The sequence below is a fragment of the Cololabis saira genome, chromosome 22 (assembly GCF_033807715.1).
Source record: "Cololabis saira isolate AMF1-May2022 chromosome 22, fColSai1.1, whole genome shotgun sequence".
Taxonomy (NCBI): Eukaryota; Metazoa; Chordata; class Actinopteri; order Beloniformes; family Belonidae; genus Cololabis; species Cololabis saira.
Window position 1 is genome coordinate 18,096,904 of NC_084608.1, and position 72,089 is coordinate 18,168,992.

Below are 72,089 nucleotides of genomic sequence, written 5' to 3' on the forward strand. Positions count from 1 at the left end.
TTGTTTGATGATCTGAAACATTTAAGAGCGACAAACATGCAAAAAAATAAGAAATCAGGAAGGGGGCAAACCCTTTTTCACAACTGTATGGCCCTTTGCCCCTTATGTTTGGATGTGCAACAGTACACTCAAATTATGGCCCATTTTACAAAAAACTGAAAAATGGAAAAAGTCTAAAAAAACTGAACGAGTCAAATATCAACTCACTGTCCAGATTATTAGATACACCTGGTACACCTCATAAAGTGATGAGTGTATATAGCAATCTGGGGAGGCACATACATGCATCCTAACATAAGTCCATTACTTTACTTTAGATAGACGCATGGCTTTTAACATTACTTGCACTACTGTAGCAATTTCAATTCCGTCAGAACAGCAGTCTTGCAGGAGGTGGTACAGGAGGTCTTTGCTGCTGACATACATGTGGGAGTTTTTTTTATTTATTTTTATTTATTTAAAACTTTAAATACAATGAAAAATAAAGAACAAAGGCAAAATACAGATACCAAGATTCCAGCACCAAATTTAAAAGAAATAAACAAAAGAATATATATAAAGGACAAGACAGTTGAATGTAAATTAAAAAGATAAATAAAAATAAAAACAGCATAATGTGCGAGAAAAGGTTTCATGTAAACAAATTCAGCGATTTACAGATGCCGATGGTCTTTTGTGCCTTTGTGTTTTTTGATGAGTAGATCGTCCTCATATATTGTTCAAGTTCTTTTTTAAGTGCAAGGAGTTCAGGCTTTCTGTGGATGAATTTGCACTTATGTATGTGAAACTTTGCAAAAGTTTCCAGCTCACCTGGATCGTTAGTGCTAAGCCATGTCACCAGTCCACTTATTGTGTGTGTGTGTGTGTGTGTGTGTGTGTGTGTGTGTGTGTGTGTGTGTGTGTGTGTGTGTGTGTGTGTGTGTGTGTGTGTGTGTGTGTGTGTGTGTGTGTGTGTGTGGGCGTGTGGGCGTGTGAGTGTATGCACATGTGTATGAGTGTGAGTGAGGGTGTGTGTATGCGTGGGGGGTGGGGGGTGGGGTCGTATGGGATGTTTTAAATTGTACGTTTGATTGTTATTTTATTTTGTATGTAAAGCACCATGAGTTGCATTTACACTGCATGAGTTGGTGCTATATAAATAAATAAATAAATAAATAAAAATAAATAAATAAATAAAAAATAAAGACAGATTTATAAAAAAGAAAGCGTCCCTATCTTTGTGATTAAAATTATGAAAACCAAAAATAACATTCTTATAATAAAGATGAAAATCAGAAAAGACAGAATCAGCAATATACTTGTGGAAGTCCCTCCAGAATTTGTAAGTGATTTCACATGACCAGAATAAGTCAGAATATGTTTCAGGATGTCCTTGGCAAAAAGAACAATTAACATCTATATCATTCTTAAATTTGGATAAATATTGTTTTGCAGGGTAGAATTTGTGTATCAATTTGTGGGAGTTCAGGAATTCTGGGCGGAGAAAATCCCCCTCACGGTTGACGTCAGAAGGGAAACAGTTTTTTTTTATTTTTTTATTTCACATTAGCAGGAGAGCCTCGGGGCAGCGCCTCCAAACCAAACCAGAAGTACAGACACTTCCCTGCGAGCGCAACTCCACTTGGACACTCAAACCTGACTCAAACACAACAAGTCCTTCTTTCTCAACAGCTGCTGTCGCCTAGGCAACCGCCTTGGTCACGTGGATAGATCAACACTTCCGCTGTTCTAGAGCAGGAGCGTCAGCATGCAGCAGCAGCAGCAGCAGCAGCAGCAGCCAGAGTTCAGGTATGGCCAGGCTGGTTAGTCGTGTTCTTTACCCTGGTATTATGCAGTCTCAGGAGCTGGTTCATTGTGACCGACTGCCGATTAATCGACTGGTTGTCCCGAGGACACCAAGGATAAAACATTTAACAACCGGAAGTCGAGAATCAGAATCAGAAATAAGTTTATTGCCAAGTTTGTTAGACACACACAAGGAATTGGTTGTGGTGATTGGTGCAATGCAAAGAACAAATATATAGGGAAAGGTTTTCAAAATTCAGTAAATACATTTTTAATCTATACCTCTATTTTTTTTATTTGAAAAAGGTTTAGACAGTGGTAGTGCTGCTGTCCTGACGCGAATCCCTTCATTCTGTCAATAGAAATACAATGTAACCAAATAGTCCATGACTTAATCTCAGTCTAACTCCTCCTGTCTGCTGGAATTAATTATTAAAGTTGTGCAATTTAATCCTGTTCTTTTGACAGTACATAGAAACTATTTGATCAGTTAAATGTATTAAGTGCACAATTCCCATGTTCAAACTTGGATGTCAATGAAATGTTTTACCTGTCATACACCTTTGATTTCTACTGATACATTGGTGTATTCATAAGCTTTCATAAACAACATTTCCACACTATGTGGGGTCCTGGTCAGGGTAATCGAAGCATGCTGGACCCCATTTGAGAAGAATACATGTATCTTGGTTACATCTATCAATAGAACACCCTACAACTCCTTAGAAGACATTGATGACCATCCTTCAGTTTGTCTAAACTACCACAGAAGCTTTGATTTCGGTTCATAACGACTGTACCAAGTTATTTTCCAATCTGTTTTTTGAGATCAATATCATATAAGGACACCTGCTGTAGCGTAAGAGGTAATAGGATTTGTGCCGCAGCAATCAGTGTCACTGACCAGATGTTTATTCATTTTTGTTGCATTAAGATTCTAGTTTGAGAACTACAGAATTAAAATATTGCTATAAATTATTCAGCTCTAACCATCTGATTAAAAAAAAAAAAAGTTAAGGTTGTGAAATAATTTTATAAAGAAAACAACATTTAAATAAATAACATACTTTCCCATTTTTCTTCTCATAAATAAGACAACTCTCAAATAGAGGGTCACATGGGTATTCTTTATTAAATTATAGCCACGTTTTTTAGATAAATACCAATTATGAAAATGTTTTATTCAGGCTCACATGTTTATCTCCATCCAACTTCTTATTACGCTGCACTAGCTGTCATTCACAATGTGAGTGCCTTCCGCTCACCTATGAACACTTATGTCCAAAAGTGGTTTTGTTATGGCAAATTGATTATTATTATTGGGATTATTTGGGATAGATTTTACATCAGATGCTTTTTTTGATACAATCTTCCCCATTTATCTGGGCTTTAGATCAGCACTGAGAGAACAGTGGATTGTGACCTTTTTAGTGGCTGGGCATACATCACTGTTCAAAACGCTTAATCACTGCCTTGTTTTTCCTTTTTTTTTGTTTTATGCAGGTTTTTTTTTTTTTTTAAGATTTTTTTGGGCTCTAGTGGCCCTTTGTTGAAGATGCAGACTGGAAAGGGGTAGAGAGAGAGAATGGGGACGACACACAGCAAAGGTGCGCAGGCACTGCGCCACCGAGCAGCCCTGTTTTATGCAGGTTTTAATGCTTTTTTTTTTCTCCAGATTTTTTTAAAGACAAACAAATAACAGTAACCTCTTATTAACTTAAATAGAATGTAATTCTACTACATGTCATTAAGCATTTGTATGGGACAATCTTGTTAAATCTGCTTGATTCTGAGGGATTTCACACTAAATACTAACATTTTCTTGTAAACCCCTAGCAAAAAGTAGTATACCTGAAGTTTATTAAGTATGCTTGAGTATAAGTTTAGCAAGTATACTACGGACCATGTACTTGTAGTGTACTGGAGAGTATACTCGCTTAATGCTTCTTTGGACTAAATTGGAACATTTTAAGTTTATATAAGTATACTTTATAAGGTAATTTTAAGTTTACAATAGCAGACTTTCAAGTACATTCATCTATAATACAGTACTAGTGTACTAGGTATATACTCCTAGTCCAAATGTTAGTTTATTGAAGTATACTTTTATAAACTTCCCACCGGCAAAAACAGATGTGCATCTATCATGCTTGCAAGGCAGTTTCCTCTTTGAGGATTTGTCATATTATGTAGTAGTTGTTAGCAAGATGCACTTAAACACTATGGCAGAAAAGTGCTGAGCAGCACAGCGGCAGTATGAATCAGGACAGCAGTTATTTGTCAGGGAGCCGATGTGCTGTTTAGTACTACCACAAACTCATTAATCACTACATGTAACCCAGTCTGCTGCTGGAGGTGAGACCAGTGGGACGCTGGTGAGTTTCTCTGTACCTGTTAGTTTGAACATGTTAGATGGCTTTTTTTCAGGCATCCATCAAGAGAGCAAGAACCCCCACCCTGAGTGATGTTTGACTTGGCTGAAGGATTAATCCCTTGCGCTGACTCAGTTTTACATCATGTGACACAGAAGATCTGTGATTGTTATAAATACAGACAACACCTCAACCCAGAACTAAATCCATGTTGGCTATAAATAAGCATTCAAGCTGTACTTTTGGGAGGGATAGCTTGCTGTAAACCAGTCCAGCATGACAGATGGGTGACAGATGTGCGGGAATCAGATGGATTGGTTGGGTCAGTTGAGCAGTGCCTGCTTTGCAGTTTTGCGTGGTGAGAATCAGTTTGGAATCACTCCATCATCTAAAAAAACACGCAAATGGATTGGTAATCTGCTGTCTGTAGAGGTCATTTCAGAAAATTGGGCTTAAAAAGGAATTTTCACTTATTGTATACATTTCATATCCTGCAGGTCATCCGCCACTTTTCACCTCGCTGACATGTTGTTCTCATTTAAACTCTGAACACACAGATTAAGTTAATGATAAGTCTTTAATTTAATTTACATGTTTTTAATGATATCTGGCAGGCTGCTGTACTGTCTGTCATGAAGAAGCGAGCCAACAAGATGCTGAGGCAGGAGGAGGAGGACGCCTTGTGCTGCTGTGAGTATGTGAACAGACAAGGAGAGCGCAGCCATGTAGCAGCCTGCTGCTGCGACTGTGAGGACCTGGACGATGTTTGTGACAGGTGAGAGGACTTCAATTGAGCCTGGAGCAGTAACTAAAGATTATTCTCACCGTCAAATAATTTTCAAGTTATAAAATGCCAGAAAACAGTCAAAAGAAATCTGAGTGATGCTGAGGATGAAAACTTTCATTAGGGACTCAAAACAAAGTTGATAAAGAATATAACATGTTTACAACAAAATGGCAATTAATGTAAGCACTTGAAGCAGTGGACCTACATCAAATTAAGTTGTGTGGATAGAGTCTCTACAGAATTAATCCAAATTAATTATTTTTAGTGTACAAAAGTGTATAAAAACGCAATTAAGGGACCTCCAGGCAACGCAATCTTTTTCATCATACAATTTGACTATCGAATATTGCTGAAAGTAGTAACATCAGAGTAATGTCAGTAGATGCAGAGGAATGAGTAGTTTGTGCAGCATCCGGTAGTCATGTAAAGACTTAGGAGTGGCAGTCACTGGAAGGAGATATGTGTATTAACAGTCCTTTTTTAAAATTAATTGTATGTACACTTACAAACTTAAAATGACTTCCATTTGTCTGTATGCACCTTATACATATTCACATAAGTGGAATAACTTTTTTTTTTGTCTCGTCAAAGGCTAAAAATAACAAGGTACTTTGATCTAGGTTGATTGCCATGAGAACTAATATTAATTGGCACTTTGGTGAAAGGACAACCTCTTTTCTTACTCAAAACTGCGTTGATTCACATCATTTTGATGCCATCTAATAATAGGCCTGGGGTAGTTTTAGTCCCAGAGTGTCTCTTTAATGACGAGTGGAATATTATCCCAGAGTTAGTGATGATGTAGGGGTGTTTCTTGTAATCTTATCCATGGGACCCTCATTTTGTACTTGCTGACATACAAACCAGTTCTAAGAGGAATGTTCTTGGTTATAACTGGACTCTCAGAGGTTTACAACATCTTTGTCCAGATTTAGAAAAAAAAAGCTTCAGTACAAAAGCATTACACCTTAATGGGATGAAGGTTTTTCTACAACAATGTATACACTGGACAAGAAAGTCAGAATCACATTCACATCACACATCACAATCACATTCAGAAAACTCAAACTTCTTTCAGTATTTGACATAAATATTCATCAGATATGTGTGTTTTTATACAAACATATGTTTTTGCCTTTTTCTTTACCACTATCGTTTTGTAATTTTTTCACTTATAATTCTCAAATACATTCATATAAAACTAGACAGGTTAATCATTTTCATCTTCCTTTTTATAAAACTAAACACGGCCAGTTTTCCCTCAGATATCGCGGTGTGCAGATATGGAACTCCAAATCTCACATTATCAAAAGCTCTGCTTCTCTAGAGATTTTTAAAAGAAATTTATCATCTCATTTAATTCACATTTAAAAAATGGCAAGTTTTCTTTGGTTTTTTTTTTTTTTTTTTTTTTTGTGTTTGTTTGTTTGGTTTTTTTTTGTGTGTGTTTGTTTGGTTTTTTTTTTGTGTGTGTTGATGATCTATAACCATGTAGTCAAACCTTCTTTGTTTTTGTTTATGGTCTTCGTCTTGTTGTTTTTGTTTTTTGATTTTTTGTAATTACTGTTTTACTTCCTAAATTGAGGGGAGGTCCGTTGCATAAGCCTGTTGGCTTTTTGACCTCTCCTGTCACATTTGTTTTACTATTTTGATTGCAAGTGTTAATTTTATTGTGTGCAAACTAATAAAATAAATAAATAAAATAAATTGTAGAATTGCTCTTTAAAATAGTTGTTTAAATTATAGATAGTAAAACCATTTAAATTGTTGATCACAACATTAATTTGGGCTGACAGTCAAACCTCTAAATGCAATATGGAGAATGGTAATTAATGTTACTGGTTACAACTGTGTAGTCCCTGCTAGGAAATCAGAAAATAATCAGCCGTAAAAAGGATGTACTTGTCTTTTTTCCATTTATAAGGGTTTCTTTGTTGTTGTTTTTTTAAAGGTTTCTTAAGAGGGAGCCTCAGAAACCTAATTCTCTGTCCCAGGTGGGTGAAGACATTTCAGATCGGATTCGTGTGCCGTGGCTGTGGGGTGGAGCCCGAAAATTGGACCTCTCTATTATCCCGCCTCTTATTCTTCTTCCCGCCCTGCTGCATCTCGCTGCTCTCCATTTCCTGCTTGGCATTGTGGTCCTGACAGCTTTGCCCGGTTTAGTGTTGTGGTACTACTACATCACCCACCGCAAGAAGGGAAAGACGCTCTTCTTTCTCAGCCTGGCCCTCTTCTCCTTGGCGTACATGTACTTCTTGTTTGTAACAGAGGTGCTCCCCCATGGCCATGTCGGTGCACTTGAGCTGGCGATCGTGAGTCTGGGTGTCATCCTCACCGTTCTCGCCCTTTTTCACGCTAAAAGAGATCCAGGCATTGTTCAGCCAAACAAAGAGACCATCCACAGCACAGTGACATATTACAGCCCCCTGGCAGACAGAGACTTATCCCTCAATGGCGGCAAGCAGGGTATTACATTGACGGTGGCCAACCGGACAGGATCGTTGGAGCACGAGGGGATGGAGCAGAAGGAGGCTGAGCGACAGAACTGGTGTGCGGCGTGCAGACTGGTCCGGCCTCCGAGGGCAGGACACTGTCGGATCTGTGGTGTCTGTGTGCTGCGTCACGACCACCACTGTGTCTGGTGGGTTTCACAGCTATTTCTGTCACTCATTATTCCATCTCGCATGAGTCACAATGAGCTGCTTGTATTTTTTTCAGGATTTTTTTAATTGTTTACTTTTTCAAGTTAATTACCATATTTTCTGGACTATAAGCCGCTACTTTTTTCATAGGTTTTCAACCATGCAGCTTATACAAAGGTGCGGCTATTCTGTGGATTTTTCTTCCACTGCTCGGGCGCTCTAACCGGAATTAGAATAAAAACTAAGACAAAATAAATGCAAACAAGAATACACTACTTCTTCTTTAGCAGATAGAAGTAGGTAGAAGCAGATTTCAAACAGATAAATAGATAAATAAATATAAGTTATTTTCTCTTGGTTCTGTCCAGTTTTAATCAGCAAAGTTGCTGCCGTGTTAAAAGACACTGTTAGGAAAGGATCTATTTAGGTACAAACATGTACATCATTTACAGTTCAAAATCCTTCTGTACATGTAGTAAATATCTAATCTAACAACATAAATATCTGCGGCTTGCATATCTTTTTTTTTTAAATAGAGCGGATGCGGCTTATATTGAGGTGCGGCTTATAGTCCAGAAAATACGGTAATTCATATTAATGTGTGTTTGTCTTTTTAACTCCTCCTGTGTCATTATGGCCCTTTTTTTCAAGTTGTGCCATAATGAAAACATATAATCACAGAAATCAGAATTTCCTCCCCATCATCATGTTCACCAATACATGTGGTCCTCCTTGTGTATACTTAAGGGTAACATTGGGGTCTCAGCATGATGTGTTTTCTGTTTGTGTGTGTGTGTACTTGTATATGTAACCATATGTATGCCGGGGTAGGATAAACAGCTGCGTGGGAAAGGCCAATCACCGCAGCTTTCTCCTTACACTGGTCTTCTTCCTGCTGACGTCCCTGTACGGCATCAGCCTGGTGCTGAAGAGTGTGTGTCCACAGCAAAACCCCCTGACTGCCTTATTCTTCTGCCCGGGAGTTTACAACCAGTACAGGTACAGAGAGCACACTCCTACAGCAAGAAGCTTTGAGCTGCTAGACCACTGTAGCTGTATGGGCTAGCTCCATCATTTCTGATGTGGGTCATAGTTCAGGAAACTGATGAGCACTAGTTGCAAGATCTGACCCGGGTGTGAGTCCTGTGAGCATTGTTAGGCTGGTTTGATTCTGTGTCAACAGCATAAAGCTAAACTAACTCCTGCAGATAATGATAGGGAAGCTGTTTATGTTGCACATATTTGTTCCACCCAAGAGTATTTAAATTGTTAATTAGTAATAAGTATTGATTGTGGCATCACATGTTGCATAACAGTTAAGCTCTATTAGCAACTTTCTCTCTTTTGCATGAACAGCCAGAGCAACTGATATCCAACTGAAATTGTAAAGAAATTCAAATGTAAAGAATATCTATATTCCTTATGCATTGTGAGTCAAAGTAAGGATCCTCTTTCATTTTCAATCAGCTTCTGCCACCAACTCTGCTCAGTTGTACAGAACTAAGCTTTACGCTACATGCCAAAAAAGTATACAGTTGAGGGAACCCATGTGGAAATCGTAAACTGATTTGATTACAGGATCAAAACTTTGTTCTTTCAATTGCGCAAAGAAACTGTGATAACTGAGATGCAGTGGGTTATTTTGATATTTGTCCCCAGAAGTGATGTTTTCATGTGAAGTTCTTGCATACTGGATGTCAGGCTTCTGTCACAAAAGCGTTGAATCCGTTTCCACCCCCTATGTGCTTGTTTCTTTCAGCACTTCACTTTGTTTCACCTGTGCATGGTATAGCAGTATTGTAACCTGCGGGCTGCTCCACCTGCTGGTAGTGCAAGTCATCAACATCAGCTACAATGTGACTGAGCGTGAGGCACGGACTGCCCTGAGAGAGAAAACTGCTCGCAGCGCCTACTGGGGACTCGTCGTGGACACTGGCGTTTATTCTCTGGGTTTCAGTGGAAATTGGTTTGAGTTTATAAACATGGGAGACAAACTAAATCACCCCTCCTCTTCCGACCTGGTGTGAGAGACTGGATGTATAGCTGCTGTTCTGTTGTTGTCCACTAGATGGCACAATGGGTCTTTAATTTAATCTAAAACTGCTTCTCTGCTGTTGACAGCAGACCTGAGAGAACTGTTCTGGAGCTGTGCCGACTATGACGTATAGCTTTAACAACTTTACACCCCAATAACATTGTCTCACTGCTATAACTGTGATTGACAAGTGGCATCTCATTATTGCAGGTGAAACCTCTCCCATTCAGACCCATACATTGCTGTGACATTCTCATCCGTCACGCACAATTATCACTGGATGTCTTCCTTGGAATTGGGCACCAAGTTCATGTCACTCCTACATTTTAGTGCCTTGTTGGAAACAAATGTGAAACAATAAAGCCTGTCATTTATATCTTGTAGGGCCATTAAGCCCAGCGTCCACCGACAGAATACGCCTGTGGTTATAATAGGACCCGATCAAAGATGGTGTGTGTTCGCTCATTAAACCTCTTCTATCTTTGTTAAACACTTGGCTGTACTTGGCCTTGTGAAATGCATCATTGATATTCATCACGGATAAATGAAAGATCTTAGCAAAAAACTACTTTAAACACTCAAGCAAGTGATTGACATGAAACATGGTGACTTTGACTGTTTTTAATGATAACAGACTTCTGCATAAAATGAAAAAAGCAAATGACACACCTCAAATGAAGTACACTTCAAAGCACATATCTGTCATTTCTTTTTTTAGTTTCTAGTTCAATTAAAGACCTTTTTTTTTCTTCTTGTACCTTTATAACTGTAAGTCAAGATGTGTGCCTGTGGTATTGTATGTGTTGGATTTAAAATATTTTTAATTAAATGACAAGGAAAAATTAGCAAATGTATTTGTCTCTTCCTCTTTCTGGTGTGATGCTGAGATGTTAGTTTATCATCTTCACTGACGATTTCTTCCAGAGGGTTTAAAATAGGTCAGAGCGAAAAATCAGGCAGAACCTCTGCCACTTTACGGCTCAGCTTCTTCCGCCGCTCGTCCCTCTCCCTTTCCCTACGCATTACACGTGGAAGCTGCCTCCAGGCCAGAAAACATTGCCGCACCACCCGTCTGAAATGTAAGCAGATGAAAGGAGAGATGGGAACGTGAGCAAATTGAGCAACAACTAACAGGATTATCAAAACCTCTAGCTCAACAATCCCTCATTAGTTTGAATGCTTTATTTTGGGTGTGTTGACAGTGGCAGGTGCGCAGACTTCAACGAACAGCTGAAGTCTTAACTCTTTGGAGGCATTCACTGTAAAATAACTATTTTAATAAGAAATTAGAGAAATAAGTGTTTTGTCTATAATGGGAAATTGGAGAACCTAAAATACATTTGTAGATATTAGCATAACCTGTGCAAGACATTAAAAAAAAAATTACTTATTGAACAATTTTTCTATTTAGACAGTCATGTTTCAAAAGGATGAGCTTTACTGACCGTAGGGGACTTCAGACTTTGGTTTTAGCTCCTTCATCAAGTCAGAATTTAAAATAAACATATATACTAAAACCAATAACATTTGCATCATTAACCTATACAAAAATAATTGCATGTTTAAGTGCTTATCCAGATGAACTAATTGCCAGCTATATACCCATATTTGGTCAAACAGTGAGGGTTTATATGTCCTTTTTTTGGGGGGGGGGGGGGGGGTTTTCTTAATGATAATTTATCATAACATTTCTTAAATGTAAGTGACTGATCCTGTCGAGTTAATGTGCTAATAGTGGGTGATGACTGGTGGAGATGGAGTGTAATGAATGGACTTGACCTTGTTGACTTCTGTGACTTCAGTGAGTTGTAAGTGATCAGATTCAGAACTCCCCAACTGTAAAACTGATACTTAAAACTCAGTTTGATTAAAAGTATATAGTCCATAAAGTTTAATATTGATTTCATTTTGTAATTATAAAAAAATATACAAAAAATACATAAACAGAAGAAGTGAATCTAGTTATTGTTCCTTCATGACTTGTGACTTCAATTTATGGACTGAGAATTTTGACAGGGGTCAATCTATTTTGAATAGGAGTACGATTCAGTCATTATAGAAAAGAAAAAAAAAACATGGACCAAAGCTTCTAATCTGTAATGATTATGAGCATATGGTATGGTTTGCTTTATGTATGTTAATTTTTAACCATGTCTATGTTCTACATACACAAATCATCTTCCTTTCACATGCATCCTATTTACAGCATCCAGTACTAAAATCATACCCCACTTTGCCCTGTGATGAACATTTTGGGCAATGTTAGGGTTAGAATCCTGCACAAGGACACTTCAACATGTGGATATGGCTTCACAGGCTTTCTGGTTGAAGGACGATCCACTAAACGCACTGAGCTAAAGCCACCCCAGTCTGAACTACTTATGAGAATTAAACTTTTTATAGAATATGTGTTAAACTGACTTAATTCAACACCTGTTTTAAAGGCCTTTGATGGAAATCATGTTTAGCTGATACTGCATTCCAAAAGGCAATCTCTGTTTTTACAGGTTATTAAGTTAATTGTAACACCTGTTAGTTGTATTGCTGCAGTATCCACTCAGCTCTATTGTGAACATATGGCTTTTTCTGGGGGGAGCAGACCTGTTATTGTGCTCTTGAGCCAGCTCCTCATGGTCCCATTCCAGCAGCCTCTCCTGGGTCACGTAGTCCAGCAGCGCGAGCAGAAACCTTCTGAGAGTGCGTTTGCGGTAAAAACGCTCAGCTCGCTCCTCCAGAATCATCTGCATGTCTCTCAGCTGAAACAAACAAGGAATGTAGTGAAGTTAGGATGAATGCAGTATTCAAAAGATAGATGATGCTGCTACTTGGTGTTCAAACCATGTTTCAACAAGGTTGTAACAAGAATTGAAGAAGTGGTAGAAAGTAGCCAAAACATTTTAAGAAAGGACACATGAAAACATAATTGAACTGAGGAGTGTTTGTGTGTGTGTGTGTAGGTGTGTAGGTGTGTGTGTGTGTGTGTGTGTGTGTGTGTGTGTGTGTGTGTGTGTGTGTGTGCAGGTGAATACACACTTTCTTCCAGCAGGTTAAGCTTCTTTGAACCAAAATGTGCTGGTACAGGCGGTCAGCACGAGCCTCTTTCTCAAGCAAGGACTCTGTTGCTGATTGCTTCCATTGTAGAGTGCAGCGCCTCAGGATGAAGAGAGAGTGATGATGTTCAGCAAGCTGGAGGGGAGCAGGGATAAAATAAATTAAAAAAAAGAAAAAGAAAAAAGATGCTCTCATTCATATGTGCTAAGCAGAAACAATGGAGTGTATGAAATGACAAAGGATCTGTATTATGCCTCCTGGGTAAATTGTAAGTATAGCCTCATTTGTGATATTGTGGAAAGGCAGGAACTTATTATAGATAAGATGATGATGATGATGATGATGATGATGATGATGATAAGTGTCAAGAAAATTAAGTTAGAGAAGTTTGCCCTCTTGTTATAATTGGCTGTTTCTTTTCTTTGTCTGACATAATAAAAAGTATAATGTACATTTTGCAGCTTTTCCGTCAGCTTGGAGCAAAATACATATTTGTCTCCTTTACATGATTATGTCCAAAACAAGCTGGACATGAACATGAAGCTCACTGGTGTTTTCGGGCAAACAGAATTTATTATTCCAAATCTATGATGTGGCCCTGGACCTGTAGGTTCGGAGCTTCATTTATCATCGTAGGTCAGAAGTGTGACTTTCTGCTGTTTGTCATTCTGCATCGATAAGAGCTCAACGTGCTCCTTGTACAGTTTTGTTGACAAACTTGTGTACCCCCCTTGGAGCCAAAATCGATAGAGCCTCTGGAGTTCTTGATTTGTTGTTGCTCTGAGGGCTGAGGTTCTCAGTATGGAGCGGTAAGACGGGAGCTGCAATGAATGGAAAAGGTGATTTACCTCCAACCTGGCTTGTCTGATCTGAATGAGGCATTTCCATGGTGCCAGGCCCCACCGTGACAGCAAGGTTTTATGGTAGTGTTGACGGGCCACTATTGTGAGCTGCTGTTGTCTTTTCAACTCCCTCTGTTTTTCCTCCTCCCTCTATACAGACAGAAAGTGACAGTTTTTTAATCTTCTGCCACAGCAGAGGAAATGCTATGCAGATTCAGCTCCCCTGTAGAATATGAAGTGCACCTCACCTCCCGTTCCAGCCTCTTCTCCTCCCTCCGTTTTTCTGCTGCTTTGTGTTTTTCCTCCTCTTCCTCCCTCTGCCTTTGCTCCGCTGCAGCTTTCTTTTCAGCCTGAAAGTTTTCCATTAAACTTCTGTTTGCGTGTGTCTGATACTAAATATTCCTGGAGGTTCCACAGCATAATAATAACTTTAGAATAGCTTCCCAATCTCACCAACTTTTCCTCTTCTTTTTTTCTCTTTAGTTCTTCAATCTGCTTCCTTCGCTCTGCGCGCTGCTGTGCACGGGCCTCCATGGCTTCAGAGAGATGAGACCACAAGGTTAGACTTTTATAATCATCTCCAACCCAATATGAGCAGGTTTAGCTTTCATTCAAACTTTAAAATCTGAGCTCTTAGCAAGAAGTTAAAATCTGAGTGAATCTTATAATTAAAACAAAACATAAAAATAAGGCTTTCATGAATTTTAATTAAAAAAGGCCTGATACAAAATATACCCCAGACACATTTATTGCTCAACCTTTTGATTAATTTTATCAGTATTTAAAAAAAATATGGATGAAAAAGATTGTGCTTTGAACACATCAAGGACGGTTTTACTGCAGACAAGAGGCAGATTGTTTCTGTTTCACATGACGTGACTACAAGAGCAACATCTGAGTGAAACCAAATAGTTGATATCAAAAAAGAAAAAAAAAACAAAAACCCCACACCCAATTACAAAGCCTCATTTCAGTTTGTAATGTTATCAAGATAATATAAAACTCTGATGAAATGGCAGTAAAAATACTCTCAATGTGAGAAGAACTCTGTCAAAGTTGCTGCAGATTGTGTGTGTATATATATATATATATATATATATATATATATATATATATGTATACGTATGTATACACACAATTTCCCGCATATTTTTCCAACCATCCTGACTGCTGTGTATTCCAGTCTGACTTGTCAGTTGGTAATGAAACTGGTGAGAACAGACTGAATGTAATTTTCTTGGTTGAAATTAGAAAAGTTGAAATAGTTTGGGAGGAGTTAAATTGCTGAAGTTACTTTTATCAATTTTCTTTTTCAAAAGGATTTCCTTCAGCTGCAGCGTGAGCTGGTTTTGAAAGTGCTGCGTAAGTTGCAGTCATTTGAGAAGGTCAGCGGGTCATGTGAGCGCTGCCATCGAGAAGATCCCCAGGGTTGGTTACTCCTGACTGCATCCACGCAGGGAAATCGATGGGTGTCTTAGTGATTATGTTGTGAGAGAAGACAGAGACGGTTTGAAATGAAAGAGGTCATGTGCTCTCCACCAGGCTTTGAGGGTAGTATTAATGGTGTCAAGTTTGAAGCAGCTGTGGTTCTTAATTGATTTATCAATGAAAGCAACGTGCTGAAGGGGGAGATTGTTACAGATGGCTTGTTCAGTATCAAGTCAAGCGAGGCTGTTTGTCAATTGCTGGATTTACTGAAGTTGATGGAAGAGGAAAAGTTTGAGTGTGTATCAAGCCCACTATTTGGTTTTGGTATTTGAGTGAAAAGAAATGCCTGCAGTTGAGAGAAGAACCATCCCTTGGGTAGATAACTAGGAGTCATTGCTCATAGAAATAACTTAACTAAATGTTTAGAAGTGTGATGGTTTATTTCATCCGTCCAAGTCTTCTTTGATGTTTGGAATAATTAAGTGAAATTGAGTTTGAATATTTATTTTTGATTATCTGTAACATCAAACCAACATACTGGCAGCAAGGGGTTCAATTTTTATGTTTTTGTGTGGTTCTTTTGGTTCTGGAGATGTTGACTGTATCCAAGAAATTTAATTTAAGGGTTACTGAGGCATTTTTGAGAAAAATGTTTCACCCAATGTCAGACAACTAACTAACTAACTAACATTTAACAAGGCAACAACCCAAAGCATGTGCACATTAAACAGCACAGGAAGATGGAAGAAAAAAAAAGACTCACTAATGATCCCTCATCTAATTCTTGCACACTTTAAATAGGCTAAATTCGAAGCAACAGAAAAAGTGGCAGAATACGCCAACAGATTTTCATGAGAAGCTGTCTGAAAACCTTTAAATTCTGCTATTGTTGCCGAAGGTTTGGCAGTCTTTGAGAGTTGTTAGTATTTGAGTTCAGTTTGTGTTTTTAGGACATCAGCCTTATGCATTAAAAAAAAATACTGGTACTTCCTTTAAGTAGTATCTCTAATTAAGGAGCTTTGCTAAAAATATGTGACTTCTGTGTATGGTTCGACTGTATATTTCTGTATTCTGCTGTTAAGATTATAGATGGAAGGAACTTTCAGACTGACCTGTGACAATAGGATGGCGACATGTCTGCTGAGTGACAGTTTTCCTTGAAGGTGCACTCTGACTGTCAGGTTCTCCAGTAACCCTGGGTGCTCTGTAACAATGATAATCACATCCAGAAGCACAAAAACAAGCCACATTTACCTCTGTCTGCATGCTCATATAATCCTGAGCTTTCCTCAACTCATTTAATTTAGAAAGGTAATGATTAAGGTCAACTAAGCTGACAGAGTGACTATACATGTGAATCTGAACGAGTCACGTTATAATCTCATTTAATTGTGTTTCTTCTGCAGTCACTTAAAATATAATTACTTTTTATAAACCATCAAAACAAAGAGCATAAACTGTCATATGACTTTATGTTCCTTTAACATCCTTTTATAACTGAGATCTCTCTTTATGCATGTTTCCATGGTATTTCTATTTGATACAGAGAGCTATTTACAGATAATGGCTTCATCTTCATTTACGGTAGCCCATGAAATTAAAAGAAGAGCCTGTACTACACCGGACAAATGGCCTTCATTTCAACTTATGTTTAGCGACTGACATGTCCAGAGAAAAGTAAATAAATCAACCTTTGTCTTACAGGTGGACATACCTGAATCATGAATCTAATGTTATTTTCTCTTTCAATGATCATTGAGACTTCTCTGAAAGTCTTCCTTCACATCAGTGACCAAAAGGCACATAAAATATTTTTTTTTCCTTTTTTTAACAGAATTTTGTGTATGAAATATTTGACTAATTTTCATTTTGACATTTTACCTGCCTTAATTTCATTGGCGGTATTAGTACTGTTCAATAACGTAATTAAAGTGACGCCACCTCATTTTGTACTGTGGAATCATCTATCTACCTTTATGCCAAAAAAAAAACTCTGTGATGCCCATATTCCTTCAGGATAAGTGTAAACACCCATTTGCTCATAAAGTATTTACCTTGAATTTGTTTTTCATTTTAAACTAACAGACTTTCCTGGTTAACGTCCTAACTTCAACCTGATTAAATGGTCCCAGTGAAAAGATAAGAAGGTCATTTGGCTGCCAGATTGTGATCAACCTCTGGCTGCAGCTTGTCCTTCAGTAACTTTCAGACATGATGGATCATGGAACCTATGACTTTGTGCCAAACATCTGGATGTCCAGATGTTCACCAGCAGCGCTGCAACTATTAATATTGATAGAATAAATGACATATCAACTTTTGCACATGATTTCCAATGCCTGAATTTACAGATTATCAAATGGGCTCATGATTCTAATATCTCAACATGTATAACTGGTGAATTGATGGTTTAGTATCTTTATTAGAGGATTGTTTTTTCTTAGAAAAAAGTATGAATGACTAAAGTAAGAAACTAAAAATAGATTTTGACAATGCAAGTCATTTTTATTTACACAATTTAAGCAAGACTGAATTGTAAGTAAAATAAATTATTTGGCTTATAGACGATTTGTAAATGGTTTTCATTTGATAGAAAAACCTTCAATCACTTTGCATTATGGCTGAATGGCACCATGAAATTAGTTAGGAGCATTAAGTGACTGTGAGGTGACGTAGCTGCAGTTTACCTCTGCACTGATGGCCGGCTAAGCTGTGCAGTTGTCTCCAATTCTTTCTCCAAAGCCAACATCTTCTCCTTTTCCTTCAGTTGGGCAATTTGCTCCTGTTGCTCCTTCAGCAGCTTCCTCTGCTGTGTGATGATCTGCTGCTGGCCAATGTGTCTGTTTTCAAACCTGCTGCCTGTTGACACTTTTGTTTTTGAACTGGTGAGGACATCATCCTCAATTCTCTGTCGTGCCTTGTGGAGCTCTGGAGCTGTGAGTGCTGTGTGATGCCGGGTCACCTGCCATGGCTCAAAGGACTGGGAAACATTACCCAATGAAGTCTTGCCCTGATTCACTGCAGAGTTGTCACGGGGTAAAATGTCTGACATATGGTGATCCTTCTAGAGAGAATAGAAAGGGCAGAAAAGATGGACTAATATGGAAGAAAATAATATGGAGGTAAGCTCTTTGCAGTTTATCTCCGCCAAGCTGCAAAGAGCTTAGGGGAGGTAACGCAGGAGCAACACATGCTTTTCCAACTATCCCTAGGTAATTTAATAATACCTAGTCATGCTCCAGTAATACTGATACATCAGCAGTTAAGGCCTTATTGCAAGGATAGCCTCATACTTAACTTGGATGGATAGAAAGTGTGGGGCAGATGAGAAGCTCCTTATATCCTACATGTTTTATTTCTATGTAAAAAACTTTCTGTACTCTCTATGGCATCCTGTTCTTGTTTACAATGTTGTGTAAGAATATTTTGGCGGCAAATGTTTTCCTCCATGGCTGAGATGTGGAGAAAGGTTCATGTTGTCCAATATCATGAGCAGATAGAGGAGAAAATTACTATTCAGTTTAGTTTTTTCATTTTTGTTACTGTAATAATGAGGCTTGCAGTTTGGCCTACCAAGGCTAGGGCTGATGTGTTAGTTGTGTCTGATCCTCAAGTCCCTTCTTAAACATGATTTATCAGGTTCTTTTCCATGGGAACAATTTATGAAGTGATTGTTTTGTTGCTGAGAATTAGGAGTGTAATTCTCACCTTTTTTTTGGTTTCAGACTCGTATAGGGGCTTGGGTGGGGGAATGTCTGACTGAAAAGAAGAAGTTTCTGTGGTCTTGAAAGTGCCTGTAGATACAGCACCGAGGAATGCAGCCATCTCGCGTTTAGTCTTCTGCCGCTGGGCCAGGAGTTTCTCCTTCTGACACCACAGCAGCCACTCATTCAGGCATCGCCGTAACAAGCGCCTTCGGTCACTTTCCACAGCCAGCTGCATTTGTCTGGAGGTGGTATCATATATGATCTTATCTTCTTGTCCCCAATTACTAACAGGTCACCATACTCAGAATATTAATCATTCATCAGTGTGTGGTTGATGGAATTATTTGATTAATAGTTCAACATGGAATATTGATTGTGCAAATTGTTGGTAAGATATTGAGATATACGATAAGAAGAGGATAATTGTATGTTTGTTAATTCTTGCCTTTTTTCCATTCGTAATGCCTCCTCTGTTCTTGCCACCTCTTGCTGCCTTTTCTCTGTCCAAACTACTACTCGCCACGCTCGCCATGCTCTAAGCTGCATCCTCCAGTCAGAGAAGACCATGGCCTTATCCATACGTAACTTTCGGTCCAACACCACTGAAAACCATCCAGAAAAATGCCTCTGCAGACACTAAAACAAGTGAAAAAATGCATGCGGCCATAGATGACCGCATGTAAGCAAGTTTATACATGCATACAATATCAAATTCACAATCACTACATACATTAGCTCTATTTCACTTTCAAGGACTAGGTTTAATTAAGCTCCTTTCCTCTAGTCCCTCCATTTCTATGACAGTAACCAGGGACTACACAGTTCAAAAGACTTTAGTTGTCTAATTTATCCTGTACCTTAGGAAATTCACAAGACTCACGGCTGACACTGTTTTCTAGCACCTTGAAAAATCTCCTGTTTGTTAAGGCTCTAAGTGTTGTTGGTGGAAAAGCACAAACATGCTGTACAAGCACCAACCTTGAGGTTACTCATGTGAATCTTTGTTTGAATCTTCTGTTCTTGATGGAGTCGCTCAGGGTCCCGGCGCTGCTTTGTGGGAAGTGTTGGGATGGACTGGACGTCTTTGGCTGCCATCTGCAATTCGGCTCTTTTTCTGAGCAATACACATAGATAATACTTTGTATAAAAGGTTTCCATGAAGAATAACAAATATTTTCAAAAGTCTATATTAGAAATAAGTACACTTGTGTTTATATAAGAGGTCACACATTTACAACAGTAAATTAATTATCTTTCCACTGGAAATCGTGTAGACATGATGATTCTTTCTTAACTTTTATTTTTTGTTTTTAGAAAGATATATACAGGATTATGACTGTTCATTTGCTGTTCATTTTTTCCGTTGACTGATTCATGGGATAATCTTTGATCTAGGAGACTCCATGTCAGTATCGACTTGGCCCACACAAGAGTGATGAAACAAAAGATTGCAGCAGGGTCCAATACTTTTAATTATGTTAAAAGTTACTTTACGACACATTTAGAGTGGTAAAGAAAAGCGTTCGGCTGGAAAACACATAGTAAAACAGAGTTAACAATAGCCAGCCTTTTCACCAACAGTTGTTTAGCTCACAAATGGATAATCAGAGGCTTATTTATTATCAGTAATTAATTCAGTCCATTAATAAGTGGTGGAGCAGACCAGATCTCAGACACTCTTACTAGATCAAAGAATAAAAGTATGTGTAGTAATGGATTGATCCGAATATTGTACCTCTCTCGAAGTAGCCTTTCCTGCTCTCTCCTCTCCTGTATCTGGCGTCTCAGTCTCACCATCTCCTGCTGCACCATCTCCTCCTCCTTACGCTCCTTCTGCTTCTTCCTCATTTCCTTCTCTTGCTCTCTCCTCTTTGCCTCCTTTCTGGCATCCTTCTGATCCTGCCTCTGCCTGTGCTGCCTCTGTCTCTCAGCCTCCCGTCGAGCCCTGTTCTCCCGCACCTGGAAATCAGCAGGAGGTAGTGTTGACTGAGGGAGCAACGTGAAAGCCCATTGTTCCACCTGATTCCTGCAGGTACCCAGCTGATAACGTCCCCCTCTCTAATGCAATCGGAGGAAACAGACATGGTCTCATACTTGCTGATGGCGTGCCTCCATGGTGACGGTCGGGTCTTTGAACTTCTTCTGTGTAATTTGATCATCCAGTGCCATTTCCTCTACCATGCCAGAGTTCAGCACCTCTCGTTTCATTAGATCTTGTAGGATGCTGTTAACAGAAGTTTGTTCTTCTTCTTCAACCAGGCAGTTATAGAGATCTAAATATTGATTCACAAAAATGAAAGACAAATAATTTAAATGAGGTGCTCACAAAAGAAACTATCACTTGCTATTAAAGAACTGAAACCATTTTGTCTCAGTTAGTCTCTTTCCAGTATATGTGTGCATAACAATCACCGTAATTTGGCCTTCAATGTCAAAAATGTCAAATTTGAAAAGTTCTTGATTAATTAAAACAATAATCCCTCATATGTGTTCACAAACTATTTTAATACCATCAAAATTGTTGTAGGTGGGGCAGGAAGACTGGTTAGCTGGAGGTGAAGAGTGTGTCTTTTCATCTGAAAACGGTGGGTCATCATCATCATCAACCTCCAGCTCCATCCGTAGCTTACTGTTTAACCAGTCACCTAGTAGAGCCTGAGCTGCAAGAAACAACACTATTAATGTGATTGTTGCATCAAAAACAACAAACATTTCTAGCACAAATGCAGCAAAACACTCACATTTTGATAATACAACCATGGATATTCACTACATTTCAAAGATGGGATCTGCTGTGATGCATTTTCTCTATAGACACACCTCTTCTACCAGAAAGTTGGATTTTGGTCTAATCTGTCCAAAAAACCTTTTGCCTTGTCTGTGCAAGATGTAGCAAACGGCACAGGCAGCAATATTCTTTGTCAAGAGGCTTTTGCCTTGCATTCCTGTGTTTCTGCTGTAAGACAGACCACTACAGATCCTTCGTGCCCATAGCAATGACCCTCTATGAATGACTCTTTGAAGAGTCTTATATCAGAACTACTGCAACATTTAAATTCCCTTCAGGGGTTAATAAAGTATATATATTTTCTAATTTAGAGTTCTCCTGATGTTAAACTCGCAGCCTTATTGCCTTGTGCTGCTTTGAAATAATTCAATATCTCTTTCTGACTCACCTTGCACCTTCAGTGATTTTTGTGGCTGTACTGTTTCTGTGATCAATAATAATCTTTTTCTCGAGTCCTTAGATATATCTTTTGTTCAGTGATTCACCTCCACAAACTTGTGTTGTAAAGATGAGATTTTGATGGATATCTGGCATACAATCAAATACTAAAATAATAAGCTGTTCAGCACATTAAGTACTTTAGTCAAATTATTCTTATTATTATGTTACATATATAACTCATAAATAAATATGTTGATTAGGTTATGTAAAGCAAAATAATACAGTAGTATTTATAACGTAAAACATTACTTCACACTGTACCTTCTATAACAAGGGGATATTAAGATACTTCTGGAAATTGAAAAGATATTACGGCTTGAATTATAGTAATTTTTCTATATCTCTTCAAGTCCAGCACTATCTAAACTTCTCCATGAAATTAGGCCACAAAAATGCAGGGAAGTATTTATTTCTAGACTGTATAGGAGATTACAAGAAACAAAAATACCAAATGAGATATAAATAAAACAAAAATTGGAAAGGGAAATAAAGCTTCTATTCCTGATGAAACATGGTGTAAATATTGTGAACTTCAAAGGAAGTTCTTAATCTTATCTTCATGGAGAGTGTTTAGCTGGAAAGGTTTGAGTAGACTCTCCCCCGGGGAGCCACAATTTCTGGAACAAGTATTTAACTGCAGCTTTAACTTCATTAAAGAGGACTTTGTTGGGTGAAAAAAAGATTCAAAAAGATTATTCATCTTTGGATGATTGACACAATATTATTTACAAAATATCTAAAAGAAACACATTCTCCATTAAATTTCAGGAAGCAAATCTGATGAAAATATCAACTGTAAGCCTCATGTTCCAAATGCACTTTCAATAGGAAACATTGAAAAGAGGAATCACAATGCAAAACAAATCAACTTGCTGTATATTGTGATTATTGAAGATTAAAAAAACAAAAAACAACCTCAAATCATTGTTAGTACCTAAAAAAAAGGCAACAAAGGTTAATTATAATGTCACTGGTTGCTCATTCTGACTTCTTCTGTTATCATTTTTATCTAGATGAATAAATATTACAGTGACTTGATCATTTTGAATGAGATGGACGCAAAAAAGTATGGGGGACAGTAGTCCCCTTAAAGAAAGAATTGTCCAGTACCTTCTTTTATACTTTTAGTACCTGTTTGAAAATATAATTATGTTAAAGGACTCATTTGTGCAGAAATATAGAAAATCCTAAATTGTTCTCAAACTTTTAATCACTGTAACCACTGCCTCTTTGTCCCAAGTCATGGGAGTACATCCTAGACAGGCTTCCAGTCCATCAAATAGTCACACAGAGACAAACAACTGTGCACACTCATTTCTGGTGGTTTTCTTGCTAGGACATGCATATCTTTGCACAGAATACTGACACTTACCTTCACTGTAAGCCTCATCATGATCTCGTAACTGTTCAGAGTTTTGCAAAGGTACAGCTAGTTGGCTGATTCTTGAATGCGGTTTCCTTTGGTGGAAGACTTCAGACACGGCAAACTCAGAGGCCATCTCTCCTCGCTGAAAGAGGAAGAATGTACAAAAGAAATTGCACACATCTCCTGACCCCCCCCCCCCAAAAAAAAGAGACTGGAAATGCAATGAAAATGTGCCCTGACTGACACATATTCTCCTCACCTTTCTCCGCCGATCAATGTCCCCGTTCTTCTCAAGTGTCTGTTATTGAAATAAAAATAAAGTTTCAAGTGAAAGCAGATACTGTTGTAAAGAAAGTCTAAACCCTCAACAAAAATGCATGTCTCATGGTCACTACTGCCTTTTTGAAAATCCTCAGACAAGCTCTGACACCTTGAGCTGCAGATGCAGTGTGCAAATTGGGGACTGAGCCAGGGGTCTGATGTCTGCGGATTATTTCACAGAAAAGCTTAGCTATTGCCTGCAATCCAAAGATTACTTCAGATTCATTTCCCAGACTTCAAAAAAGTCTGTTCTTTTACCAGCAGCAATTCAGCTATAGTATCCCGGCAGGAAAGTTGTAGATGGTAGCATCAGAGAAAGGCCTCTACGACATTTAATTTCCTCTAATATGGGCCAAAAAAATCCTACATGTCATTAACTTGTTCTTATTTTTCATTTAAAGATGCTGATGGAGACTATTTACAGTTATGTTGTAGGCCTACTACTATGGAAGGTTTGATACAGTTAGGAAAAAAGGTGAAAGTAGACAAAAAATAAAAAAACATTGTAGATAAAACTAGAATGAGAACATTGAATGTCTTAAGATAATCAGTGTTAATTCCTATTGAAGCCTTATCTCAGTAGTGAAAGATAAGTCATCATTTATAGACATTTTGACATTAATTCAAGCTTACCTTCTTTGTAGACCTGAGGCTTTTCCATCTGGACTGTGGAGGGTTGATACTTTGGAATGCCATCAATACTTTTAAGACTGCACTAAACAATTATAATCGTCAATATTATTTTAGTTCACTCATTTCTTTTGCTTAGAAGCAGAAGCGAATCACGTTAGTGTTTTACTTCCGTCTAAACGCGCTCAGCACATTACTGCGACCGATTAGGAGCATAAAGGATGTTAAGAAATTAATCAAACTAGCTGAATATTAGTTGACTCGTGAAACCGTTTTTTCATCTAGTGAAATATTGAACTATTTCCTTGGCTAAGTGTTACAGTAAAGATTTTCCTGAAACCTGGAAAACACTGGACTCAGCCTCGTCCGTGGTAACCATGGCAACCGTGTCAACTTTGGTTCTCCAGCTTAAATTGACTAAATTTAAAATTGGCTAAAACGTATTAAAACGTTATTTTAATACATATGTTTTGACATAAATATAAGTACAATGTTTTAAGTAAAATAAATAAATACAAATAATAAAAAGGGGCATTTTTCCGTGTCGTCGCTCTTGATGACGATGTATTTCCTCGACACTGTAGTTCCTAATAAGCCTAGAAGCATGTGATGTTTTTATTGGAACCACAGAAGTCACTGCAATTATAACAGTCATTTTAAACAACTTTATCTGCAAACGTGAAGGGGTTTCTTTAGGCGTGCCACCTAGAAACATTAAATATCTCAAATCGGCAAAAAGGCTCGTTCACGTTGTAACACGTGAGTTAATGCTAGTTAGCTACGTGGCTAATTCTTATGGTGTCTGAGTAAACTTTGTAAAAGGCATCACTGCGGTTCAGATACAACAGTGTTGCTCAGGGAATCCTTTTAGATCGTTTCCATTGGAGCTGCTTGTATGGCCGGCAGCAGGATGAAGCTGGAGCTGAGCCGGGTCATTCAGGGGAGATTGGGTGTGTTGAAGGAGCTCGGCAGGACGGGGCAGCTCTCGCTGGAAACCCCGGGGTGTCTGTTGTACACACACTTTGGTTCAGTCCCGCATCTCACCCAGGACACGCTGCACACGCTCAGCAACCTGCCCTCTGTAGCCCAGGTCACTCTGTCCAACATGTGAGCTATACTACACACACACACACACACACACACACACACACACACACACACACACACACACACACACACACACACACACACACACTCTGTTGTAAATGTAATCTTATCCTGTCTTTCTCCAGAGCAGAGCACCAAGAAGTTTTGGAGGAGTTAAAAGATGGATTCAAGAAATTTTCAGGTACAAATATATATGTATGTATGTATTTGTGTGTTAGTTTTCTGCACTTGTTCAGTTCATATTTGTCATTTATCAATGAATGAATTAATGTTTACTACGAACATGTATATAAAAAAATAAAAATATAAAAGTAAATAGTAACATCTTCATATTCACATATGTTCGAAAAAAGGAGTAGGAAGAAGTATACACTTTTTCCTAGTTCCTATCCCTTTATAACTCTATGAATTTACATTATTGTTAATATTATATCTACACCAGGGGTCTCCAACCCTGGTCCTGGAGAGCACCTATCCAGCATGTTTTAGATGTTTCCCTGCTTCAGCACACCATGATACAAGGAGCTGTGTCAACAACAGAACTGTCCAGACCTTGATGACAAGTTAATGACGACCATTGATTAGAATCAGGTGTGTTCATGCGGGGAGACACCTAAAACATGCTGGATAGGTCTCTCCAGGACCGGAGTTGGAGACCCCTGATCTACACAATATCCATATAAATATAGTCTATATAAATACGTACACATGCCTATTACTACATAATTATCCATATAAGTATAAAGAAAATATAAATATTACATAAATATTCAATATATATATATATATATATATAAAATACAAATATTATATACATCTATATAAATATACACTATATAAACTACATAAATATCCCCATAAATATATATATGCTACATACCTAATAAATATATAACATATTACATAATTATAACTATCCCTCTCAACATATAATATATACTACATAAATATCCACATAAATATCTAAACATATCTTAAGCAAGTATAATTTATATACCAAGTATAATTTATAAGGTATAATATACCTTTTTCCCTATTTTATTTGTTTCTCATACTCCCCGTTAACCCATTTCCTCTTCCATATCTATTTATAAATCATTTTTTGTATCTCTTTTTAAACAGATTTATGTTAATACTTTGTTTCATTTCCTGCTCCAAACTGTTTCACAGAGTCACTCTATCTGAATGAGAATAATCAGGCAAACACCTTTTAGTAAACATATAGTAATAACACTGTCCAGATGTTTCATGGCTGATTAAAATGTTTTCATCCCATGGTTTGTGAGTAATAATCATCAAATGTATTAATACTTTGGGGGTTTATTTTTCTAGCAGTAGTTATAAACAAGTTTAAAAATGTTTCTAGCTTAAACAATTATATTGTGAAACTTTGGATATTGATTTTATTGGCAGTTTAGTGACTTTATAGTTTTAACTGAGGTAGGAGAGACAAATAAAAATAATGCTTAAACCTGTGTTTCCATAGTGTTTCTTAATTTTATTTTCCACTGTGGTGACTTGCGTTGTCTACAACTAAACCAAACACAACTAAGGCAACAGAGTCAATGTTTGTCCATTAGTATGGCAGGGGATACTAATGTAGTGTGCGTGTTAAAAAGATTAATTGATAGCAGGCTGTAGTATTAGGCAAATATAACCTTTTTATACAACGTTTTCACCATTTATTCAGCAAACATGATCCAAAAAGAAAAAATAAACATGTAAGCAATACTAATTACCCCTTGATTCATTATCTTGTAACAGTATCTCAAAGTAGTTATTTCCCGTGCGACTTTGTAATCTGAACACTTTCGTGTTTAGACTACAAAAAGAACTGTGGAGGCAAATGTTCTATGCCATCTCAGATGTGTCTTGAGTGACTTAATCGGAATCCATCTTGTAACATGTTCAGACCTTCAGATCTCATACCACAGATTTCTATGGAAACATTTTAATACAAGGTGTGAACGGAGTTAGTGACTGCAAGGTGCCCAAGTCCTGTGGCTGCAAAAGAAGCCCAAATCCTTACAAGTACACTGCTATGTTTGAAAGTGGGTATGGGATGTTTCTGCTGAAATGGTGTGTTTGTTTTTTCACCAACCATGATGCTGAGCATGAAGGCCAAACAATGCTATATTGGTCTCATACAGTACGTCCACAGCACATTGTTCTGGAAGTTTTGAGGGTTGCTTTAACGCTGAGTAACGGTGATGTGCAGGAGCAGTTGCTTCCCTGAGACAAAAGCATATGACCTTAACCATGACCTTAACCATTTTGTTAACACTCACCTGAATTCTGTAGACCGGCAAACTGCCAAAACATGTGCTTGTTTTTTAAAGTCTACACACCTGCTGGTGATCAATTCAGCAAGAGTTGATGATTAGCAACAGGTACCTGCAACTTAACCTCTTAAATCCTATGGAAGCAGCCAGGAGGAGCTTAGTATTGCCAAAATAATTTCTTTCCTGTTCTGGCTTCATGTCTGTTAATAAAACAATTGCATAGTGAAAAAAGTTATATTTTGTTGCTCATCTGAGATTATATTTGCCTAATACTGAGGCCCTCTATGATATTTTGACATTTTTGTGAAAAGGGGTACTAATCATGTTTTATGGGTCAAAACTAGAGCTGGGTATCATCACTGACCTCCCGATACGATACGATTCCGATACACTAGGTCCCAAGACGATACGATTTACGATACGATTCGATTCGATTCGATATCGATTCGATACAATATCGATATTCTGGTTACAATAAGGGAATAACATGATCCTTCCACGCGCCACGTCCGGCCAGAGAAACCCCACCCTGACTGGTGAAAAGAAGCAGCCTGCTCACTCCTCAAGTAAGGAGGAGACTTGAGCTCAGTGCAGGGCCTCCCGGGGTTGGTAGATGGAGCAATGCCCAGGACTGACTTAGGTAGGAGCACTGGCTGATAAAATGGGGGAAAAAAATCGGGATAAAAATTTTTTTTATTTATTTATTTTTTTAAATCGATACTTGGATTTATGTATCGATAATCGTTCCTACACATGCATATCGATAAAATATCGATATATCGATATTTTTAACCCACCCCTAGTCACAACAGTGGACCATTTGTGAAATTAAAGGATTTATTGCCCACGGTCCATTTTATGCTTAGACAATATATACTGTATATGTACATAAAATGAAAATATATAAGTGCTTCCACAAAAAATATAGAGTTTTTGTACTAAATGAAATCCTGCAGTGAATAGAAATGTACTTCAAAGTGTCTTTCACATTTGTATCTAAAGAGCCTACATGATATAAATATTACTCCTGCTGGCTAGACGGAAACTGCAGTGCTTATATATAAACAGTATGTCAAATGTAAAATTGAAAAGCTCATTATCTCTGTGAGCTTGACTGAAAAGTAGTTCTGCTCTCAGTAATTTTTACATAAATGCTCCAGAAAAGTGACCTCATTTGTTTTTGCGGTTCAACAGAAGTGGTGCTGCTAAGCTTTACTGGGCCTGTGGCAACTTCATTTGAAATTATAAATGTAAGCTTTCAGATTACCACAGTGTTGTCTCTGAAACCCCAGGAAGCAACAGCAGCGTTTGAATGACGAGAAATAATAACTGCATTTGCTGGTGGTAAGCCCTTTGTGTTCTCGCCCTCTGATCTTCTGCTGAAGCCCGGTTTACTTAAAAGACTGTGTGCCGTCTCATTAGCATCATGTAAAACTTTGTGCTGTTCTGGCCCAGACTCCAGGTCCTGGGTTAGGTTTGTTCCCACTGAGTAATGCAGTGACTTCTGTTTCTCAGGGCTTCATGATACCGTGCTGTACTGCTCACTTCATGATCCTGCAACCCTCTGCCAAACAGGTTACACTACAACCAAGGTGAGATGGGGTTTGGGTTGGAAGAATAGTGAAAAACCATCTGGAACATATAGTTTTTACTCATCTTGAAATCCCACTGTAACCCCTTGTCATTAGACAGTGTCCGTGTGGGGCAGCGGAGGGCGGATAGAGCTCACAGTGGCCAAGTTCATGGCCCTCCAGAAGATGCTGCAGCCCGACTGGTACCAGAGCATGGCAGACGGGGAGACCTGGCAGATTAATACGTCTCGCAAAAGGGTTCGAAAGTCGGTGGATCGAACCCTCGCTCATTTAGACGAGTGTCTGCTTCTTCACCAGAAATCACAGGTTAATGCACGCACACATTCAGCCGTGACGAGAAACACTGCCTGCGAACTCAGCTTCTCAGAGTCACTCATTCACACAAGGTAGTATTTGTCACAGGGGGATGCTTTGTAGCTGTGCTGAGGCTGAAGAAAATAGCAAGAAAAGGATGAATGCGTTACCCACAGGTTCATAAAGACCTCACAGCATCAGGCAGGACTAATGGAGGAATAAATTGTCTTTCTTGTAAAAGCTGATAAAACTACATCAATTTATGATGGAGGCAAAAATGTGGATGTAGATGTGCCATGTAGAACTACGAAAGACACGATTTCTTAGTTTTGCTTCAGAACAGAAAATACTGTGGTCAGTCACACATATTAAATCTCCCACTAATGTGGTGAAAACACTTGAGTTGTGGTCAGCTGGGAAACCTACGGGAGCCTGGCTTCTTGTTTAATCATACTTAACATCTTTGGATTTTACAGATTGTCTGCTGTTTTTTTGTGGCAATTCTTTATACTGCCGTATTTTGCAATTATGTGGTGACCACAAACCATATCGCTGTTGACAAAGACAGAATTTCTGAGAAATCCAAAGAGAACTGCAAGGGAACGGAGGGGAATGTAGAAACTGCATCTCCCCCATCAATTTAGATCATTAAGCACTTTTATTTATTTATATGCGTTAAAGAAAAATCTTCCTGTGAATAGTTTAACATTTTTTACAAGTTCTTAATCACCAGCCCATCTGTTTTCCGCCAGGAATTGGACGGAGTGGAGGTGTTTGGGGTGGTGGAGGGAGGAGACATCCTGGAAGAGAGAGTACGCTCGGCCAGGGAGACGGCCAAGAGGCCCGTGGCAGGATTCTGCCTGGACGGGCTCCAGACGGGCTCCGTGGACCCGGCCCTGAGGACCCAGCTCATCAACGCGCTGATCAAGGAGCTGCCAGAGGACAAACCCAGGTTTGCCTGCTTGCAACTCCAGTGTTTAAGTGAAAAGCAATAACAGTCCAGGAGAAGTAAGCAAAAAGTAGAATCAAGACAGTCAGTGTCCTTAATGGCTGTAGTAAGAGCAAAGCCGCACACAAACATGCAAAGCATTTATCCACTACATTAAGGTAATTGATTAATACAATTACTTAGACTAATGGTCTTTTTTTAAAGGCTTTAAAATACCATTTTAAGGTAATGCTTTCTCCGTTAAGTATTAAGTAGTGAACTAGTGAAGATTATTTTTATTAATGATGTGCTTACTATTAACTCAAGTTACCATTTTCCTTATAAACATCACAAACTACATAAAACAAAAGTTAAAATGCAGTAAGGACGTGTGCCATGTTACCAGGCCTCTCCAAGGATGGAATAACTTACCCGTTTTTAATGTAAATTGAGCAGCGATTCAGAGACTGAGGAGGCGTAGTTGGTTGATAATGCTCAACCAAATAATTATCCTGCTTGATTAAATCTAAGTGGAAACCCAGGAGCACATCCGTGTTCGCCCGATCTCTGCAGTCTGTCAACATTCATCATCTCAGCTCAAGCAGAAAGTACCAATGTCAGTTATTTCCTTTATCATATTACTACTTTTCTCTGATCGTTTGCACTGGCTTATTTTTTGTTTTCTCAAATGTTGTCGTTTTTTATACTACAAAATAGGATTTTTATTTTTTTATGAATCAGTTCCTCTACTTTACGGCGCACAACTTTGAGTGAATCAGAAAACTGGGCAGAAAATAGGAAGAAGGAAGAGATTTTTGGCCATTTAAAAGTAGATCCTAACCCTAACCCCTATCTCGTAGATGCAGTTGCAGGTCCTGCAATGGAGTAGGTAAAACCTTAGATGACGAATACATGGCACATCACAACAGATGATAATTTATTCAATGAGAACTTGCCAAAAATGAAGAACAAGTGTGGGGAACCACATATTTCAGCAGCCTGTAAAAACGTTCAGTAGCAATATTTTGAATAAATAATTTTCTCTATACTGTCTGTCTCTTACATTGTTGTGGTGGAATTTGGGTCCACTCGTCTTCACAGTGTTTCTTCATTTCATTAATATTCATTTAGGCACAGCTTTTTTGACCTCCACCCACTTTCCGTGGGCCATTGCAGCACTTTGATTGTGTTATTTTTCAGCCATTCTGGTGACCATGAGAAGTTCTGGGTTAACTCAAGGGCTGCAGTTTGCCCACAAAGCCAAATTACTGGGTTTTTGGGAAGTTCCTGACTGCAGCTTTTAGGGAAAATTTAAACAAATCTAGTTCTACTATCTGGTAGTAAGGACCATACACCTTTTAAAAGGGACCAAAAAAATGTGAATCAAAGCAATTGCAAGTTTGGAGTTAGAATGGATTCTGTGTTTTCAGCTTATGATATTGCTAATATAACCCTCTGACAAGACTTTAAAGGTGTCCCTCTACTTACATGTTCATGTTTATGGGGACACCAATCACAAACATGGCACCTTTTTAAGTTTATTTTGCACAAAAAAGTATAAAAATAACTGTTTGAGTATTAGTTACTTTACACCTGTCGATTTTATGATTTATTACTAGATGTCTTAAATGTATATCATCCATCCAAATATTTCCTGACTGCTCCAGAGACGCTGAAAGGTTGGCTGGTGCTCCCAGTGTCAGTTTGTTCAAGGACTGCACACAATGTTTGACAGTGGGTATGGGATGTTTCTGCTGAAATGGTGTGTTTGGTTTTTCACCAACCATGATGCTGAGCATGAAGGCCAAACAATGCTATATTGGTCTCATACAGTACGTCCACAGCACATTGTTCTGGAAGTTTTGAGGGTTGCTTTAACGCTGAGTAACGGTGATGTGCAGGAGCAGTTGCTTCCCTGAGACAAAAGCATATGACCTTAACCATGACCTTAACCATTTTGTTAACACTCACCTGAATTCTGTAGACCGGCAAACTGCCAAAACATCTACTTGTTTTTCTACACACCTGCTGATGATCAATTCAGCAAGAGTTGGTGATTATAAACACGTACCTGCAACCTAACCTCTTAAATCCTATGGAAGCAGTCAGGAGGAGCTTAGTATTGCCAAAATAATTTCTTTCCTGTTCTGGCTTCATGTCTGTTAATAAAACAATTGCATAGTGGAAAAAAGTTATATTTTGTTGCTCATCTGAGATTATATTAGCCTAATACTGAGGCCCTCTATGATATTTTGACGTTTTTGTGAAAAGTGATACTAATCATGTTTTATGGGTCAAAACAGTGGACCATTTGTGAAATTAAAGGATTTATTGCCCACGACCCATTTTATTCTTAGACAATATATACTACTGTATATGTACATAAAATGAAAATATATAAGTGCTTCCACAAAAAATCCACACAAGCAGTTCTTATAGCCTTGTGTTGGTTGAATTCTTACAGTCTTTTGCTCAGCAAGGTCAGAGAGCTGCTCAGACAGAGAGAGATGTGCAACTAATATCACTCAAAAGATGATCGCTGATGTGTCCCGAGATTAACATTATGCTAAGCAACAAACATGTGAGTTTTTAACCAAATGGAACATATATTGTATGATTAGAGACACAATAAAATCTCTTATAGCCTTATAGAGACACAAGGACAAGCTCCTACTACTTCTGTTGTTGACTCTGATTAAATGAGCTTGTCAGAGTCTCTCTGGAGGATGCATCACATGAGCTCTCCTTTCCTGGAGGTGATGGAAGAGCTATCCCTGCTGTTAGTTGCTCAGAGTGTTACAGTGGAGCTGCAAGGAGCCGTAGTCTGTTACCAGAAGTTCCCTCTGAGCTCTGCTCAGTGGGCTCATGTCAGATACCACGGGGCATCATCCCCACCAGTTCTTTTTGCTGAAGGCAGGTGCAGCTTCCAACCAGAAAGCGAAGAAGACGTATTATCAGATTCTAAATTCGGGTTGACCTTGATGCCTGCGGGCAGAGTTGGAGGCAGTCAGTTGACTGAAAGCTTGAGCACTTGGGTGTATTTGCTGTTGTGGAGAGCAGGAGCGTTGTGGATGTTTTCATCTGATGTTAGTCTGGCACTATATTGCAGACAAGGTACATTAATGTTTAATGCTGTGTTTGTGTGTGTTTGTGTGTGTGTTTGTGTGCGTCTCAGGTTGTTGCAAGGCGTGGGGCGACCTGACGAGGTGCTTGCATGCGTGGAGGCTGGCGTGGACTTGTTCGAGGGTTTTTTCCCCTTCCAGGTGACCGAGCGAGGCTGTGCTCTCTGCTTCAGCTTCGACATCTCTGCAGACCCGGAGCGCGCAGGTACAGCGCCCCCTGCAGGTGTGGTTACCAGTTTTAAGTAGCGTCATTGTAAACTAAAATAAACTTCAACAAAAAGTTCAAACTTATGGGTAAATATCTGCCAGTGTTTGTTAGGGACTCCAGGGTGTCAAACACCCATTAATAAATGAATTTGTTTTAGTTTTTACCTTTTTCTGATCTCTAGCATTGTTTTGATACTCTTGGATGTACAGGTATGGATCATGTTTGCGAATGCTCTGCTTTGTTAACATTTCCTCTTATTTTAAATCAGATTCTGATATAAATACAGTGTTTAATACCATTCAGCACTAACTTTACCCATAGAGCAGCTTTCATGTTCTTATTAATCAACAATTTGTAACCGTCACTCTCTCCCGACACCTCAGGTGTAGAATTATGCATTTTTGAATGACTTGAATGTTCTGCTCCTATAAAAGCAAATGACCTTTTCATGTATTGCTGCTTTGCCCTAAGCTATAAAATTACATTTTAATGAAACTGCTGTGAAAGAAACGACCCCCAGAAGATGGAAAATACAGGCATTTTCACTTGAGGAGCTTGCCGTGCACGCCTGGAGAAAACTTGGATCAGTTTAATATGGCAGTTTGCACATGGCCTCTTGTCTCAGATTATTATGATCCATAATGTAACATGAACGTCATGGGAACTTGTGCATTAAAAAAAGAGATTTTAACATGATTTCTGTGCATAAAAGAGAAATAGATGAAGCAATGAGGCTTCATTCGGTGCACAGATATGCTAAGATGCCTTGTAGAAAACATGCAAATTGGCTTTTGATGTTTTATATTTTTCAGAGTTGCATTTAAGTGATAAAACTGTACTGATGATTGAATTATGAGTTCAGCATGGTGTCTTAATTTCCAAACGAGGAGCCTCTGATGTTGAGTTTAATATGCAAACAGAGTTTAAGCTGATTTTTACACATACAGGACTGTCTCAGAAAATTAGAATATTTTGATTTTCTGTAATGCAATTACAAAAACAAAAATGTCATACATTCGGGATTCATTACAAATCAACTGAAATATTGCAAGCCTTTTATTATTTTAATATTGCTGATCATGGCTTAAAGCTTAAGAAAACTCAAATATCCTATCTCAAACAATTTGAATATTCTGGGAATCTTAATCTTAAACTGTAAACCATAATCAGCAATATTAAAATAATAAAAGGCTTGTAATGTTTCAGTTGATTTGTAATTAATCCAGAATGTATGACATTTTAGTTTTTTTAATTGCATTACAGAAAATAAAGAACTTTATCACAATATTCAAATTTTCTGAGACAGTCGTGTATATAATGAACCATTGATTTCACACTGCTGCACCGGAAACTCCACATTCGACCAGATCTAAGTGGTTCATTTAATCGCTGCAGAATGTTGTCAGTCAATGAAAAACCCTTAATTTGCTTTTAGTGTGTCCTGTGTGTCCTGTTTGAGGCAGTTTTCTTTAAAAATAATATGAAATGAGTGTGGTTGTCTCAGGATGTGAGTGGTCACATCATCCTGAAAATGAGGCATCAACATCAGACATCAGTAGTGAAATTACACGAGTGTGCAAGTGTGTAGCGATGGGTGTGTGTTTTATAGCTGTAGGTCAGCTAAGTAAGTGGATGAAGATAAATACAGCTGGCGAGATCAAATCAATGGAGGTATCTCTCCAGCTCCAGCGGGGTAACAATTAAGCGCAGCGTGGTTATGTACGCTTGATTGTTGTCCTGGTTGATGCGGCGGCAGCTGTTGGAAATGCACCAGCTTGGTCTACTAGTGAATTTCGTGGTTAATTAAAACGTTGCTCTAAGCTCATCTGACAGATTGAGGTTTGGTATCTGGGAGCATCTAGTGTCAGAACGAACTAATCGATTCTGCATTGGGAGCCTAATGGAGTTCAGGGAGGTGAGAGCGCCCAGGGTCTCAATCCCAACTCAGATTTCGAATTCTCCTCTCAGCCATTTACAAAGCTGTTTAGGAGGGGAGGTGTTTCTCCATTACCCAGTTGTGGTGTTCTTTGACACATCAGACCATACACTAATTCACCCCTTACTTACTTTTTGTCCTCTGCGAGTATTCTTCAGTTGTACATCTTTTTAAGAGCTTCCTCTTTTTAGCCATCAGTATTTTTATTTCTGCCATTAAAGCACATGTATGGTAAGGTGCTAATAGTATCTGATTGTTTTAGGACACAAGGATTATTACGTTAATGAAATGTGTAATTTAAGGATCCATCCATGCATCCCTAAGCGCTTCAAGGAGGATATAGAAACATTTCCTGTCCAGAGATAGAAATAATCGGTCAAGCGTGCCTCAGGTTGGATGTGATTGAAACACCTCCCCCAGGAAACGTTCAGGATCCTGACGAGGTGCCCTGGGTCCTCTCAGTGTTGAAGAGCAGTGCCTTTACTCTGGAGTCTCTCCCAAAGGACTGAGCCTCACACCGTATCTCTTAAGGGAGTCCATTTCAGCATCTTGCAGCCATTTACAAGAGTGAGAGCATAGATCAACTGGTAAACAAGAGACTTTCCTTTTGGCTCAGCTCTCTCTTCAGCACGACATGTTCGTACAGATTGCTGATCCACATATAAATTGAGGAAGATTCTTTTGCATCCAGCTGCCTGAACTTAATAAGATCTGTTTTATAAGACTATAAAATAACCATTTGTGAGTAAAATACCAGGTCTTGTCCAACCAGGGTAATATACTGTAAGTTTAAAACAAAGCCATCACGTGAAACGTTCTGAGTGGGAATTTTAAGTTCCACCTACTATGCGTACATTTAGTTGAATAAAGTAAAATGGTTTGTAAAAGGTTTTCTATGTTTTAAAGAAGAATCTACGTGTTAATTTGTTCTTTAATGCATTCATTGTAGTTCAATGAACTGAATCTATAATTTAGATGAGTTTTTGTGCTAACGTGCATATTTTTTAAATTCTTTTTGTAGTAATATTTTCCTTCTAGTGCAAAGAGCAATGATGATTGTGCTTAATTTATTTGATTTTTTGTGTTATGACGGGTCTGTGACTGGAAGGGCATCTGCAGGACAGTCCAGCATCAAGATTTATACCTTAATTCTCGATTGTTAAAGTGACCTGGACCTGCAGCAGAATTTAATGGGTTTTCATGTTAAGCTTTGCCGCTGGATTCAGCTCACAAAGACAGAAAATGCACTGAACTTGTGCACCACTCTCAACTTTCCACCGTGGCGAAAGAGTCTTAAAAGGGTAGAAATGATGTTTCCATCTGCGTTTCAGGACGTAAGCAGCCTTCGAACTTCAGGCTTTTCTCTTTGCTTCAGTTTTTGTTGATGCTGCTCTCTTCCTTTGCAGAACTGATAGTCATTACTTGTTCCATTTCCTTTACCATATATTTATATAAATCACTGATTAAGCAACATTTTGTCTCATTTTATTTTCACCCTCATGACTCACCGGCTTTAAGCTGCATAAAGACCCGGAGATAATTTCATTTTTATGCTTTGTTTGTAGTTTCCATGCTCGCTGTTTCACCTTTTTCAGCTTCCATTAAACCCATTAAACTGTTCTGCATTTGCCCTTTAATCTCTGTCTATAATCATATCCTTTTACCCCGCACCATTTTCCTCTTTTCCTCTTCTCTTACTTTTTTCCATCCTCTTTACATTTCTTGTGTCCACAGGGGGCCAGAGAGCCGGTCCTTCCGTAAACAAAAACATCCCTCCCGTTAAAAACAGATGCCCTTCTGGCCGTCGGATTACCGTTCTTATTAAATGAAGTGAAATCACCTTACAGTGAACTCCCGTGGGTGTGTAACCAATTTCAGTATTCAGAGCATATCCAAGGAACATTCAAGTAATATCAGCGGAGGAACAAAAAACTTGGCTTTTGCCTGCATTTCCCAACATTGTTGTTTTTTTTATAGGTGCTGCTAGTATTTTTATGTCATTATTCATTTCGGGACATATTTTGTGCTGAAACATGAAATCATATTGTGAAAGGTTTGGTTTGTGTTTGTATTAATGAGATGGATGTGTGTTTTGGCAGTGCTGGAGCTGAATGAGGAGAAGCTCACAGCAGGGGAGACGACGCTGAAAGCAGATCTAAATTGTGATGTTCAAACACAGATGACAGGCTTTGAAATGAATCTCAAAGACAAAAGGTATGTAGAAAAACCATCCTAAAACTCCGCAGGGCCTCCGGAAGCAGATGCACTGGCACAAAGCTTTGCTTTCATGTGTTTGATTTCCATTTACGATGACTGCTCGTGAACTTGACTCTCTCCAGATATCAGGGCGACTTCAGGCCACTGGTGGAAGGGTGTGGCTGCTACTGCTGCACGAACCACCAGAGGGCGTACCTGCACCACCTGCTGGTGACCAATGAGCTGCTGGCTGGAGTCCTGCTCATGATCCACAACACCAGCCACTACCACAGCTTCTTCTCAGCTCTGAGGGAGGCTTTGCTCTGCGACAAACTGGACCTCCTCAAGAAGCGGGTTCTCGGAGATGGAGATGGAGCTGAGCTGACAGAAAGGAAGGAGTAATATGAATAAGAGGGAGAGATGGCGGAAGAGATTCATATTGGGCAACGAAAGTGAACTTCTCAACTGGAGGGACATGGCCAGAGGCAGTCATGGGCTCAGTCTTGCTCTGCCAAGTCCAGTCACAGGACTAACTGTAATGCTGCAGATACATTGATGACGATTGTTCGTCTAAAACCATGTATTTAGTGAACAAAAAGATGACGGAGAGCAAATAAAATAGTAATGACTGAACAATATTGTGGCCTGAACTAAGGTCAGTGGATGAAGACTGTTTTTCTCTTGTTTATTTTATAAATATTGAAATTAAATCTCATATCTAACCAACTTGTTTCAGTTCCTTTATGCCTCTTTTTAATCTCAGTCCCTTACTAGTTAAGGTTTGTACATGTTAACACAGAAATCCACACCGCCCTGAGCCAGCAGCTGCACCCTTCCTGCTGCTGAGAAGGGATAAAGATTGGATATGGATAAGGGTCTCTGCCACCATGTGGTGACGGGGCAAGGCTCTTTTTAAAGGTGAGGAGCTATAATTGACTGCCAAACAGTGGATATGACTGTTAGGAAATGGGGGACAGGCTGAGGGGGTGGAGAGTGGGATGGATTTGTGGAGCGGCAACAAGGGTTTTTTTTTTAATCACACTCGGTCAGCTCAACTGCATCGAGCATTATTAAAGAAGTGGGGTGGGGGATTTACTGTCATCAGTAAGTGGGTGCTCTGCATAAATGCTAGAGAAATTAAAGTATACAATGAGTTGGGAAAGATGGAAAATATACAATTTTATCAAAGCCACTGGGGGAAATGGCTAAATGCTAAAATGAGCTGTGACCTCTACCCTATGATGACTTTATGGTCTTGTTGATGGCAGCAGACAGAAACTATCTGTCTAGAGAAGGTTGTAAATGCATAAAATTAGCTGGTAAAAATAGAAAGAAGTGATTTGCCATTGCCCTCCTTTCCCTGGAAGACTGCAGGAGGCATTTAATTCTGAAACATTTGTAGAGGTTTGTAACAGCTGACAGATTTTTTCCCTTTGTGCAGACGAATATTTAAATAAGTCTCAGCTAATGTACATTCATAAAAAATGCACTTACTGAGAACCAATGTGTCATCTATTTACATAGTGTCATAGTGAGGGGCTTTGAAGGTGTTGCTCCTGACTACTATTAAGGAATTTTCCCTTATTTTTTCTGAACTGCAACCAATTATTAATGTACATTAATGGATGGATGGATCTATCTATCTATCTATCTATCTATCTATCTATCTATCTATCTATCTATCTATCTATCTATCTATCTAGAGTCCATATGTGACTTTAGAGCATGCAGGATAAACCAGTTAAACCCTATAATGTTCAAGTTTTCTTATTTGACACATGAATTTCTGAGACCTCTTTATACCCCCCATACATTTCTGTGTATTATTTCATGTCAGGCATAAGTGTTAAGAACAACAGTCCCACACAATAAAAGTATTGATTTAACAATGTTTTAGTTTGGTATTGATTGAATATATATTGAATGTGAACTATTAATTCACATAAGTAGCAATAAAAGTGAAATAAATATTTGATGATATGATCAAATTAGATTATCTGCCAGTTTATTTTCATCTGTAGTGCTTGGGAGGGGTGGGGGGGTATATTCGTAAATATGAAACATAACTAATCTGAGTGCAAACGTAGTCAAACACACGATGAACTGCAGAAATCTGGTCCAAATTCCTGTCCCCGTGAAGAAAGAATTAACTGAATTAGTCTGACCTCTAAATGGTGAATATTCCTTGGATTTTTAAGATATATTCTGCTACTTTAAATTGTGATATTTTTATAGTAACAAAGACAAGAAGGACAAAAGAACAATATGTAAATGTGGGCACCAAGAGAGATTTGAGGTTTTAGATAATTATTTCCAAGGCCTCATCCCTTAATTACATATTTGGGACTGATGGAAATTTTAAAGCTTTACAAAATCTCTGGATCTGTATACGCTGTCATTGCAATCAGCAGCCATGGGCTCCTCTAAACAGCTTCCTTTAAAAAAAAACAACTAAAAATTAAGGGAAAACAAAAGAACGTGAAATTATTGAAAGTTTCTTTCAGGAAGCTGCACAACAATAAAACCTTCTGTGGGGTTAGTATCATCACTTGGCAGGGAAATGGAACCCAGTTACGCTGAAGAGCAGGGAGATTTATCAGACTCTAGGACAGTGGTATGTGTGCAGTTATTCCTGTGTAACTTTGATGGTACAACATCAGAAGAAAACCTTTTTTTGCATCCTCAAAATTCAGAGTAGGGTTGCCACATCTGGGTGAACTGATGAAATTAAAATAAAATTTTTAGGCAGAAATGAGCAAACACTTATTGATTCAAGAAGACAGAATGATGTCAACAGAACTACAGCTTTTAAACACGGTGGTGGACTGATACAATACGGGCTGGTGCAGTGTTGCAGTGGGATGGGGAGCATCTTTTTTTATTTTGTCAGCTCACACCAGCAAGCACCCTAAATGAAAAGGGAACAGTTAATAATTGGACCACATTAAGATGCTTAAGCAGAAGGTTTCGGCATGCCCCATCCTTTTACATTACATTACATTTACCAAATGCTTTATCCAAGGAGACTTACAGCGGAGGAATACTATGAGCTGCAGAGTAGATCACAAAGTAAATGCAAGTAAGAACACAATTCATGCAAGGCAGATGAAAAGAGGGTTTTCACATTAGCAATACACAGAAAAAATCAGCTGCTGTAAAAATGTACTTAATGCTATATTTAAATTTTCTAGCTTTTCTGAGTCGGACCATTGCTGCTGTTATACTAAAAACAAGTAACTATGGCTGTGCTTAAAAACTTAAAACACCTTTTTTTTTTTTTTTTTTTTTTAAATAAAACAGCTTTTTTTTCCCTCTGCAGTTGTCAGGGTCTTGACATAAGTTCAGCGAGTGCCTCAGATATTGTTCAGTGGCTGACAAGACAGCTGGGATGTGCTCCAGCAGACCCCTGTAATCTGAACTGGGGAAAAAAAGGAGAAATATATTATTGATGAATGGCAGGATGCTCAACCATTGTTTCGTTTAATATACAAACCAGGTAATCCAACATTTTATACCTTCCCAGCCAGAAGGTATAAATTCAGAGATTTTCATTAGTCAATGAATCAGGCAGTTTTAGAGATGCAGCAGAACCTGCCACCCTGTTTGTTGCATCTTGGTTTAACAGTTTGGGCAGCTCCAATACCCAACTCCAAGCAAGACTGCAGAAGGAAGAAATAATTACCAAGTCTGTGGTCAAGGTGGAGACGAGAATAATACTGGAAGACACTTTGGTGGTGCTGTGAACCCTCAGGCTAGGGTTACACTGCCTCAACAAGGTCAACAGGCCTGGAAAAAACCATGGAAGACAGCGAATGATTGTAGATTTATTTCCTTGGTGAGGAAAAACCCTTTACAAGATTAACAGAAGGCAGGAATACTCTGGAGAAGGTACAGTAGTTGTAGTAGAAGTGGTGTTCAAGGACAGGAAATCCAAAAGCCCACAATTTAGTGGAATTGGATCTTTTGGATCCAAGTCCGGGGCTCTCTATTAAGGGCTGTCCGGTCTCTGTAGGATCGGAGCAGGAGTCTGGTTCGCATTGCCGGCAGTAGATCAGACTCCGGCAGGGCTGCCCTTTGTCACCGGTCCTGTTCATAATTTTTATGGCCAGCATTTCTAGGCGCAGCCACGGGCCGGAGGGGATCCGGTTGGGAACCACAGGATTTCATCTCTGCTTTTTGTGGATGATGTTGTCCTGTTGGCTTCATTAGGCCAGGACCTTCAGCATGTGCTGGGGCGGTTTGAGTGCGACGCGGCAGGGATGAGAATCAGCACCTCCAAAACCGAGGCCATGGTTCTCCACAGGGAAAGGGTGGCGTGCCTTCTCCGGGTGGGTGGAGAAGTCCTGCCTCAGGTGGAGGAGTTCAAGTATCTCGGGATCTTGTTCACGAGTGAGGGAACGATGGAGCGGGAGATTGACAGACGGATCGGTACATCGTCCGCAGTTATGCGGTCGATGTACTGGACCGTCGTGGTGAAGAAGGAGCTGAGTCAAAAGGTGAAGCTCTCGATTTACCGGTCAATCTACCCTCACCTATGGTCATGAACTTTGGGTAGTGACCGAAAGGACAAGATCGCGGATACAAGCGGCCGAGATGAGTTTCCTCCGCAGGGTGGCTGGACGCTCCCTTAGAGAGAGACTTAGTTCGGTCACCCGGGAGGAGCTCGGAGTCGAGCCGCTGCTCCTTCACATCGAGAGGAGTCAGCTGAGGCATCTGTACCGGATGCTACTGGACGCCTCCCTAGGGAGGTGTTCCAGGCATGTCCCTCCGGGAGGAGACCCCGGGGAAGACCCAGGACACGCCGGAGAGACTATGTCTCTCGGCTGGCCTGGGAACGCCTCGGACTCCCGTCGGAGGAGCTGGAGGAAGTGTCTGGGGTGAAGGAAGTCTGGGCATCTCTGCTGAGGCTGCTGCCCCCGCGACCTGGGAACGGGTAAGCGGCGGAAAATGGATAACTGGATGGATGGATGGATGGATGGATGGATCTTTTGGACAGATTATATATCACGTTGTATGTTAAACATGTTGGAGGTGTTATTGCATCAACGTGTGGTTGCCAGTGGAACAGACTCAGTGGTGTGTATTGATGAGAGATGTAATCAGATGAATTCTGATGTGTATAGGGCAATATCCTCCCGTCACATTCAGCCATATGCAACACAACTGATAAGACTTGTGCTTCACAGTGCAGATGGATAATGATTCTGAACATACTGAGGCTTTTTGAGGGCAAAGAAAGTGATTTTTCTTCAACAGCTGTGTCATCATCTTGATTCTGACCCAAGAGAGCACGCTTTTCAGTTACTGAAGACAAAACTGACGACTGAAAGAACTACAAGCAATCTTTGACATATTTGGCGGGGATTAACGTTGATAAAGATGTTTTGTTATTGGTTATACAATGAGCGGGGTCTGTTCAGGGTGTACTCACTGGAACTGGCTTAGTGGAAATATGCCTGATGGATGGATTTACATTAATTTTATGCCTATTTCTTTGCTACACCATGTCACACTGTGCAAAATATCCATGTGAAAGAGTTTTCAATGACACAGTCAGCTGACCCCCCACTCCTCCTTTCCAGCAATTATACAGCTGGAGGGTGCTCGACAGACTGGTCTCCTACAACTTTCTTTCTTTTTCTCCACCATTCTGAACATGTCTGCAGTGTGAGCTGAGCTGAGCCCTTATCTCACACTTCACATGGCAGCTCGATGGTTATCTGCTGTTGTGATTGTGCAACATGAAAAAAGAATGAGCTCCGCTGCGCCCTCAAAACAGCACGGCTACATGACAGCCTCTCATAAAACGAGCGGTGTGAGGTGCAGCAGGTGTCATCGGGGGAGGAAATGATGGCCAGTGAAAGGGTTTATCAAGAGGGGAATATGTTGGAAGAGGAGGGAATCCAGTGATGGGAGATGGTGCCAGTATTTGTAATTTTGTCAGGTTTGTGTTTGTAATATGCTGGAAGCTTAAATCATTGATATGACAATGAGTTGCGATAGCAACTGTCATAAAAAGTTCCTGGATGAGCTGGCCAAGAGGTAACATGACCACTTTTTCTAGGAAAATGCCTTATTAGAAAGTCAAACCGCCCCAAAGTTATGCAAAATCTCTACTACATCCCACAAAATCAGCACAAATGCATGCAAATCTGATTCTGTCTAATATATTATAAATAACTGAACCACCTTTCATCTAGTATCAGAAGACGCAGTTATAAGGCAAAAGACATAAAAGATGCAGTGTCCCTGACAGGAACTGCTCTCCAAAGGTGCTCAAAGGAATCAGTTTTTATTTTGTAGACGAGTCTCTGAATAAACTGTAGTGTCTTTTTGCAGTAAAGAGGAAGCACTTCACCCACTTCAACAGTGTGGCTTAATGTGGTTGAACCAGTTAATGGAAAATATCTAGTATGATGAAAGCTAATTGAGGTAATTGTGTTGTTTCATTTCTGATGGAGTTTCATGATAATATAAAATAAGCAGACAATCTTTATTCTTCAACTGCTCACTGGCACAATGCATCAGTACAGAGGTAGCTAATCTAACTGGCCCACTTTCATCAAAAACAATCAGGACACCATGAACCGAGACGGATACGACTCCCTCAGTAGCTGCTGACCCTTTCCTCTGTCCCCATGGTAATGTTTGACCACCAGAAAGGAGCAGTCATGATCCTTGCCTCTCTGTCTGCCACAAACGATTGGATGCTAAACAGAAACCCAAATGCCTTATTAGTTCCTTGATGAGTCTCAGCGTTCATTTATATAAAATAAATCATGAGCTGACAGTCCCCTAAATCAGCAGGGACATTCTGTTGTCCCTTGATGCACTGAGGGGATAGTTTATTTCAGAGCTGCAACATCATAGTAACTGCAATCAAAAAGAAAATATGCAGCCTAATAATAATAATAAAAAAAATATCTGCTCCTCATCAGGCCTCAAATTGAGATGTGTGAGACATATACTGACACAATAAATTAAATCGCATTATTTAGTTTATCAAAAACTAAACCAAAGTAAAGATTTTTTGGCTTTTCCCTTTGCAGGAGTTGCCACAGCTGATCATTGTGTCACAAAAACGGATTTGGCATCAGGAAGCCTTCCTGACACAACCCTGCCCATTTTCCAGGCTTGAGAGCACTACTATGAGTGGCTGAGGCAATCTGGCATGTGACAGGGCTGGGGATCAATCTAGTGCCCTTCCAGTTGGAGGACCTGAGAGAGATATCCCCCCTAAAAAGAGCATGGTAGCAAGTTATATCTGAAATGACCCACAACTATTTCAGACAAAAGTCTACGGTGGAAATGTTTGACCATAATGAATAACGCCATATCTGCTTAAACACAACGCACCAAATCAGGGCTAAGATCTCACACCAGCTCTCACACACAGTGATGGAGCAGTGATGATTTGGAGTTGTATGCTGCAGTCAAAGAACCATGACATCTTACAGGCACCGAGCTGACTGTAAACCTCCCTTCATATTGAAGTATTAGTTGAATCTGAGGCAATCTGTCGGACACTAAAGCTCAGATGGAATTGCAGGATAATGCAGGATCATTAAGTCAAGCAAATCTACAATAGAACGACTAAGAAACAGCATATTTAAATACAGAAGTGAGTCAATAAGAAAGCTGTGCACAAATGAAGCTTCAAGCTCTCATTGAAATGAAGCAATGTTTTAAAATGAGTGGGCCAAAGTTCACAACATGTGGCACTCAACTTATACAGAAGACAATTACTTAAACTTTTTTCTGCTAAAGCTAATTACACAAATGAATGAATCATGAAATCCATTTAGTTTTTCCAAACACATTTGCTTCTTCATTTGGGCTTTGTAAAATAATGAATTACATGGTGCGTGTAAGATGCTGTTTTTCCATCTGAAGTTGTATTAATCTCATAAAAGTGAAGTGGATCGTAATTTATATTTTACATGAAACTGAGTGAGATTGAAGGTAATCTCCTGAAATTCATGAGACCATATTGTTCCAGAGTTATTGGTTAACACATGTCACGGTGCCCCCCAGTTGTTTTGCATAATTCTTCATGAGATGACACATTGAGTCAGTAAGGCTGACTATTTTACTTTTTGTGAAAATATATTACCTGTTCTGTGACTGGACACATTTGTAACAGGTGTGTCTGGCCTGAGCAGAACAGTATCGTATTGTTCGGGTAATATTGCAACACTGCGTGGAAGCCTGATTGCTTGTCATGATTCATAAAAGGTTTTGTGAAAATCATATTGGTTTGCATGTTGATTTCTTTTCACATCCCTGCACCTCTCCCCATCCCAAATGTATCATAGGTACAAAATGACCATATAACAACATGCCATTTAACTTGACAACCTTTATTAATAGTAACAATTGTACTGTAAGTACAGATACTACAGTTTGGCTGTATGAGTCAAATAAAATAAAACAATTTAACCTGAAATAAATAATTAAAGGGGACCTATTATGAAAAACACGTTTTTTCTTGTTTTAACATATATATATATATATATATATATATATATATATATATATATATATATATATATATTTATAAAGTGGTCTCCCCTCACCCTGCCAACACAGAGAAGATGAAAAGCAACCAAATTCTGCAGGGTCTGTTCACCCCGCCCGGAGGATCCTTCCAGTGTCATGTGACTTTTACGAGCCGTTCAGATTCTGCGCCTATGGTGACGTCACCATAGGCGCAGAGGTTCAGCCTCCGCTGCTGAAACCACGCCCACAACCAACTCAGCCGGCTGGAGCGTCCGCCATTGTTCAGAAGCGGTGGCTGTTTCCACAGCGAGGGGACAGTAAAAATTAGGTTTTGCATCAACACTTACCCTCATAAAAGGATCAGTGCCCACAGTAGGGACCCGGCAACTGCACACGAGTCAGCGGTAAGTGACGTCATTTTTTTAATGTTATTTATATTTGTCTACAAGTATGATCTTTGCATGGGCTAAGTATTTAGCTTAGCTCCGTAGCACCGGGGCCACTCAATGGACCGGACCAGTGAGGAGCTCCGGCGGCTCCAGTGTTCCCTAACGGAGCCACTCACTCGTTAGGTAACACTGGAGCTCTATTAGTAATACATTTTCTTCTGTTTATGGTTTCAGATCTTCCAAGCACCTGAAGCTGTTCAGACACCTTCAGAAGATGCACGGTCCTTCCTTGAGCCAGCAATAGTGCATAATGTTATTTATATACAGGGTTTTTCCTGCATTCAAAATTAGGAGGCGGCCGCCTCCGCCTCATTTCGTGCCGCCCCCAGCTCTCAAAACTCCGACGTCATGAAAATTGTTATTAACTGGCAGGCGTTGGACTCACTGGATGGATGTTATTTTGACTGCAGTTGCAGCATTGCGCCGCTATGGGGGCGCTGTATCAACGACACAGCACCAGCAGAAGAAGACGAAATCTCCAGAATTATTTTCCGTGTTTTTCCGCTATTTCTTGTATTAAAAATCGGCGTCCTGGTTTTCCCTTTCCCTTTTCAAACAGGTAAATATTGTTTCTTTTGCATCCTTGCATGTCTTGTTTATTCGTCTTATATTCGGTATATATACAGTACTTTAAAAGGCGACCTCGCGACCAGGAGAAGCAAGAGTGCAGGTGAAACAGTGCAATTAACGTTACAGGCAGTTAAAAAGTAATAAATCATGTTACTGACGAGATGCGGCAATTTTGTCAGGTCTGAAAGTAGTGCACAAATATGCATGAAAGGTGATAGCGAGGGTCAGAGTGCAGGGCAGCACGAGTTGCGAGGCGAGGGGAACGTTAAGGCTGATTTATGGTTCTGCGTTAAATCGACGCAGAGCTTTCGGCGTAAGGTACGCGGCGACGCGCACCGTAGGCCGAAGGCTCTGCGTTGGTATAACGCAGAACCATAAATCACCCGTTAGTCAGTTTCCAAGTCATTAGGTGCATATCAACGCCAAGCCAACGTGTACGTGATTTAAACATGACTTTTTATTCATCTTTACAGATCTTCTCAAAAACACAGTGCCAGTGGGTTTGACAAACGGTGGCTGAACAAATTTACCTGCTCAGGCAAACTGAGGAAGGTTTGGTCTGTTATTTATGCCAAAAGCACTGTGATCCCCATGGAGCAGGAACTATCACTATTTATGTCTGTATCAAAATAAATACAAAAATACTTAATGCATGAAATGTTTTGTTTAAGGTGAAGAAGACACCTCTGCATAGCAGACTGAAAGAGAGGCACTGGGATGTCTGTTGTAAGGAGGCCATGGATGGACCAGGACCAGGACCATCCATGGACCAGACCAGGAGGCCTTGGACTACAAGGAGCATGAGGATCTACATATGGAAAAATAGGAGGCTGAAATGTTTTGTCTGGTTGCGAGATTTGTCAGTAAATGTCTGAAACCCTGCAAAAACTCAAAATCTTACCAAGACTACTTGTCTTATATCCAGTCAAAATGTTTTATTTCTAGTCCAAAAAAATCATTACATTTAAATTAAGACAGTCACCTAAAAAGTAACTTGTTCTAGAAAACCCTTTTCACTAATTTCAGTGAAGATCTTCTCTTGTTCCATTGGCAGTTTTTTTTTTACTTTTTTTTTTTCTAGTAAGATTGAGTTCTTATATTTGTATTTATATTTTTATGTTAATAAAATAATGCTTTAACATGATAATTGTCATATTTTTTCACATCTAATTTTCATATAATTTACATTCTTTGAAAATTGGTTTCTTGGGAAAAAGGGGCAGATTAAATAAGATTCTTCTTCTTTCTGCTCCCTTTCATTCAGAATTTAGGAAGGTTTGTGTTTATATTAAATTGTTTGTTTTATTTTATCAATTAATTAAATAAAGAATAAATAAATAAATACATTTTTAATCATATTAGAACTCCCAAAATGAAAAATATCTTGTAAAAAGTGTTTGCTTGAGCCAGTTGAAGTCACGGTATACCCGCACGCGTGTGATCAGGATGGTGCCACCTCTGCCTCAATTAGAGCCAGGAAAAACCCTGATATACAACTTATGTTCTTTTATTTTTTTAACAATAAAGTTGTCATTTGTGAACATTCAGTGTTGTGATTTCTTTACAGTTAACATGATTCATTTGTCTTGTAACATAGGAAATGAAATGATTAGGAATCGGAGTAAAGAACTGTGGTGTACCTGTTTAGAATTCAATTAAATCTTCCTGTTTGAAGACGAGGTGACTAAAGGCTGATTTACGGTTCCGCGTTTCACCAACGCAGAGCCTACGGCGTAGGGTATGCGTCGATTTAACGCAGAACCGTAATTCAGGCTTAAGATCCGTTTACACCGTGTAACTGAATGCGAGCGTCCGACTATCGCGTCGAGCTGCGTGACATCGGACGCTCTCTGTCCACATTGAAACCGTTAAACTCACGGCCAGTTAGGACAGTCCAATACAAAAAAAATAAAGCAATGGAATTGATTTTGTTGCAGAAGCTCCCTCGCATGGGACACGCTTTGTGTACCGGGCGCTGCTCTTCTGCCTGGAGCGAGGCTTGTTCCCTCCCCTGCTACACGTCATTCAAGCAGCCAATCAGCACAGAGCCTCATTATCATATCCTCCCCTCCCCTCAGGATCACTCACAGAAAAGAGGTTAGAAGCGGTAAAAGTATAGACATGGCCCACAGGCTGAATTTCTGTTTTATGTAGAAAAAACAAGCTTTAGATTGTTTTTAAGACATTCAAGGCCTGTTTAAAATATACATTAAATGCCATAATAGGTCCCCTTTAAATATTAAATAAAAAGCTTCAAATTGAAATAAACTAATCTGACTCACACATAGCCATCAATTACTCATCAAAAGAAAGTAACTTCCACCACCTCAATCCCCCACAAAAAACTGAAAGCAGGTCTAGCGGGTCTGAGAGCAGAACTAAACATGCACGTGCATAGGGCGTTAACAAGGCATTCAATAAATGTTAATCAGGGCCGCTGGAAAAAAAAAATTCTCCAGTCTAGACAGAGACTGGAGACAGAGATTCCTATCTAGTGAGTGGCATCTTAGGTGTTTGTGCCACAACAACATCCCCACCTTCAAGTGAATCACGAGTTTCCTCGTGTTTTGCCTTTTCTTTCTCTTGCTCGCTCCTGACTCCTGATGTCTTTTGGACGACATGTCGACATCTCCTCACCTTCTGCAGCTCTGCAAGAGCCTGCCTGCAGGCGCAGCCCTCTGATTGGTCAGATGTTGAGTGCTGTCAATCACTGCGCGATCAGACTACAGGTCTCTTCTCTCTCCTCCGCTCATCCTCCGCTTCACGGTAGCGCACAGGCGCATCCATTGCGCACATGCGCAAATGCCTCCCCTTGCGCAAAATGTGGCCCCCCTTGGAAGATGAGGCCCTGCGCACAGCGCGTGTTGTGCGTTTAGGGAGGAGCGGCACTGATCCCACCTCCTTTTCAGAAAAGCATCTTCTAGAAAAGTGAGGCTATTAATTGTTTTAGTTTTAGATGTAAGACACATTAACACTTTTTTTTAAGGACACCACCCAGTAACTGGTTCATATATTCTACTTTTGTATTGTTCTTTAATTATGTTTTTTGACTTTTCATCAGAAAAGAACCACAACAACACCAGAAAAGGTTTCAGAGCCTTTTTTTCTTGGTGTTTTTGTTTGGACCACAGGTTGTAATTTTAGCATCTGGTTTTGTTGTAGGCACAGGGAAACATCAGCATCTTGGTCTCAGAAGTTTTTAAAACGTGAAATTCTTCATATTTAAAAAAAATGTATCGTACAAATATTTCTGGTGTCCTAGCAGGAACTTCATGAGGATAAAACAGGAACATATAATAAACACTATAATAAAATGGAATAAAATTGAGTTGAACTGCATTGCATTGAACTGTCTCGGTTGTGCAAAACTTCCATAATGTCACCCTCTTAAAATAATGTCATATTTGTTTTCAGTTTTTCAAAAAGCAAGAACAACTGAACCAAATAGTTCTTTTTTGAAAAAAAAAAAAAAAAATGGATGACGATAACATAATGATTCAGCATTGAAATGTCTTTAATCATGGGTTATGTTCTTACCTAAAGATTATCATTCTTGCTGACAGCAATGACTTAAAATGACTCTTTAAGATGACAATAATGTTTACTCTAAATAAATACACTAAATACAAAGTCCTTTGGGAATTAAAAGCATTATTAAGTTAAACCAAATTGAATCAGACTGAATTTAGTTTGAAGTCAAGTGATTTGACTTGAAATCAGTTCAGTTCAATGTCATTGAAGAGGAAAAAAATGTAATTGACCTGAAATTGAAAATGTTTGCAAGAACCATCAGCTCAAATTATATTGCCCTGTTCAATCCAGATGTGACAGCATGTTTTTCTTTTGCCATTATTTTGCCACAACTTACTCTATAGGTGGACTCTTCTTCATCACTTTACAGGAGCCTTTTCAGCTGAAGGAGATGGTTTATTCAGTGGAAATCGAAGCCTACTTACTCCAGGCTGCACAGCAGGGACTCACATGAGCTCACATGTCGCTGAGCTGGTTGCCACAAAACAGAACAAATTCAATATGCAACCCACACAGAAGCATAGAGAAGGTTCTTTCTGGTTAGAACATAATTTCCTTGACACAAAATCAAATATCAAATGGTTGTTTGCTGCAGTTTTAAGATTTAAAACCTCATTTAAAAAACCTTAAAAGAAGTGACAGTGTGAATTGTGGCCTGGGATTCTCAGTGGCCTGAATTTTTGAGCATGATGTTGCTCATGAGAACTTTCCATTTTGATGTCCACCCACCAAAGCACCTGAACAGCGTGAGCTCCAGCAGTATTTGATGCTATTGTGGAAATGAGAAGAAAAACATTCTCTGTATTCCTCACTGGTAGCTTATAGACCATAGCGTTCAGCATTCAAAACTCAGATACAGTTGCACTCTGAGTTTGTTAAGAGCCTTTGTGTCTTATCTTCTTTGGCCATCTTAGAATACTTAAAATATTTCACTTATTTCTGATTATTAAAATGAAAAAAAAAAACAAAAAAAAAAAACTCATGTTTAGTGATAGTTAAAAAAAAGACAAAAAAGCAGTTACAATACTTGATTTTTCCATCCGCTCATTTTCCAGCACTGATGCACTTTCACAAGAACAGTTTATATCAATTTCATTTAAGCACTTTTGAAAATTTTTTTTTTTAATCTAAGCTGGACGTCTAAAGATAATGTGAAATACGTAAATAAAATAGATTACACTTAATTTTTGGTAAGTGTGTATAACAGTGGATGCTAACATGATAGTTTAGTTTCTATTTACTGTAATTTAAAATCAGAATTTTCATTTATGTTTTAAACATTAATTTGGTATTCTGCAGTGGATTTATTTATTTTTTTCAAATTTTAAAGTGCCTCCTGATCTCTAAAATATTTATCAGTTCATCATCATGCAAAAGCTTTGGCTTCAGTCTACACCTTTTGGTCCTTGCTTGATCTACATGCAAATAACTTTGTATTGACTACTGACTTCTACAACGTGACCAAATAAACATATCAAATCAAATCAAATCATGTCCACAAGAACTGCGAGGTACCTTAAAGTAATTCCTCAGACTTTTTTTCCCCTTCCTTGTTATTTTTCTATACCAGCCATACCTCTGAGGCACTATTACTGGTGTAGAAGCAGTAATAGTGCTTGGCTGCTAAAAGTTTACTCTATTGGGCTGTATAAAAGTGTATTTTTTTCATTTATTTGTACTTTTCCTGTGGTTCACTAGCTGTTTGGGAGAGTGAATCTTGTACAACATTCTGTTATACAAGAATGTTGTGTGTTTATAATCTGTAACCCAAAGCTATGAGCCATTGAGAATATACTGTCGACCTCCTCAATTCTGGAAAACGGCCCAATAAGATTTTGGACACTGAAATTGAAGGTTACTTTTGAAACCAGCTATTCAGAGTACTCAGAAGATTAGCTTTGCCTTGATTTTGGTATTTTGGCCTGTCATCTTAATTATGTTCCTCTTTGTTATAAAGAATTAATCTGGTGTCTTTGGGTTCAACTTTGATTTCCAGGGGGCATTACCAACAGATGCAGAGGAAACTGCCTCTGGATGTAATTAAATGAGCATCCAACCAATCACAGAGATGCAGCATGAGATGTAGCGTGAGAGACAAACAAACTAATACCTACCGTACCCACAAGACATCCAAACTAGCGCGCTGTGGATAAGCAATGGTAGCGAATAACTGCCGTAGGTTTGTTTTAGTAAAAACATTTTGATTGAGTGTTATCAGCATTTCTGCAGCCATCTTGGTTGTTTTGAATAGTGGTTCTTAGATACTCCTTTCATCATTGCGTGAAGCCCACTATGCTGGCTCAGTACATTCTGTGCCAACTTTGTATCAGCTGAGAATAGAGGAGGAAAGGAGTCCCATTTCACAGTTTATTTTTGTGCCAACACAGGGAAGTTGGGCCAAAAGCTTTGCCAGGCTGTCCAGGTGAAACATTTGGTTAACTTTAAGTTTTTTTTAAGTTTACCTGTTAATTCAAAACATACATTACATCTGTGCTATAATTTAATAACCAGATTTATGCCACAATCTTTAAATATCTCAATATTATTATTTCTCATTGTTTGGTAACTATCCAGCTCAACATTTCAAAAGACACGAAGGTAAAACACTTCAGAATTTTGCGAGCAATAGCAATCCCATATAGCATAGATAGAATATAACATGTGTGGCCCAAACTTGGCCCATACCTGAAGGGTTCTTTGGCCCACATTTGACTGACTGATAACATTGATTCAGAGTGAGTGTGGCAGCCTCAACTGAGCCACATATGCACCAGTCATGGTCTAAAGCTTCATTTTTGTCTGGCCTTTGGGCCACACTTGTCCCTCACAACACTTCCCGTATGCCAGTTCAAAACTAACTTATGAAATTTTGGTAACATCGGGTTCATACAACACATGCCAAAATCCAAATCACTTACCAGTGGTGTAACTGAGCTGACAGTAACTCAGATAAGGCTTAAATGTGTGTCCTAACTTGGATATGCCTGCTGGTGTTGTTTGAAGAAACAAGATCATGGGTAAATTCATTGGGGAACTTTAGCAAGTGTTTTCAAATATGTCATTAAAAAAGATTCCCTGATGTGATATAGTGACCAGTGTCATCCATGCTGTCCTGCTGTCACCAATGGAAAAAAAGAACATAAAGAAAAATATTAAAGAGAAGAAAGAGTCCGTGAATCTCTGCTAAAATAGACGGTTCAGATAATGAAGCAAGTTTTTTCTTTTGAATTTCGTGACTAAACTTTCTACTTTGCTTGTGTATACACACAAACTGGCAAAGTCAGCTCTAAGATAATAACTTATTGGAAGAATCATTTTATTTGGTCTTGAGTCAGCAAAAAGAAATCCTCAGGAAAGAACATAAGAAAAGAAATCCCTTTTATCTTACATGCAGTACATTTGTCATGTAGATCTAAAGCACAGTAACACATCCAGGACACAATTGCAAAACATTTTTTATTCTCTTTGTTTCACTGCCTTATAACTGTGGGACTGATTATCTGTTGACACGGTTCAGAATTCAGAACCTGAAGGCATGATCGTTGTGATGCAACAGCTGCATCACCCAAAGATGTGAAACTCTGCTCATAGGATTTAATTAAAGGTTTGAAGGGAGTACACCTACTGAGGATGGGATGCAGTTCCACTTTTGTGGGTTTTGTATCTTCACTAAAAGAGGATTTCCATTTTTATTGCTCTGCTGCCCCAGAGGTGATAGCGAGTTTAAGGAAAGGTCAGCTGCGTGCAGTGCTAGTAGGAGAGTGGATGGATGAAAAGGGCACAAAGATCTGACCTTTACTGATGAATTCAGGAGAACGAAAAAGAAAAGACTCATTCAGCATAAATTCGACTATGTACTGTTTACAGAAACGGGAGAAAGGTGATGCTTGATGAAGAGGAATATTACAAAAATTGTAACATTACTGCTTTAATGCAGTGGTTTGAACACCTTAAAGAAGGAGGGACGTTTCAGAGGAGCTTTTTAGTCCACCCTGTGTTTGCCATTGAATTACTCTTAGATTTTTAGTGCTTTTGAAGGAAGAAGCTTTAATAATAGTAAGTCTATGTGATCGTCTGGCTTCAGTCACAGCAATGACATGGATTTAACTGATTATACTTAGTGTGCCCACCGTTGCGCAGGTCTGTGACCCTATATGTAATCACCTCTATACCATCACATTTTTTCTGATTGCGTGCTCCTCAAGATACCGTTTGAGCGTATGCCGGCAGCATGAATGCCGTACAATTACCAGATAATCACAAACGATCCATAGCAATCACGGGGATGAGGCTGCGTTTGCTGCATATGTGTTTTGTTCGCTTATCCTGAGAAGTAATTTCATCGATGCCGTGAAATATTAGACCAGTGGTGATTATTTCATCCATCATCAACACCCATTTACACCTATTCGGGGTCATGGCAATCTCATATCCCGGTTCTCTTTATCACACCGGGCTACACTCTGGACAGTTGCCAATAAATCTCAGTACCACATATAAAGAAACAAGCACACACACTCACAGTCCACCGCTCCACAGAAAGACCCCTGACGGGCTTCAGACCTGGAGTCTTCTCGCAGTGATGCAACAGCGCTAACCTCCAGGCCAACATGATTATTTCAAACTGGCAAATGTTAATTTGGTACATTTCTAGCGAGTATAATGAAATGGTCATTTTGAAGGTAGTTTGTATCCATTCAGTGCTGAAAGTAGTTCCAACATTCCCTCTGCAGCAGCAACTCTGAGCATACAGACAAGAAGGAATCCCCAGGGAGGTGAAGAACAAGGAAGGCTGCAACAGATGGTCTGCTTCCCACTGAGGTCTAACCTCCACAGCGCTGGGATTACATGAAGAAACACTGGGGACTCTTAGAAGAGGAACTATGGCAGGTTCTTCAAGATGCTGACAATATTTGCCAAATACCTTTTAAAACTTTTGATGAGAAACAAAATGGAAAAAAAATTTTCCTTTTTGCTTTTTATGTTTTCAAATGTTAAATTCATGATCACCACGAACATCAACTGCTCAAAGCTTTTCCCCCCTATAGGTGAGTGCAAATGAAAGCATTATTCATGCTTTGTGTTTTATTCACTCACTGGCAGCAGGCCAAACAAAGATGGCGACATCACTAACTGTCAGGCAGAAATCAATATAACTTGCCTGAATTGAAATTTGCTGAGGGTTTTTTTGATCTAATGAAGTCTCCCAGACAAACGTAAATATTGCTGGTTTGTTGCATATTTGTGCATATTTGTGAATTTACATTACAGTATGGCACCGTTTCATTTTTTTTCCTCAGAAAAATTAGATAACACTTAGATTCTCCCCTTCACAGGTCTACCTGTGGTTTAAAAAAAAATGTGTGTAAGAAAGAAAGAAATAATGACATGTGGGAACAAATGGATGACAGGAAAATGGAACCTGACAGCAGCCCTTGAGGGATCAGACGTCCAGAGCAGAAAGTGAATTTTTGAGTGGGAGAGTGAAAAGCGTGTGGGTGAAAAGAAATGCTCCTGGCCTTAAACATGACTCTTTCTTTAATCAAGCCTTTTTCAGTCGAGATAGCCTTTAGCAGGCAAGTAAAAGTTTAACTGCGTTAATGCAACTTCAAAGTCAGACTCGCTGGTTAAGCTTTAAGTTAAATTACATTGCTCAGCATGTAGTACATTCAATGTTTCTGAGCAGCTCTAAAGGTGCTCTTTTGATACAATTGAGAGAAAAATAATTGACCCTGCACCGATAAACACTTTGTCAAAGATTGCGTTCCCAAAAAAAAAAGTTTAATAAAATAGAATAAATAAAAAAATAACCTCAAGTCCCTCAATAATGAGACTTCTAGGCCACGAATGTTGAAGTGTGCAGCCACTTAAGCCTTCTGCTCCTTCCAGGGCTGCTATTGCGGCTCCGCTCATGCAGCTGTGAACTTAATAAGCAGCAGCCAAAGACGCCGTCATTAAAAGGACGTCAAGCTGATTCTCTATTATGCTTTTTTGCCTTTATGGTTAGAAATGACCAGAGTTCTGAGTACATGCAAATTTCATTTTATAACAAAACTGTAGCAGTCACTTTTGCGAATACTGTAGAACTTGATATACATTAGTCGATGCAGAGAATTTAAGAAAAGGAAAAGGAAAAATCAGAATCACTCCATATGTGTCTGTCTCAGTGGCGTAGCCACGGGTGTGCCAGGGTGTGCCAGTGCCACCCAAAGAGACAGCTGGCACACCCAAAAATTTGATGCTTTTTTTTTTTTTTTTTGTATAGTCTTCTAAGTATTCTAAATCTAGGCTAATCTAGGCTATTAGTATGTAATCATGATGTTCAAAATAATTCAAAATAAAAAATCTTATTTTTGCATGTAAAACCCCCGTCAGGCGATGTGTCGCGGCAGCTGGACTGTTAAACCTAAATTATGGTTCCGCGTTAAAACGACGGCGTACCCTACGGCGTATGGTACGCGGCGACGCACAACGAACGGTGTGCGTTGCCGCGTACCCTACGCCGTAGGCTCTGCGTCGGTGTAACGCGGAACCATAAATCAGCCTTCAGACAACTCATCAAACGGAGGGTGGATGGCGGACATGAGTTCCCGTCCATTATTAAAGTCTTAGACTCCTGCGACAAAGATGTTTTATCCAAGATTAACTGTTTGCATCGTATTCTGATAGCATTGCCTGTTACAAGTTGCTCCGTGGAGCCTTTTTTTAGTCGTCAACAGGACCAGAGCCGTCAGAGCGACGACGCTCACAGAGAGACTGAAGAGCCTCTCGTTGCTCATGTTTGAAAAAGATTTGAAATGTGCATTTTCTGTATTTAACAGCGTTTGTGTGTAATGTATATGATTAATAACAGCAGCACGTAATTATAGGCGCCCCTCTGCTCCTTCACCCGCCCCCCCCTCTCTCCTCCCCGACACACACACTAGTATGAGCTGCAGCTCCAATGCGCGCCCCCGCGAGCACGCGCTGGAGCGCTAGTGTTTTGGATTGACTAACTTTATGGAGAGGTAGAAAAAAAGAAGAGAGGAAGAGAGAGAAAGAATCAGGACAGGCAGGGGAAGCCAACAGGTTGGTCTAATATTAGGTGGAAGTGTAGGAAGAGCCACTTGGTAGGCTAAGTGATTAATATCTAAATATGATTTATATGGAAAGATTGCATAAGCAAGATTTCCAATTTATTCAAAGCTATTAAAAATGCTTGTTGCACAAAAACCTAGATGCCCAGTATGGTTTGAATTTCATGCTGACCAACCTGTGTCCTTTTGGGAAAATTATATTATTTTATTTTATTATTTTATAATAAAACCATCAGGCCAACCTTAAGCCAAATAGTTGTGTTCATCCTCTGGTTAAATAGCTTTGTTGATCATGCGTAATGTGGATACGTCATGGCTCTGAGTGCATGAGTGTTATATTTCACTATGTTTGCTTCATTGGGTGTGTGGTTATGTTTTTGTGATGTTTTTTTTTAGGACAAGCATAAAGTGTGGTTATTATATTACCTATTATTATATTATATATATTATTATACTTATTATATATTGAGAGCACACACAACATGTGGATATGTTTTGCACTGTTAATAATGTTGGATATACATGCTTTTGAATGTTTGTGTAGGTGTAACGTCTAGTTTTTTTTTGAAAAATTTTTTGGCACACCCACTCTTTGCTGGTGCACACCCAAAGTCTCTTTTCTGGCTACGCCACTGGTCTGTCTATTTAATTGTAGCGGATATAATAAAATAATTGGCTCTGCAGTTGTTCCCACCCTACCCTCACCAGACATTGCAACGCATCGTTCATAGCACGTTGAGCACTGTAAACAAGCTCTATGGGATAACTACAGCTGCTAGTGGTGAGCTAACTGTATCAAAGCCTCAGTGTGAGAGGAAAGAGTGCTCCTCAGGGTTGTTTAATTAAATAAATGCTTAGAAGGACTCCAACTTATTTTTTTCTTGATGGGGCAGGATGGTTACAAGCTTTCCAACAAAATTTTCAGCACATAAAATCCAATTTGTTCATAGCAGCTAAGGAAAACTTAGTGGAGACAAGTTTGTGGATTTGAACCTAGAACTGCACTTTCATGTTTCATTTCAGAAGATTAACTACTTGAAACAAGCTGCCTCTGCTGAAAGGTTTGTTAGGGAGCAGTGTTATGAAGCTGGTGTATACGCACCTCCAGGAGTTAAATTGGGTCAGAGCTCTATAGGGATCAGCCCCTGCCCATGACATGAGTTCATTAAGCAGTCCATGAATCTATTCCAGGACGCTTTTGTGGACAAATTTCAAAGATAATGTGAACATTAAAGCTGCAAGCAGCAATGAACGGGCCCTCGCACTCACGTCAACCGCCCCCCATAAGCATATCAGAAATGACACCACCCACGACTTCCTATGTCAAACCCTTCAAAAGTTATAGCAGAAAAAAGGGACGACCAGTCAGAAGAAGGGGCGGGGCTAATTCAGGGCAAAGAAGATCAAGGACTCATTACAGAGTCCCATGACACCACCCACGACTCTCTATGTCAAAACATTCAAAAGTTATAGCAGAAAATAGGGACAACCAATCAGAAAAAGGGACTGGGCTAATTGTCACCAATTATGGTCAAGGAGTCAATGCCGAGTCCCATGACACCACCCACGACTCTCTATGTCAAACCTTTCAAAAGTTATGGCAGAAAAAAGTATTCTAGGGGGCGCTGTTGAGCCGTGAGGACACGCCCATTAATGCAAACCATGAAAAAAAAAATCAGATCACTCAAATGAACGACGATCATACAGGACAGCTGTATCTCATGGTCCAGAATGTATGATATTATATTAATCTATTATACCATATTATATTACATGTTGTTATTTCATATTAGCGTACCCAGTAATATAGCATATTGTATTATTGCATTGTATGTTGCTTCATTTCATATATTTTTGACTGTATTATATTGTAAAATTATATATCATAGCGATTGCATTATTATATAATTTCAATTTATAACACTAATATACAATTCCTCACACACACACTCCTTCCAAATGTTTCTTTTTTTTCTCCATTATGACAATTGTATGCTGTCATCCGTTATGTTTTTTGTTTTTAAGCTTGTTATGTCTGTTATTCAAATATATTAATACATTCATTAATATGCTATACTGTATTTTGTATTGTGTATATTGTGTGTGTGTGTGTGTATATATATATATATATATATATATATATATATATACATATATATATATATATATGTATATATATATATATATATATATATATATATATATATATATATATATATATATATATATATATATATATATATATGTGTGTGAGTGTGTGTGTGTGTGTGTATACCTGAAGTGTGACTACCTGCAGAACGTATTTTAGCATGAAAGCTTGCATATTTAACGTACATCAAGCATCCTGTATCATAGCTACATGTCTGCCGTTTGTAACAAAGCAAACCGCGTGAAAATCGGTTGAAAATCAAGTGAGTTATAGTTATTTTACTTATGCAGACACCTCCTTCCACAATAGAAGTGAACGCTCTAGAGTTAAAGCGATACCGATCCAAGATGGCGGCCACGCCCGACGTTCTCAGGCAGTCAATGCGGCGCCTCGACCAAGATGGCCGCCGCGCTGAACATCAGCCCCTCCCCCCGCGGGAGCTGCGCGCGCAAACTCCACTCAAATTCAAAAGTTATGGCAGAAAATCGGGACAACCAATCAGAAGAAGGGGAAAGAGAAAAGTAATGTGCGTCGTCACAGGACAGAGACGAACATTTTGATGTAAAAAAAACACAAAAATTGCTGACAAAACTTTTGGCATATCAAGCCAGGCTTGAACTCTCGACCTCTGGCAGCAAAGACCGCAATAATCTGGCTGAGCTAAGTCTCAGCTATTCCTTTTATTTGACCTACTGGGTTAGGACAGACCAACATAGCGATAAAATGTCTGGAACTTTTTTTTCCTAATTTTTTAAATATTTGTAAGTTATAAATATTAGTAAAACCCTAGTATTTAAATTATTACTTTTTCTGTAACCATTCTGCCAAGGTTGTAACCGGGCTGAGCCGGGAATATTTCTGAAGTCACCACATTACAGGGAGCTGATTGGTCGGGGGGCGGGGCCGTCATCACCCTACTCGCCACTAATTGGTCGGGGGGCGGGGCCGTCATCACCCTACTCGCCACTGATTGGTCGGGGGGCGGGGCCGGCAGACGTTTGAATCAGGAAGCGGGACTCTCTATGTCAAACCATTCCAAAGTTATAGCAGAAAATCGGGACAACCAATCAGAAGAAGGGGCGGGACTAATTAAGCCCAACGAAGCTTAAGAACTCATTACAGAGTCCCATGACACCAACCACGACTTCCTATGTCAAACCATTCAAAAGTAATGGCAGATAAAAGTATTCTAGGGGGCGCTGTTGAGCCGTTAGGCCACGCCCATTAATGCAAACCATGAAATATCAAATTTATCACCAAGTCTGGCTTGCATGCAAAATTTGGTGACTTTTGGAGAACTATCAAATATGGACCAATCACATGAAGGGGGGGCGCGCCTTTTGGCATCTAGCGGGAGAGAAAGTAAAAGTAAAAGAAAGAGAAAAGTAATGCGTGTAGTCGCAGGATGGAGACGCACATTTTGATGTATAACACATCTGGGTTTACGATACGGTTCGGGCTGAATTAATTCTCGAAGGAATGGCATATATTGCTCCAAAATTACGCGATTAATTCAGAATGTTCAAAATGGCCGACTTCCTGTTCGGTTTCGGCCATGGCGCCAAGAGACTTTTCTTTTAGTTGCGACATGATACAGGAGTGTACCGATTTTCGTTCAGGTACGTCAAACCGTATTATGGGGCTTGAGGCGCAAAGTTTTTTCTGTCTGAAGCAACGAGATGAAGGGTGGGCGCGCTTTTTGGCGTCTAGCGTCGCCACGGTAACGCTTTTGAAAGAGAAAAGTAATGCGTGTGGTCGCAGGAGGGAGACGCACATTTTGACGTATAACACACTTGGGGGCACGTTACGGTTCGGGCTGAATTAACTTTCGAAGGAATGGCATAAATTTCGCCAAAATGTCACGACTAATTCAAAATGGCCGACATCCTGTTCGGTTTCGGGCATGACCCCAAGAGACTTTTGTTTAAGTTGTCCCATGATACAGGTGTGTAGCGATTTTCGTGCATGTACGTCAAACCGTATCGTGGGGCTTGAGGCACAAAGTTTTCAAGGGGGCGCTGTTGAGCCATTTTGCCACGCCCATTAATGCAAACCTTTAAATATCAAATTTTTCGCCAGGCCTGACTAGGGTGCAAAATTTGGTGACTTTTTGGGCATGTTAAGGGGGGCAAAAAGGCCTTCACTTTGTCAGGAAAATAATAATAATAATTAAAGCTGCAAGCAGCGATGAACGGGCCCTCGCACTCACGTCCACCGACCCCATAAGCATATCAGAAATGACACCACCCACGACTCTCTATGTCAAACCATTCAAAAGTTATAGCAGAAAAAAGGAACAACCAATCAGAAGAAGGGGCAGGGCTAATTCAGGCCAATGAAGGTCAAGGACTCCATACAGAGTCTGATGACACCACCCACGACTCTCCATGTCAAACCATTCAAAAGTTATAGCAGGAAATAGGGACAACCAATCAAAAGAAGGGGCGGGGCTAATTTTCACCAATTATGGTCAAGGACTCAATACCGAGTCCCATGACACCACCCATGACTCTTTATGTCAAACCATTCAAAAGTTATGGCAGAGAAAAGTTTTCCGGGGGGTGCTGTTGAGCCATTTTGCCACGCCCATTAATGCAAACCATGAAATATCAAATTTATCACCAGGCCTGGCTTGCATGCAAAATTTGGTGACTTTTGGAGAACTATCAAATATGGACCAATCAGATTAAGGGGGCACGCTTTTTGGCGTCTAGCATCGCCACAATAACACTTTTGAAAGAGAAAAGTAATGCGCGTAGTCGCAAGATGGAGACGCACATTTTGAGGTATAAGTCACCTGGATGCACGTTACGGTTCGGGCCATATTAATTGCCGAAGGAATGGCATTAATTGCGCCAAAATTACACAATTAATTCAAAATGGCCGACTTCCTGTTCAATTTCGGCCATGGCGCCAAGAGACTTTTCTTTAAGTTGCGACATGATACAGGTGTGTACCGATTTTCGTTCATGTACGTCAAACCGTATTATGGGGCTTGAGGCTCAATGTTTTTTCCCTCTGAACCAATCAGATGAAGGGTGGGCGCACTTTTTGGTGTCTAGCGTTGCCGCGGTAACGCTTTTAAATGAGAAAAGTAATGTGCGTCGTTGCAGGACAGGGACGCACATATTGATGTAGAAAAAAAAAAATTGCTGACAAAAAAGTCTGGATACTGCGGGAATCGAACTCTGATCTCTGACTCCAAAGACGGGAACGCTCTGGCTGAGCTAAGACTCAGCTTCTCATTTCTATTTGACCTACTGACTTAGGAGAGACCAACATATCGATATTTAGTAATGTAAGTCTGGAGCTGTTTTTTCTAATTTTTTTAAATATTTGTAAGTTATAAATATTAGTAAAACCCTACTATTTTAATTATTACTTTTTCTGTAACCATTCTGCCAAGGTTGTAACCGGGCTGAGCTGGGAATATTTCTGACGTCACCACATTACAGGGAGCTGATTGGTCGGGGGGCGGGGCCGTCATCACCCTACTCGCCACTGATTGGTCGGGGGGCGGGGCCGTCATCACCCTACTCGCCACCGATTGGTCGGGGGGCGGGGCCGTCATCACCCTCCGCGCCACTGATTGGTCGGGAGGCGGGGCCGTCATCACCCTACTCGCCATCGATTGGTCGGGGGGCGGGGCCGGCAGACGTTTGAATCAGGAAGCGGGAGTCAGCGCGAGAGCGACTGGCGGCTCGTGGCGATTTTATTATAAAAAAGGGACAACCAATCAGAAGAAGGGGCGGGCCTAATTCAGGCCAAAGAAGCTCAAGGACTCATTGCAGAGTCCCTTGACACCACCTACGACTTCCTATGTCAAACCATTCAAAGTTTATAGCAGAAAAAAGGGACAACCAATCAGAAGAAGGGGCGGGGCTAATTCAGGCCAATGAAGGTCAAGGACTCCATACAGAATCTGATGACACCACCCACGACTCTCTATGTCAAACCATTCAAAAGTTATGGCAGAGAAAAGTATTCAAGGTGGCGCTGTTGAGCCGTTAGGCCACGCCCATTAATGCAAACCATGAAATATAAAATTTATCACCAGGCCTGGCTTGCATGCAAAATTTGGTGACTTTTGGAGAACTATCAAATATGGACCAATCACATGAAGGGGGGGCGCGCCTTTTGGCGTCTAGCGTCGCCACGGTAACACTTTTGAAAGAGAAAAGTAATGCGTGGTGTCGCAGGATGTAGACGCACATTTTGATGTATAACACACCTGGGTGCACGATACGGTTCGGGCTGAATTAACTCTCGAAGGAATGGCATAAATTTCGCCAAAATGACACAATTTATTCAAAATGGCCGACATCCTGTTCGGTTTTGGCCATGGCTCCAAGAGACTTTTCTTTAAGTTGTGCCATGATACAGGTGTGTAGCGATTTTCGTGCATGTACGTCAAACCGTATTGTGGGGCTTGAGGCACAAAGTTTTCCGGGGGGCGCTGTTGAGACATTTTGCCACGCCCATTAATGCAAACCATGAAATATCAAATTTATCTCCAGGCCTGGCTTGCGTGCCAAATTTGGTGCCTTTTGGGGAACTATCAAATATGGACCAATCAGATGAAGGGGGGGTGCGCTTGTTGGCGTCTAGCGTCGCCACGGTAACACTTTCGAAAGAGAAAAGTAATGCGTGTAGTCGCAGGATGGAGACGCACATTTTGATGTATAACACATCTGGGTTCACGATACGGTTCGGGCTGAATTAACTCTCGAAGAATGGCATATATTGCTCCAAAATTACGCAATTAATTCAGAATGTTCAAAATGGCCGACTTCCTGTTCGGTTTCGGCCATGGCGCCAAGAGACTTTTCTTTTAGTTGCGACATAATACAGGAGTGTACCGATTTTCGTTCATGTACGTCAAACCGTATTATGGGGCTTGAGGCACAAAGTTTTTTCTGTCGAACCAATCAGATGAAGGGTGGGCGCGCTTTTTGGCGTCTAGCGTCGCCACGGTAACGCTTTTGAAAGAGAAAAGTAATGCGTGTTGTCGCAGGATGGAGACGCACATTTTGATGTATAACACACTTGGGGGCACGTTACGGTTCGGGCTGAATTAACTTTCGAAGGAATGGCATAAATTTCGCCAAAATGACACGACTAATTCAAAATGGCCTACTTCCTGTTCGGTTTCGGGCATGACGCCAAGAGACTTTTCTTTCAGTTGCGCCATGATACAGGTGTGTACCGATTTTCGTGCATGTACGTCAAACCGTATCGTGGGGCTTGAGGCACAAAGTTTTCAAGGGGGCGCTGTTGAGCCATTTTGCCACGGCCATTAATGGAAACCATTAAATATCAAATTTTTTGCCAGGCCTGACTAGGGTGCAAAATTTGGTGACTTTTTGGGCATGTTAAGGGGGGCAAAAAGGCCTTCACTTTGTCAGGAAAATAATAATAATAATAATTAAAGCTGCAAGCAGCAATGAACGGGCCCTCGCACTCACGGCCACCGCCCCCCATAGGCATATCAGAAATGACACCACCCACGACCTCCTATGTCAAACCATTGAAAAGTTATAGCAGAAAAAAGGGACAACCAATCAGAATAAGGGGCGGGGCTAATTCAGGCCAATGAAGGTCAAGGGCTCCATAAAGAATCTGATGACACCACCCACGACTCTCTATGTCAAACCATTCCAAAGTTATAGCAGAAAATCGGGACAACCAATCAGAAGAAGGGGCGGGGCTAATTAAGGCTAACGAAGCTTAAGGACTCATTACAGAGTCCCATGGCACCACCCACGACTTCCTATGTCAAACCATTGAAAAGTTATAGCAGAAAAAAGGGACAACCAATCAGAAGAAGGGGCGGGGCTAATTCAGGCCAATGAAGGTCAAGGGCTCCATAAAGAATCTGATGACACCACCCACGACTCTCTATGTCAAACCATTCCAAAGTTATAGCAGAAAATCGGGACAACCAATCAGAAGAAGGGGCGGGGCTAATTAAGGCTAACGAAGCTTAAGGACTCATTACAGAGTCCCATGGCACCACCCACGACTTCCTATGTCAAACCATTCAAAAGTTATAGCAGAAAAAAGGGACAACCAATCAGAAGAAGGGGCGGGGCTAATTCAGGCCAATGAAGGTCAAGGGCTCCATAAAGAATCTGATGACACCACCCACGACTCTCTATGTCAAACCATTCCAAAGTTATAGCAGAAAATCGGGACAACCAATCAGAAGAAGGGGCGGGGCTAATTAAGGCCAACGAAGCTTGAGGACTCATTACAGAGTCCCATGACACCACCCACGACTCTCTATGTCAAACCATTCAAAAGTTATGGCAGAGAAAAGTATTCTAGGGGGCGCTGTTGAGCCGTTAGGCCACGCCCATTAATGCAAGCCATGAAATATCAAATTTATCACCAGGCCTGGCTTGCATGCAAAATTTGGTGACTTTTGGAGAACTATCAAATATGGACCAATCAGATGAAGGGGGGGCGCGCCTTTTGGCGTCTAGCGTCGCCACGGTAACACTTTTGAAAGAGAAAAGTAATGCGCGTAGTCGCAGGATGGAGACGCACATTTTGATGTATAACACACTTGGGGAAACGTTACGGTTCGGGCTGAATTAACTGCCGAAGGAATGGCATAAATTTCGCCAAAATGACACGATTAATTCAAAATGGCCGACATCCTGTTCGGTTTCGGGCATGACCCCAAGAGACTTTTGTTTAAGTTGCGCCATGATACAGGTGTGTACCGATTTCCGTGCATGTACGTCTAACAGTATTGTGGGGCTTGAGGCACAAAGTTTTCAAGGGGGCGCTGTTGAGCCATTTTGCCACGCCCATTAATGCAAACCATTAAATACCAAATTTTTCGCCAGGCCTGGCTTGGGTGCAAGATTTGGTGCCTTTTGGGGAACTATCAAATATGGACCAATCACATGAAGGGGGGGTGCGCTTGTTGGCGTCTAGCGTCGCCACGGTAACACTTTGGAAAGAGAAAAGTAATGCGTGTAGTCGCAGGATGTAGACGCACATTTTGATGTATAACACATCTGGGTTCACGATACGGTTCGGGCTGAATTAATTCTCGAAGGAATGGCATATATTGCTCCAAAATTACGCGATTAATGCAGAATGTTCAAAATGGCCGACTTCCTGTTTGGTTTCGGCCATGGCGCCAAGAGACTTTTCTTTTAGTTGCGACATGATACAGGTGTGTACCGATTTTCGTTCATGTACGTCAAAGCGTATTATGGGGCTTGAGGCGCAAAGTTTTTTCTGTCTGAACCAAATAGATTGAGGGTGGGCACGCTTTTTGGCGTCTAGCGTCGCCACGGTAACGCTTTCGAAAGAGAAAAGTAATGCGTGGGGTCGGAGGATGGAGTCGCACATTTTGATGAATAACACACTTGGGGGAACGTTACGGTTCGGGCTGAATTAACTGCCGAAGGAAGGCATAAATTTCGCCAAAATGACACGATTAATTCAAAATGGCCGACTTCCTGTTCGGTTTCTCGACATGACGCCAAGAGACTTTTCTTTAAGTTGCGCCATGATACAGGTGTGTACCGATTTTCGTGCATGTACGTCAAACCGTATCGTGGGGCTTGAGGCACAAAGTTTTCAAGGGGGCGCTGTTGAGCCATTTTGCCACGCCCATTAATGCAAACTATTAAATATCAAATTTTTCGCCAGGCCTGACTTGCATGCAAAATTTGGTGACTTTTTGGGCACGTTTAGGGGGGCAAAAAGGCCTTCCTTTTGTCAGGAAAATAATAATAATAATTAAAGCTGCAAGCAGCGATGAACGGGCCCTCGCACTCACGGCCACCCCCCCCCCCATAAGCATATCAGACATGACACCACCCACGACTTCCTATGTCAAACCATTCAAAAGTTATAGCAGAAAAAAGGGACAACCAATCAGAAGAAGGGGCGGGGCTAATTCAGGCCAATGAAGGTCAAGGACTCCATACAGAATCTGATGACACCACCCACGACTCTCTATGTCAAACCCTTCCAAAGTTATAGCAGAAAATCGGGACAACCAATCAGAAGAAAGGGCGGGGCTAATTAAGGCCAACGAAGCTTAAGGACTCATTACCGAGTCCCATGACACCACCCACAACTTCCTATGTCAAACCATTCAAAAGTTATGGCAGATAAAAGTATTCTAGGGGGCGCTGTTGAGCCGTTAGGCCACGCCCATTAATGCAAACCATGAAATATCAAATTTATTGCCAAGCCTGCCTTGCATGCAAAATTTGGTGACTTTTGGAGAACTATCAAATATGGACCAATCACATGAAGGGGGGGCATAAATTGCGCCAAAGTGACACGATTAATTCAAAATGGCCGACTTCCTGTTCGGTTTCGGGCATGACGCCAAGAGACTTTTCTTTAAGTTTTCCCATGATACAGGTGTGTACCGATTTTCGTGCATGTACGTCAAACCGTATCGTGGGGCTTGAGGCACAAAGTTTTCAAGGGGGCGCTGTTGAGCCATTTTACCACGCCCATTAATGCAAACCATTGAATATCAAATTTTTCGCCAGGCCTGACTTGGGTGCAAAATTTGGTAAGATGAGAAAAGTAATGTGCGTCGTTGCAGGACAGGGACGCACATATTGATGTAGAAAAAAAAAAATTGCTGACAAAAAAGTCTGGATACTGCGGGAATCGAACTCTGATCTCTGACTCCAAAGACGGGAACGCTCTGGCTGAGCTAAGACTCAGCTTCTCATTTCTATTTGACCTACTGACTTAGGAGAGACCAACATATCGATATTTAGTAATGTAAGTCTGGAGCTGTTTTTTCTATTTTTTTTAAATATTTGTAAGTTCTAAATATTAGTAAAACCCTACTATTTTAATTATTACTTTTTCTGTAACCATTCTGCCAAGGTTGTAACCGGGCTGAGCTGGGAATATTTCTGACGTCACCACATTACAGGGAGCTGATTGGTCGGGGGGCGGGGCCGTCATCACCCTACTCGCCACTGATTGGTCGGGGGGCGGGGCCGTCATCACCCTACTCGCCACCGATTGGTCGGGGGGCGGGGCCGTCATCACCCTCCGCGCCACTGATTGGTCGGGAGGCGGGGCCGTCATCACCCTACTCGCCATCGATTGGTCGGGGGGCGGGGCCGGCAGACGTTTGAATCAGGAAGCGGGAGTCAGCGCGAGAGCGACTGGCGGCTCGTGGCGATTTTATTATAAAAAAGGGACAACCAATCAGAAGAAGGGGCGGGCCTAATTCAGGCCAAAGAAGCTCAAGGACTCATTGCAGAGTCCCTTGACACCACCTACGACTTCCTATGTCAAACCATTCAAAGTTTATAGCAGAAAAAAGGGACAACCAATCAGAAGAAGGGGCGGGGCTAATTCAGGCCAATGAAGGTCAAGGACTCCATACAGAATCTGATGACACCACCCACGACTCTCTATGTCAAACCATTCAAAAGTTATGGCAGAGAAAAGTATTCAAGGTGGCGCTGTTGAGCCGTTAGGCCACGCCCATTAATGCAAACCATGAAATATAAAATTTATCACCAGGCCTGGCTTGCATGCAAAATTTGGTGACTTTTGGAGAACTATCAAATATGGACCAATCACATGAAGGGGGGGCGCGCCTTTTGGCGTCTAGCGTCGCCACGGTAACACTTTTGAAAGAGAAAAGTAATGCGTGGTGTCGCAGGATGTAGACGCACATTTTGATGTATAACACACCTGGGTGCACAATACGGTTCGGGCTGAATTAACTCTCGAAGGAATGGCATAAATTTCGCCAAGATGACACAATTTATTCAAAATGGCCGACATCCTGTTCGGTTTTGGCCATGGCTCCAAGAGACTTTTCTTTAAGTTGTGCCATGATACAGGTGTGTAGCGATTTTCGTGCATGTACGTCAAACCGTATTGTGGGGCTTGAGGCACAAAGTTTTCCGGGGGGCGCTGTTGAGACATTTTGCCACGCCCATTAATGCAAACCATGAAATATCAAATTTATCTCCAGGCCTGGCTTGCGTGCCAAATTTGGTGCCTTTTGGGGAACTATCAAATATGGACCAATCAGATGAAGGGGGGGTGCGCTTGTTGGCGTCTAGCGTCGCCACGGTAACACTTTCGAAAGAGAAAAGTAATGCGTGTAGTCGCAGGATGGAGACGCACATTTTGATGTATAACACATCTGGGTTCACGATACGGTTCGGGCTGAATTAACTCTCGAAGAATGGCATATATTGCTCCAAAATTACGCAATTAATTCAGAATGTTCAAAATGGCCGACTTCCTGTTCGGTTTCGGCCATGGCGCCAAGAGACTTTTCTTTTAGTTGCGACATAATACAGGAGTGTACCGATTTTCGTTCATGTACGTCAAACCGTATTATGGGGCTTGAGGCACAAAGTTTTTTCTGTCGAACCAATCAGATGAAGGGTGGGCGCGCTTTTTGGCGTCTAGCGTCGCCACGGTAACGCTTTTGAAAGAGAAAAGTAATGCGTGTTGTCGCAGGATGGAGACGCACATTTTGATGTATAACACACTTGGGGGCACGTTACGGTTCGGGCTGAATTAACTTTCGAAGGAATGGCATAAATTTCGCCAAAATGACACGACTAATTCAAAATGGCCTACTTCCTGTTCGGTTTCGGGCATGACGCCAAGAGACTTTTCTTTCAGTTGCGCCATGATACAGGTGTGTACCGATTTTCGTGCATGTACGTCAAACCGTATCGTGGGGCTTGAGGCACAAAGTTTTCAAGGGGGCGCTGTTGAGCCATTTTGCCACGCCCATTAATGGAAACCATTAAATATCAAATTTTTCGCCAGGCCTGACTAGGGTGCAAAATTTGGTGACTTTTTGGGCATGTTAAGGGGGGCAAAAAGGCCTTCACTTTGTCAGGAAAATAATAATAATAATAATAATAATAAAAATTCCTGCAAATACAATAGGGCCTTCGCACTGCAAGTGCTCGGGCCCTAATAATAAAAATTCCTACAGATACAATAGGGCCTTCGCACTGAAGGTGCTCGGGCCCTAATAATAATAATAATAAAAATTCCTGCAAATACAATAGGGCCTTCGCACTGCAAGTGCTCGGGCCCTAATAATAATAATAAAAATTCCTGCAAATACAATAGGGCCTTCGCACTGCAAGTGCTCGGGCCCTAATTAGTGTCCCAGACCACGTTCAGAGTGATCTGCTCTGAATCTTTCCTGGAATGTGTTCAGACTTCGCCTTAGCTTTGACCTCTTGTGATGAAATTTCTCCCGAACGACAGCGGATTAACACTTGTTGTTCCACCATGCTTCAGGAATAAAAATTAACTAATGAGTTGAGACATTTTTATACTGTTTATTACGGTGGCCGAGACCAGCCATTGCTGAAAATAAAAGTAACGCTGCAAACAGAAACAAACGCTGCTGCAAATTAAAGAAACGCTGCAAATAAAAAGAAACGCTGCTGAAAATAAAACAACGCAAATAAAAAAGCCACAATGGAAGTGAATTACCAGGCACTATTTTTGCTGATGCACCAGTGTTTTTTACGTGAGAGGAGAAGTCCCTGACCACCACACACAGCTTCAACTTCACATTCATACAAATAACTATTGTTACCCACGCTTTAGATTATTCTTGGCATTATTATTAATGATAAAAACAACAAAAACAACAACACCTCTCACATAAAAACACTGGTGCATCGGCAAAAACAGCCCCGGGTAACTCACTTCCGTTGTGGCGTTTTTTATTTTATTTGAAGCGGGGTTTCTTTATATTTTCAGCGTTTCTTTTATTTGCAGCGCCGTTTCTATTTGTTTGCAGTGTTTATTTTATTTGCTAAGCGTTTATTTTATTTGCAGCGGCGTTTGTTTCTGTTTGCAGCGTTACTTTTATTTTCAGCAATGGCGGGTCTCGGCCACTGTAGTTTATGCTATTTACATAGAAGTAAAGACCAGAAAACTAAACATCTTATA

The 72,089-nt window shown here is 40.1% G+C and overlaps 3 protein-coding genes across 4 annotated transcripts; 2 read left to right on the plus strand and 1 right to left on the minus strand.

The window, feature by feature from the left end:
• The first annotated feature begins 1,556 nt into the window (after window positions 1–1,556).
• zdhhc23b (zinc finger DHHC-type palmitoyltransferase 23b) lies at window positions 1,557–10,455 on the plus strand. Its single transcript, XM_061713709.1, has 5 exons — window positions 1,557–1,788; window positions 4,772–4,932; window positions 6,896–7,585; window positions 8,418–8,585; window positions 9,346–10,455. Exons 2-5 carry the CDS (start codon window positions 4,790–4,792, stop codon window positions 9,611–9,613), a joined length of 1,269 nt encoding a protein of 422 aa, XP_061569693.1. The 5' UTR covers window positions 1,557–1,788; window positions 4,772–4,789; the 3' UTR covers window positions 9,614–10,455.
• Window positions 10,267–23,382, minus strand: ccdc191 (coiled-coil domain containing 191). The gene is made up of 15 exons (XM_061713708.1): window positions 23,251–23,382; window positions 21,160–21,309; window positions 20,744–20,922; window positions 20,385–20,608; window positions 19,628–19,763; window positions 19,095–19,285; window positions 18,651–18,888; window positions 17,630–18,006; window positions 16,055–16,146; window positions 13,968–14,050; window positions 13,763–13,864; window positions 13,521–13,664; window positions 12,655–12,807; window positions 12,223–12,377; window positions 10,267–10,693 (listed from the first exon to the last, which is right to left on the minus strand). Exons 1-15 carry the CDS (start codon window positions 23,375–23,377, stop codon window positions 10,561–10,563), a joined length of 2,484 nt encoding a protein of 827 aa, XP_061569692.1. The 5' UTR covers window positions 23,378–23,382; the 3' UTR covers window positions 10,267–10,560.
• Window positions 23,383–24,789: 1,407 nt separating this feature from the next.
• Window positions 24,790–38,653, plus strand: qtrt2 (queuine tRNA-ribosyltransferase accessory subunit 2). 2 transcript variants are annotated; one of them, XM_061713728.1, is made up of 8 exons: window positions 24,790–25,302; window positions 25,428–25,483; window positions 29,100–29,176; window positions 29,273–29,482; window positions 30,223–30,422; window positions 33,574–33,743; window positions 37,764–37,878; window positions 38,004–38,653. In XM_061713728.1, exons 1-8 carry the CDS (start codon window positions 25,091–25,093, stop codon window positions 38,260–38,262), a joined length of 1,299 nt encoding a protein of 432 aa, XP_061569712.1. In that variant the 5' UTR covers window positions 24,790–25,090; the 3' UTR covers window positions 38,263–38,653. The 2 variants fall into 2 exon arrangements, with proteins under 2 accessions (XP_061569712.1, XP_061569713.1); XM_061713729.1 differs by having other exon boundaries at window positions 33,574–33,725.
• The last annotated feature ends 33,436 nt before the right edge of the window (window positions 38,654–72,089 follow it).

Excerpts from the sequence above, each read along its gene's own strand:
- zdhhc23b (XM_061713709.1), top strand. The coding sequence starts at position 4,790 with ATGAAGAAGCGAGCCAACAAGATGCTGAGGCAGGAGGAGGAGGACGCC. Across the intron at positions 7,586-8,417 it reads CACGACCACCACTGTGTCTG|GATAAACAGCTGCGTGGGAA; the intron begins GTGGGTTTCACA and ends ATGCCGGGGTAG. Across the intron at positions 8,586-9,345 it reads GGAGTTTACAACCAGTACAG|CACTTCACTTTGTTTCACCT; the intron begins GTACAGAGAGCA and ends TGTTTCTTTCAG.
- ccdc191 (XM_061713708.1), bottom strand. The coding sequence starts at position 23,377 with ATGGCCTCTGAGTTTGCCGTGTCTGAAGTCTTCCACCAAAGGAAACCG. Across the intron at positions 19,764-20,384 it reads GAAAGGCTACTTCGAGAGAG|AAAAAGAGCCGAATTGCAGA; the intron begins GTACAATATTCG and ends TGTATTGCTCAG. Across the intron at positions 13,865-13,967 it reads AAAAAGAAGAGGAAAAGTTG|GCTGAAAAGAAAGCTGCAGC; the intron begins GTGAGATTGGGA and ends GAAAACTTTCAG.
- qtrt2 (XM_061713728.1), top strand. The coding sequence starts at position 25,091 with ATGGCCGGCAGCAGGATGAAGCTGGAGCTGAGCCGGGTCATTCAGGGG. Across the intron at positions 25,303-25,427 it reads CAGGTCACTCTGTCCAACAT|AGCAGAGCACCAAGAAGTTT; the intron begins GTGAGCTATACT and ends GTCTTTCTCCAG. Across the intron at positions 29,177-29,272 it reads CAGGTTACACTACAACCAAG|ACAGTGTCCGTGTGGGGCAG; the intron begins GTGAGATGGGGT and ends CCTTGTCATTAG.